This window comes from Sinohyriopsis cumingii, chromosome 14 (assembly GCF_028554795.1).
Source record: "Sinohyriopsis cumingii isolate HCF-2022 chromosome 14, ASM2855479v2, whole genome shotgun sequence".
Taxonomy (NCBI): domain Eukaryota; kingdom Metazoa; phylum Mollusca; class Bivalvia; order Unionida; family Unionidae; genus Sinohyriopsis; species Sinohyriopsis cumingii.
The window spans coordinates 35,262,717-35,334,805 of NC_142974.1; the positions used below are offsets into that span (position 1 = coordinate 35,262,717).

General features: G+C 41.6%; 1 protein-coding gene and 1 long non-coding RNA gene across 2 annotated transcripts; both read right to left on the bottom strand.

The window, feature by feature from the left end:
* Nucleotides 1–16,114: 16,114 nt before the first annotated feature.
* Nucleotides 16,115–51,082, bottom strand: LOC149783565 (uncharacterized). The gene is made up of 4 exons (XR_016414035.1): nt 50,945–51,082; nt 43,557–43,679; nt 20,987–21,118; nt 16,115–16,213 (listed from the first exon to the last, which is right to left on the bottom strand). It is a non-coding gene; the product is annotated as an uncharacterized LOC149783565 (long non-coding RNA).
* Nucleotides 51,083–52,679: 1,597 nt separating this feature from the next.
* LOC149783566 (uncharacterized) lies at nt 52,680–56,597 on the bottom strand. Its single transcript, XM_089933135.1, has 3 exons — nt 56,446–56,597; nt 53,318–53,440; nt 52,680–52,875 (listed from the first exon to the last, which is right to left on the bottom strand). The coding sequence occupies exons 1-3, from the start codon at nt 56,486–56,488 to the stop codon at nt 52,763–52,765; spliced, it is 279 nt and encodes a 92-aa protein (XP_089789261.1). The 5' UTR covers nt 56,489–56,597; the 3' UTR covers nt 52,680–52,762.
* Nucleotides 56,598–72,089: the final 15,492 nt, after the last annotated feature.

The window sequence follows — 72,089 nt, forward strand, 5'->3', positions numbered from 1 at the left end:
AGATCGTATACGAGTTTAACGGTTGCTTATTTCACGGATGTCCCGTCTGTTATCCTGACCGTGGCACTAAAAATCAGTTTTTGCAACGAACCATGGAAGACTTGTACCAGGACACTTGTCAGCGGCGCCTAAAGTTGGAACAGGAAGGATACCAAGTGGTGGAAATGTGGGAACACGAGTACGATCACCGTATGAAAACCGATCCCGAGTTTAAACGCCTCGTGGAAAGTTACCAGTTCATGGATCCGCTGAACCCGAGGGATAGTTTGTACGGAGGAAGGACCAATGCCACCTGTTTGCTGTACCAAGCCGACGAAGAGAAAGGAGAAGAAATCAAATACTTGGACGTGTGTTCGCTGTATCCCTACGTGTGCAAATATTGTCGCTTTCCTGTAGGGCACCCGCAATTGCTGACGGAACACATCGACCTGGTCAACATTCGACAATACGAAGGCTTGATCAAGTGCAAAGTTTTGCCTCCCACGAACCTATACCATCCCGTCTTACCTCACCATTGTCAAGGCAAACTGATGTTTCCCTTGTGCCGTACTTGTGCCGAAACGTGCAACCAAGACCAACCTTGCCATCACAGCCAGGAAGAACGTGCCTTGACGGGAACCTGGGTCAGCGTGGAATTGTTCAAAGCTCTGGACATGGGATACCAACTGTTAGAAGTGTACGAAATTTGTCACTTTCCCAAGACACAACAATACCACAAGGGTGACCCCACGCAGAAAGGCATTTTCGCAGACTACGTGGATGCCTTTTTGAAACTGAAGCAAGAAGCCAGCGGCTATCCTTCCTGGTGTCACACTCCCTAAGACCAAATACAATTCAAAGAGAAATACTACGAACAAGAAGGCATCACTTTAGACCACATCGAGAAAAACGAAGGCAGGCGATCGTTTGCCAAAGTGATGTTAAATTGCTTGTGGGGTAAAATGGCACAACGACCATGTTTACCCAAGACGGAATATTTGACAGAACCTTCCCGCTACTTCCAGATGATTCACGACAAAACCAAATACATGAAACACGTGGACGTCGTTCGAGAGAATTTAATCTTGGTCAATTACGAAGAAGATCTGGACTTTGTACAAGACGACCCTTTTGGAAATGTCATCATTGCGGCTTACGTGACAGCCCATGCTCGCTTAAAATTGTACGAAGCTTTAGAACTGTTAGGGGAACGCGTCCTGTACTGTGACACGGACAGTTGCATTTACATCCATCACCCGATTCAACATCACCCTAACATCGAAGGAGACCGTTTAGGAGCCTGGACAGACGAGCATCCCGACGACAAGATTTTAAGTTTCGTCAGTGGCGGTCCCAAAAATTACGGCTACGAATACCGGGACAAACAAGGAGAAGTGCACACGACGTGCAAAGTGAAAGGACTGACTCTGAATTATCGTACCAGTCGTGTGGTCAACTTTGGCGTATTGAAAGAAGCATTGCAGTCTGGAGAGGATGCAACCTTTAAAGTGACCACCTACCAGCCGAACAAGATTGTACGTTTACCCACTCACAACATCGTCAGTCGACCCTTGGAAAAAGTCTATCAAATCGTGTACCAGAAGCGAGTGCGACTTCCCAACCACTTTACTTTGCCGTACGGTCACGTCGGTATTGGTCTGTATATAAAAAAGGAACCCTAGGCAAGATCGATAGTTCATTGTGACTACCAAGACCGAGCGAACAAGATGAATACTTTGAAAGAGGCATCGTTCCAGTTTGGGGATTGTAAAAAAGTTGTATCTTCCTCTAGTGTGACTAATATTGGATGGATAAGACCCATGCATTGCGACGGAAAATGTCCGGAAGGAAACTGCGATTGTCCATGTGGTTACCATTGTAATTGCGTAACGGAGTTTGCAGACGAGTGCGATTGTGAGCCTTGCGATGGGACCGATGCTGTACGTTGTGACCTGAGCGATGCCGTAAAGCATCATGGGAACTTTAGTGCCCCTACCCCTATCATGGAAAGTGATGCTGTGCGTGTCAAACCTGTGGGATGCGAAAGCGATGCTGCTCGTCCTCTTGGACATTTTACTGGGTTTCGTTTTAAAGGGGAATGTTCACCTTTACGTCTACCCCCCTACGGATGTCATCCAGCCCTGAGCAAACTCCTACCCATGTCACTCAACCCTCATCGAAACGAACCTGTGAAAAACGAATATTCGTTTCCTGTGCGTTTGTCGGAATACTGCGACTTTGAAAATCGTCTTCAATCGTTCAAAGGAAAATGGCCAAAGTATCTGGCAGGACCGACCCCCGAAGAATTAGCCAGAGCCGGATTTTTCTACTTGGGCGAAGGAGATAAAGTCAAGTGCTTCAGTTGCGGTGTGTCACTTCACCACTGGGAACCGCAAGATTCGGCCTACGTAGAACATGCTCGATGGTCACCGAATTGTCATTACTTACCCTTAGTGGGACCGAGACATTGAAGTAACTTCTTACCATAATAATCTGTTCATGGATACTTTACAAGAGAACATTCGTGCCTTGCCTGTGGAATTGAGAGAACGCATTTACCGAGAACTGGTCAAAATACAAGTGAAACGTAAAGAACAATTGCATCCGTTACGTCACCGGTGTTTGAACCACTGGTACCTGAAGGCTATACAAGGACTGATTGAGTTGAAAGTGTTCCATTGGACAGACATTGATCAACGACCTCCTGGTTATAAAAAGGAATGGTTTGGTATTGACGATTCTATCTACTACATTGTAAACGTACTGCATCGAATTCCAGAGGAAGAGTTAACGAATTACCAACATCTTGAACACAATGTCAACTTAGTGAAAGAGGAAACTTCTGAACGAATTGTAATGTGTAGATTAGTGACTCAACGATTTAAATTCGACACTGGAGTGAAACCATGTTTGTGCAAAGAGTACATTTCTTGTGTCAGACCAAAGAGGATTTAGTATGACCTATTCATGGATACTTTGCTAGAGAACATTCGTGCTTTCCAACTGGAGAACGAAGATCACTGGCTAGAAAGTACGTGTATTCTTTTCGAAACAAAGAGACTATAAAAACAGGCTGCTATGCCACGACTTATGTCGTATGTAATCCAACAGATTCCGTGGAAGGAACTCAATGACCCTATTCAAACCGTGGATCATTACCATCGATTATTACAACAACTGTATCCATTCAGTTTGGGACGACAAGTGGTGTGTGTCTTAGTGACTTGTTTTCTGGGATTTCGTTTACCAGCCGATTCTTTGTGGACTCTTTACGATCAGTACTTACCACCTCAATGGCCTTAAATGGTCACGAAAAACTCCTTTTGCTCAAAGCCTTGCGATTTCATCTGGATACTTCTCGACCTCAACAGGAAAAAAAGATTCGTCAACTTTTAGCTACCCAAGACGTGTATGACGATGTGTGTGTAGCTTGTGACTTACATCCCCATTGGACAGATGTCCGTGCCTGGAAAGAATGGGGTTTTGAGGCTTGGACCCAAGAAGTGGCCCAGTATGCACGAGAGTTGTTCAAGGAAAAAAGTTACTTTTCAACCCGTGTTAGTGACGGTGCCAGAAGAACCCGTCACCCAGGACGGGACTGTCGTGGACAGACCTGAAAGACCCTTTCGGGAGGACACTTGTGTGACCTTACCCCCTACTACAGAACTGGTTAGAACATTACCCAAAACATGTTGTACAGACACTTGTGTTTATTCCACGTTCATCGTTATCATGTGCCTTTTATCCTTGTACTTAAGCCTTTGGCTTTTATGTATTTTTGTCTTTCGTATTCATGTTTGATAAAAAACATTCGATAAACGTGTTCTGAAAAAGTATATAAACTCTTGTCTTGTTTGTTTTCGTGTCACAAGTGACATTTCTGACACCATGGCTACCTCTACTGTCTCTGCTCCCTCTTCCTCTACTGTCAAAGTCATCGACGAACACTTAGATCGTGCCAGTTGGGAGGCTTTGTATCTTCGCCATCCCTTTAACATGCTCATTGCTGGACCTAGCGGTTCTGGCAAAACCGAATTCGTCAAACGTTTGATCGAACATAAACATCATTTGATCGATCGGCCCCCTCAACGGATCGTGTGGTGTTACAAAGAGTGGCAATCGGCGTACAGCCTCTTGCGAGAAAGTCAAGGCGATTCCATCGTGTTTGTGGAAGGCATTCCTAAAGAAGACGACGGCATCGTCTCTGACTCCCGTCAAACCCATTTGGTCATTTTCGATGACATGTTAGGAGAAGACGAAGAAGAAATTAAATTGTGGTTCACGCGTAAAGGGCATCACCGTAATGCCAGTGTCGTTTACATCACCCAAAATTTGTTCAACAAAGTAAAGCCCATCGCACCATCAGTCTCAATCCGCATTACGTGGTCTTGTTTAAAAGCCCTCGAGATAAATCGCAAGTGCAAGTCTTAGCCAAACAGTTAGGAACGCCTTGGCTGACTCAAACGCCACACGCCTATTTACACGTCGATTTGAAACCTACGACCCCCGAGGATTTGCGATTTCGTACCCACTTGTTTCACCACTGGTGCCAAGACGGAGGGCCTGTCCTGTACACGTCTCCGTCCTCGACTTCATTTCACTCCCCATAAAAAAAATCTATAAAAACCTCAGACTCTTTTTCGTCTGTCTCACTCACAGTGTAAACATGACGTCCCTTCAGTCGCATCTTCCCGTCAAATTGATTCGTGCCTTGTATGGCATCAGTCGAGAAAAAGATGCACAAACACGAGCTCGTGTCTTAGAAGCTAGTCTCAAAGAAGTCTTACGATGGTTCACGGTGACAGCACGTCAATTACTCCAAGGAATCATTCAGATTCCTCATCAAACCAAACGCTTTTTCGATCGAAACAAAGTCGCTTTGGTCCAACTGGCCGATCCCCGCATCGACACTCAAACCAAAAAACAAATCATTTTGAAACCTGGAGGGAGCGGTACTCTAGGAGGGGTCATCATACGCTCACTCTTAAGATGGGATCCTAATGCCCCCAAAGTTATTCCCAAGACAAAAGTCCAACGAAGCCCCAAGAAGAAAAAGAAAAAGACCAGGTCCCCAAGAAGAATAACTTCTCCAGTGGCAGGACCCTCCTCTGACCAGACACCACCCCGGAAAAAGAAAAGAAGCCCCCAGAAAAAGAAAAGTCCACAGAAAACTAGTCGCAAGAGAGGCACTTCGGCCAGGACGCAACCTTACACTCGCAAACCACGACCTGCCACAGCGGTGACTGCGTCTCCGGCAGCCTCACGTTTGTCCACTTCTCCGTTGATGTCACCAGGAACTGAAGAGTACTTGGAGACGTTGATCACACCAAGAACTTCTCCGTTGATGACCCCCAAAAGAACTTCCCCAGTGGCAGGACCTTCCAATTTAGCGGCAGTGGCTGCTGCTCACAAAGTACCTTCTCCCAAAATCAAAGTCCATGAAAGATCGGGCATGTTACAAAGTTTACTGGATTTGTCCAAGCAAGAACTGGCTCGATTTAGTCCGTTGCGTACCCCTGCACGACGTGTCATGCCTGTCCTCAAACTGATAAAACGTAAAGACAATCAGTGGCGACGCGTTCCAGTATAAAAAAGGCCTGTGACCGAGTAGGATATCAGTGTTTTTTCGGTGCTCCTAAAGACTCAAAGATGTCACCCTCCAGAAAACCCCAAGGAAAGAAAAGGAAAGGACTGCCACCACGTTTAGCCAAACATGGGGACCTGTTATCTGTCCTGTCCAAAGCTTCTCCACCCCTACGAAAAAAACTCATTCAAACGGCCTCCAAAGAGGTCATCGATACCGTGTGCGAATGTTGTTTGAACGTTTTGAAAGGCACGATCCCTTTGTCCAAACACCAGAAACAATGCTTAAGCAAACATCGTCACGTTCTTCGCCAAATGGTTCAAAAGAAAATTCCCATTCGTCAAAAAAAGAAGATGTTAGTGCAACGTGGAGGCATTTTACCTCTCTTGTTAGGCCCCATACTGAAAGGAGTCTTGGGAACCATGTTGGGGGGGGGGGCTAGTGGGAGCAAGATAAAAAGGCCTTCGGAAGTCCCAAGATCTCAGAATCGACCGCTGACAACCCCATGGAAGGACGAAAACTAGCTTTAGTGCCTTACAAACGATGGATGGAATACCATCGGTGGCAAGAACAACGCACCCCGCATTTACCTCCCAATCCCAATTTGAGCGAGATGTCCCAGTTACAACACGAATTGCAGTCCTTGATGGATCGCCAAGATTTGTCCGAAACAGAAAAATCGCAAAAGTACGGTCAACTCTTGCAACGACTGCAACTCTTTCACCAGAAAGCTTTAGACGAAACATCTCTACCCACTTTGAAAGATTTTAAGACCTTGATGAAAAGTCCAGCACCATCACCAGTACCAGTACCAGTACCACCAGTACCCGTGACCAAGACAGAAAAAGAAGAAGAGGAAGGGTTTCAAACTCCACCAGAAAAAGTACGCAAGTTAACAACACCACCTACCTCCAGAATTGGATGGATTAAAATGATGATGGCCACCCCTTCTTCCTCACAAGAGAAAAAGAAAGTGAAGACAGAAGTGAAGACAGAAGTGAAACAAGAACCGATATCCCCTGCTCAGACATCCTCCTCCTCCTCTTCGACACCTATTGCTGGCCGCACACGCAAAGCATTGCAATCCAAGAAAATGCCCCAAGAAAAAAAGAGTAGCCTCTTCCAAGAGTGGGTGCCTTATTAAGACACCAATCAACACAAAAAATGGAAAAAGTCTTAGCTAGCATTTACTACGATCCCTCCCATCCTGCAGGTTACGCAGGAGTTCAAAAATTGTATCGTGCTGCCAAAACGCGACTGAAAAGTCTCCGTTTACCTCAAGTGCAACGATGGTTACAAGAACAAGCTACCTACACTTTACACAAACCCATTCGACGCAAGTTTGCCAGAAGTCGCACCCGAGTGGAAGGCATCGATCATCAATGGCAAGCCGATTTAGCCGATGTCTCTCATTTGGCCAGCTACAATCGTGGCTACAAATATTTGTTTTGTGTCATCGACGTCTTTTCCAAATTTGCCTGGGTCGTGCCCTTGACTTCCAAATCGAGCAGCGAGTTAGTGCGAGCCCTGCAACGAGTGTTGAAACAAAGCGGTCGTCACCCTCTTCGATGGCAGACGGACAAAGGCACCGAATTTCTGAACCAAGCTTTCCAAAAAGAATTAAAGAAACGTGACATTCATTTTTTTACCACCGAGAATCCCGAAACCAAAGCCAGCATCGTGGAACGTTTTCAACGCACTTTGAAAGAACGCATGTGGAAATATTTTACGCATCACCACACTCTGAAGTACATCGACATCTTACCGCACCTGGTGCAAGCGTACAACCAATCTTACCATCGAAGCATCGGACGTGCTCCGCAAGACGTGACTCCCGACAACGAAGTGTTGGTGTTTGAGCGTCTGTTCGGTACGTCCCCGACGAGGGCTGTCCCCAAGAAAAGTGGAGAGTTGGCCGTAGGAGATTGGGTGCGCATTGGCAAAACCAAACGCACTTTCGACAAAGGTTACTTACCTAACTGGACGACCGAATTGTTTCGTGTCACTGGACGAGTGCATGGCCGTCATCCTGCCGTCTATAAATTGGAAGACATGAACGGAGAAGTACTCAAAGGAACGTTTTATTTGCCCGAGTTACAACGTGTCACCAAAAAAGAAGACGACGTGTACGACATCGAAAGCATTCTCGAACGCAGAACCCGTAAAGTGGGCAAACGACGTGTCAAAGAAGTCAAAGTACGTTGGAAAGGATATCCACCCAGTTTTGATTCTTGGATCGACGCTTCGCAAGTCATCGACTATAAAAAGAAGAAGTGACCATCATGCCCTTTCACACATCAGACGCAGCTACGTCGACCACTCCTTCTTCACCTAGTTCTTCTGTGCAAGATTTACAAAAACAGCCCTTGTGGGTGTGGTGTGGAGAACGTGTGCCTAAAACGCAAATCGTCTTTTTCTGCCAAATCTTCGTGGTGTATTGTGTCATCGGGGCAGCCATCGCCAATTTGAGTTTGCAACAAGAAGACAAACAATTGTGGACCATTTTATTGAGCAGTTGCATCGGTTACCTGCTTCCCAATCCCTCCCTGAAATTCTCCTCGAACGGGAACGTTGTGTCCAGTGTGAGTGCCAGTCACCACTCCAACAACATCAACCACAACCAGAACCTCATTTTGGGCGGAGACACGCCTCTGACATCCACTAACCCCTCGGACAGCCACAGAACTCTGGAATTATGAGTCACGAAAACCAATTTTACTTAACCTTACCCAGTGACAGTTCCATGGAGGTGTTTCCCAACAACACGTTGTGTTGTTACACGGCTAAATTACCTCAGGCCATCCCCTTAGATCACGAAGCCCATTGGGAAGTGGCTTTAGTAGAAATGATTCACCCGACCCAAGTCCTCAATGTCGTTGCCAATCAAAATAAATTTGAGGTGGAAGTTTATGACGAACAACTGCAAAAGTGGATGGATGACAATAGCAAATATAAGCATAAAAACCCTAACAAAGACAATCCAAAGTGGACCGACTATCAGTTGTTCATTCTCCCAGGCTATTATTTTAGTGGTCAACATTTGGTCAACACCATAGCCACCAAGTTTAATGGCGTGTTTGGGGAAGCTTTTAAGACTTTCAAGACCAAAGCTGTCACCATGGAATACCACAAAACAGCTCGTCGCTTCCTGATAAAATTTCCTGAGGGGGAAAAAATCATGGGTTTCTATTTTAATGATGAATTGTTTGAAATGTTGGGTGGTGACATAAAGATGAGGAAGAAAACAGAACAAACACTAGCCCAAAAAACCGTCATTTACAGCAACGAGTCTTTTGGCCAGTATTTTCGTACCCCGGTAGAACTGAACCAAGGACTGAATTTGATGTTTGTGTATTCCGATGTGGTGGAATACAACGTGGTGGGACACACCTCCGTGCCGTTACTGCGTGTCATTCCTTTCAAAGTGGATTCTGCCGCAAACGCTGACGAGGAAGGTGGAAACACTTACCACGTCCACCGCGAATTTGTCCATCCTCACTATTTGCCGGTCAGCAAGTCGTATTTGGACACGGTCAACATTACTATAAAAGGAGATCTGGGACAAAATATTCCATTCACCAAAGGAAAAGTCACGGTGAAACTCCATTTTCGAAAACGGTTCTCTCACGACTCGTAAGTAAGTCATGTATCCAGTGTACCGAGGGGTTGCACGACAGCGAGGACACGGTTTAGGAGATATGTTAAAATCGGCCTTTCGTTCGGTGGCTCCGGTGTTGAAACCGATGGTGACACGCGGATTGCACGCCTTGAAAGATGCGGCACTGACGCAAGGCAAAGAATTTCTCCAAAATGTCATCATCGACAAACAAAACCCTAAAGAAGCCTTCATGAGGGCTGGCAAAAATGTCTTGCTGCAAACGGGCAAAGACATTTTGGGCCGACGAGACACACCTATAAATGCCCTGCACGCTACCGAGTCTGGCATTCAGCAAGGACAAGGTAGAAAGAGACGACGAAGAAAACACCCTTTCACCAGACTTCAAGCTAGAAAGGCCAAGAAAAGAAGAACCGTTCGAGACTTAGACGTTTTTGATTATTGAGAAAGAGAAAAAATGATGCACCGAGAGTCTTGCGCTTGTTCCAAGACGGAACTGGATCTGTTTGCCATGCCCCCCACCATGATGACCATGCATGAATCCCAGTGGGTGGAATTTCATCCCGTCTCCTCTTTGACGGATTCCGCTCCCATCGAGTTTGAAATCAAAGGACAGCCCGAAGATTACATCGATCTGAATAGCAGTTACCTGTACTTGAAAGTCAAAGTAACCGAAGCGAACAACGATAACCTAGAAAATGCTGATGCAGTAGCTCCCGTCAACAATTTCATGCATTCCTTGTTTAGCGAAGTGGACTTGTACTTGAATAACAAACTGGTCAGCAGCAGCATGGATACTTACCCTTATCGAGCGTACCTGGAAAATCTCTTGACGTATGGAAAAAACGCCAAGGACAGTCATCTGGATGCTTGCGTGGTATGGAGACCTGACCCAGCGACTAAGTTCAACACTATTGTACTTGCTGCGGATGCTTCACATTCAAAGGGATTTGTAGAACGACGAGCGAAAATTGCTGGAAGTCGTAGTTTAGAACTGATGGATCGCTTGCATTTGGACATGTGGTTGCAAGAAAAGTATTTGCTGAACGGGGTGGATGTCCGCCTGAGACTGAATCGCAGTAGTGCTGCTTTCCATCTGATGGCTGCTGGTGATGCCAGTTACAAAACCATCATCCAAGAAGCCAGACTCTACGTGCGTCGTGTGGAAGTGTTACCTAAAGTAGGTAACGACATCAGTCAGACGTTGAGCAGAACAACCGCCAAGTATCCCATACGACGCGTGGAAGTGAAAACGTTCACCATTGCCTCTGGACTCCGATCCAAGATCGAAGATCATCTGTTCCAAGGACAGTTACCCAAACGTTTGATTGTTGGTATCGTCAAGAATTCAGCTTTCAATGGTGTCTATAACGAAAATCCTTTTGAGTTTCAACCTTACAAAGTGTCCAAGATCGAAGTCAGTCGCGACGGCAAGACCTTGTGTACCCGACCTTTCGAACCTGTCTTTAATACCGCCGATAGGACTAAGTCGAATTACTTGAGATCGTACTTGTCCCTGTACGAAGCCACCGGACAGTTAGGAACCAACACCAGTCACGGCATTACGTACGACGATTATGACGGAGGCTATGCTTTGTGGGCTTTCGATTTCACTCCTGACCAGGGCAGCGACGAGGGACATTTCCACCCTATAAAATCCGGCCAGATTCGTGTGGAACTTCAGTTTGCGACTGGTCTACCAGACACGGTGAACGTCATCCTGTATGCAGAATTCGATAATACCATAGAAATCAACAGTTTGAGAGAAGTCATTCTAGATTACTAGAAGCCATGGAAGACTGTTATCCCTCTTTACAAAGTGGAGAAACTTTGGACATGGAATGTGAGGAGACCGTGGAAGGAGAATCCCAAGACAAAGACGAAGAAGTTGTCATGATGAAGTCGAGATGGCCAGAACAAGAAGCCCATTTAGTCTCCTGTTTTGCCAAACACTTGGTCGACAAAATAACAGAATTGATCAAGAAAAATTGTTATGGATGTCAAAACGATCATCCCAGTCAAATTCAACACGATAAATGCCTAATGTTGAGTCAAGAAGAAAAATTGGACGAGTATCTGGACGAAGCTTGGAGTCTCATCTCGAACAAAGACGTGTTGCACCAGTGGTATAAAGACTTGCGTGAACATTCTTGTCCACCATTAACCACTCAAGAGATCCATCGTATCGAAGCTCTCCTGAATCAAAGTGAGGAAACAGAACGAATAACCGTTTATTCGTCAGACATTTTCAAGCAAAAAGTCAGGATAGAATTGACGACTTATTATTACCTGTGAAGAAGAAGAAAAAACACAAATCAATGGATACCTGGGAACTTTATTACCTTTTGAACCACAGTTCGTATACGGCTTCTTGGAATCCTGTCGTCTGTGCTAAAGATGAACTCCCTCATCGCAAACCTAAAGACCATCAAGCTTACGTGATCAACACGGACGACAGTCATCTCCCAGGAACCCACTGGGTAGCCGTCTACTTTCCTCAAGAAGGATGTGTGGAATATTTCGATTCGTACGGATTGCCCCCTTTGGAAGACGATATCATCGACTTTATGAGAAGAAATGCTCAAACCACCCGATTCAACAACGTGAAATTACAAGGCACAGATTCTTTGGTGTGTGGACAGTACTGTGTGTATTTTCTGCATCATCGCAGCCTAGGCTATTCCTTAGAACATTTAGTGACTCATTTCGATCCTCGTTCTTCTTCTAGAAACGATGTGAAAGTAGATCGATGGTTTTGTGACCATTATGCTTATCTTTTGTCTCAAGCTAGGAAACGTAGTGTCCATCATTGGCCTAATGATTTCCAACAGTGGAAATCACAATTTCATTCACAACGTTGTCAGCCCTGTTCAAGGTAGATTGTATATTGAGAAAAAATGTTTGTGATTTGAAGAAAATTGTTTGATGTTATAGTGTTGGATTATTGTTAAAAAATGTTAGAGTTGTTGTTTAGTGTTAAGTGATTTTTGAATAAAAAAAATGTTGTGTTTTGAAAAAATGCTTTTGTCTTTTGTTTAGCTATAAGAATGTTGGATTGATGCTCTTTGATTTCTTACTATCCCTCTCATGACACTCACTAAACGTTGCGGCTCGAAAACCGTGTGGGGATGTTTTCCTTCACGTCCGCGCTTTGACTTTAAGAACCGGGGTTGTTCCCAGTCTAACCATCCATTGTCGACTCATCCTCCTAAGAAGATGTGTTCCAAACTAGCTAAGCTCAACGAAGCCTACGTGAATTTGCATAGGGTCAGACACAGTCTGATACCGAAGCCAGAAGAAATAGAGAATGTGAGAATGTTAAAAATCACTGAAGACCTGATAGAAGAGCTCTTCAGAGAAGAAATGAACAGGGAAAAAGAAGAATGGACAGAGAAGTACAGACTTCAGAGACAGCAGCAACAGCAGCAACAACAGCAACAACCTGAAGCTGACAGAGGCTTTGTCGATTGCCGTATCGACACCAAAGAGTTCTTCTTCTCTTTCCGAAGAAGCAGACCTATCGCCAGAAAGTCAATCCTCAGAGGACATCGCATTCTTAGAAACTAAAAAAAGAATGCCATAGCAAAACAAAAAAACAGCCCTTTTCAGGGCTACCCAATACTCTAGAAAAGAAATAACGATCGATTTGCCAATGTGTGTAGGTAGAGTAGTGTGAAAATAAACACTAACTCTTTTTTAAAAAATTGTGAGGGTATGTGTTAGTGTGTTTGTGTTTGTAAGTGATAAAGCAGGTTGGTGTGGATAGTAGATTAAAATGATGTTTGTTTTTTTTTTTTGGCTGTTAGAGGTGTATATTTGGGGTTAGATTGGATTGCTTTGCGTATGTGGATAGTCTATTGAAGTGATTTATAACAATTTTACAATAGTGATGGGTAGCATAAAAAGTGAGTGAGTGTTTCTTTTAGGTCCGCGCGTTGCTGTTTTTTTGGGTCACGATCTAGGTAAGATCAATTTTATGTTATTAGGGGATGTTTTCCTTCACGTCCGCGCTTTCAGTATAAATTGAAACTCGTTCGGCAGTCCAGCTACCCTTGTTGATTGATCAACACCAAAAATGAACACGAGACTGGAGAAACTGTTGGAACTTCATGTGCATCTGGAATATGCCAGGCGCATATTAAATGAACTGGCCGCGGAAGCCATTGTCGAGGAGGGAAGGATAAGAGAGGAGGAAAGAAGAAACAAAGAAGAGGAGGAGAGAAGATATAAAGAAGAAGAGGAAAGAAGATACAAAGAGGAGGAGAGAAGATACAAAGAAGAGGAGGAGGAGGAAAAGGAGAGAAGAAAAAATTTCAGAATCCCAGAGAGCGAAAATTGGGATTCTGAAGCGACATATCCTGCCTCTGCTCTCTCCCCCCAAAAGGTAAAAAGTAACTGGGGGATAAGATGTGTATGTGGCGCCAGGCCTGGAAGGTGCCACCATTAACCAGGTGTCCATGAAGTTCCAAACAAAACAGCCCTTTTCAGAGCTACCCAATACTCTAGAAAAGAAATAACGATCGATTTGCCAATGTGTGTAGGTAGAGTAGTGTGAATATAAACACTAACTCTTTTTAAAAGATGTGAGGGTATGTGTTTGTGTGTTTGCGTGTTTGTAAGAGCTCAGGTATGTTTGTGTGAATAGTAGATTATGGGTTTCTTAGCGTATGTGGAGAGTATAGTTTGGGTTATATTATATGAAATGAAAAAGTAGGGGGATGTTTTCCATCACGTCCGCGCGTTGTTGGGTCATGATCTAGGTAAGATCCATTTTATGTTTTTAGGGGGATGTTTTCCTTCACGTACGCGCTTTAAGTATAAGAACCCACAGTATTCGTCGTTCAAACCATTCTTCATAGAAGATGGCTTCAAACCACCTGGATAAATTTCAATCATTGCAAGACGTCCTTGACAATTTGGGAATGATAGAACAAATGCTCGTACGACTAGTTGAAGATCACTATTCTTATAGTCCGCATAGAGTAAAAATGGAAATTAATAATTTAAGAAAAGCAAAGGATATGATAAGTGGTGTGATGAAGGAAATAAAGGAGGAGAAGGAGGATGAAGAGGAAAGGACAAGGATGAGAGCATGGAATGAAAAAATTGAAAAAGAAGAAGAAAATGAGAAGAGGAAGAAAGAAGAAGAGGAGGAAGAGGAGGAAGAGAAGAAAGAAGAGGAGGAGAAAAAAAAGAAGAAAAAGAGTGTAGGTGAGAAAATAAGAAGTTGGTGGAGGAAAAGAAGAAATTAGAAGCAGAAGAAGAAAACCCAAAGGCCCTTTTCAGGGCCAGCCATATTTCTCGAAAAGAGATAACCTTTGAATTGCCTACCCCTTTCTTATTTTTTTTATTTTTTTAAAAAAAAAATCCCATGTTCCATTTCCCTTGACGCTATACAGTCCCACCCTGTTTAAATTCCTTTGACGCTATACAGTCCCCTATTCCCATGTTCAAATCCCCTTGACGCTATATGTTCCCACGATTTTTCTCCATGTTAAATTTCCCTTGACGCTATATGTTCCCACGATTTTTCTCCATGTTAAATTTCCCTTGACGCTATATCTTCCCAAGGGTATTTTTAATGCTAAGTCCCATTGACGCTATAATATCCCCCTTCACTACTGATATATGGCAAGTGTTGATGATAACTAGTCCAATGATACTCTACATAGCATTCTACTGGAATAGAGTGTTGACTGATTGGCATAATTTAAGTTTTCTGTCTTGGATATATGGCAAGTGTTGATGATAACTAGTCCAATGATACTCTACATAGCATTCTTGTGGAATAGACTGATAAATGATCCACTCGGATTGGTAAGTGCATGAGTGCAATTGCGTTACAGTCTTTGATTCAAATGGGGCGTATTGATGATATTTAACAAAGTTTAAAGAACACAGGTCTGACACAACACATTTCTGGTTGTTACCAACATTGCAGTAACTCTTGTAAGAGTTTTGAGTTTTGTACTACTGATGTGTATTGTCTGTTGAGATCTCTACTCGCGTGCGTGCGTATATGTATCTCTCCTTCAAAATATTTGTTATGGTGTATTATCATATTTGTTGAGACCATACGTCGTTTTGTGAGTGAAATTGTTTTTGTTACATCTGTCTTTTATTATTTTATAACAACTCCACAAGGCAGTGCAGAAGCCAACAGGGGTTTAATCTCTTTTTTATAATTAGTTATTAGCACGTGGATACCATGCCTGAGACAACCGGACTATGACAAACAGGCTGAGACAACTAGACAGAGATAAGAACAGAAAGGTTATCCAATTCGATAATTTTGTCGCATGGGTAAGAAATTATAACGTCATTCACCTCTCCCGAAATATACTCATGTGCGTCAAGAAATTATGAATAAATTTTAAAAAAGAATAAAATGGTGTTACTTATTTGAATTCTTGTATTTTCTTCATATACAGATCTATGATATCTTTCAATGGACGATAATTAAGAGCATAAATTCAACATATTATTACTTATGTCTATATGATATCTAGGGTAGATTCGCTGTTTTTGCGTATCAGTCCCGTAAGCATGTATGCGAAATGCCAAAAACAACTGTTCCGCCAGTGACATCAGAGAAAACAATAACGTATTGATAAGTTTCTTGAAATGTTAGACCTAATCATACACTACGGACTTCTTGACTACGGACACCGTATGGACGAGAATGCATCAATTCGTCCCTCCGTCTGCCACACTTTCATACCAATCTGTCTCTCTCTCTCTCTCTCACACACACACACACACACACACACACACGAGCGCAAGCGAGCGCACACGCATACACATGTGGAAAGACAAGAAAAGTGGTGGCCGAAAGATTAGTGTGTCAGGTTGCAGGTCAGATTGCACCAGCAAAATATAACCTAATGAGTACTGATGTACCGTTAAACACAATTACTAGAGAACAACAGAACAAATATTGGCGAACCTTTTATTTATGTACCGCTAGTGAAAACTTCTACATTCAGAAAATATGAAGGTACGTTCACCTCGTCTTTCGATTTCTGTTCATGGGTCTGAAATTAAATAATTTGTTTTTATAAGATTTTTCTCAGCAAAAGTATGACAGTATTATATGGATTAAATAGATCAGCAAAGTTGTAAGTTTATAGGGATTACCGTCCCCTGTAGTGTCAAGATAAAATCTGAACATTCAGAAACATTTTACATATCACCGCTATCCAGTGCAGGTTTACGATAACCGTCCATGAGCACATTTGTAAATTCGAACACTAGGATATAATGGCATAAATAAATAAATTAAAAAGATAAATAAATAAATATTAAAAACATTCCAATAAGGAAATATACATTTTGCATAGAAGTTGCCAGCACACAAAAGAAACAAAGTTAGCCGAAACATTCCCAGAGCTGTATTCATTCAAACCAGTATCAAAACCATACTAAGTTATATTGGAAGTTGTTCTAGATGCAGTAAATATAAACGTTTAGGTGCGTATGTACTACAACATAAGGAACAGGCAATCAATATAAGAAAGCGAAAACCAAAACTCTTAGCCTTGGATGTTAATGCATGGTAGCAATTCAACTGTTAGTAAGTACGCGAATGTATGGAAACAATTCAACTGTTAGCAAGTACGTTAATACATGGCAACAATTCAACTGTTAGTAAGTACGCGAATGCATGGTAACAATTCAACTGTTAGTAAGTACGCGAATGCATGGTAACAATTTAACTGTTAGTAAATAACTTAATACATGGTAACAATTCAACTGTTAGTAAGTACGTTAATATATTGTAACAATTCAGCTGTTAGTAAGTACGTTAATGCATGGTAACAATTCAGCTGTTAGTAAGTACGTTAATGCATGGTAACAATTCAACTGTTAGTAAGTACGTTAATGCATGGTAACAATTTAACTGTTAAAAAGTACGTTCGATAGTTCAGGAAATAAGACAATGGTTCTTTCTTCAGATCGATAAGCGTGTTTCGAATCTTGGTTCCTGATAAATATTTTTCCAAAATAAACTGAGAACAATTTCAGTATCAAAAGTCTAACAAGCAACATAAATATATAAATTTGTGATTGGAAAAGTTATGCTGGAGTTTAAAGCGACAATACCGCCGTTACGTAAAAAGGTCGTATATACCTAATCATCTAAATATTACATAATCTTGAAAGATACTGTTCATAAATATCGTTGGGTGCAATTAAAACTAGATAATATCGACGTTTTATCACATTATTAGATATGCACTTTCTCCCTCGAGCTGAGAAAACCGGTGATTTTTCACATGCGTACGATATAATCCAATGTCGATCGGCGACATCCGTGTGTCGACTGATTTCACTCGAAAGCATGAAAACAAAACTTTTTGACGTCACCGTTTTATGATATTTTGCTTTTGTTATGATGCAGTTCTCGGCCTAGTATTTATTACGATTTTTTCTTTCTTTCTTTCAATGCATAAATTTAGTACATTTTTTTAAGAAGTCCGTATCTTATGCCTACCAAATAATAACGAAATCCTTAACAGCTGGGTTTGCATTCAGTAGAAGTTTGCCCATCGAAGCATTCCAGCCCGCCAGATGATCACCAATATTCACCGAGTCTTAATTTTATATGATACACGCATTTTCTTCTCAGATCACCTTTATAAAAGCGGGCCTTCCTCTCTTCATTCCCTCTTGAATCAAATTTGTATCAGATTAGTCACTAACAGAATTTGTCGAATGTATGACAATGCTACATTTGGAGCACTCCCGGAAAATAATGGAATTAAGAACAACTTCTGCGACAGAATTGAGAGGTGTCACCTCTTAATTCCTAACTGAACGTCGCTTAAACCTAATATCTTAATTATTTCAAAAACGGTTACTGTCAGATATTTTTTAAAGCATATCATTCCCTCCCTTCCAGACTTTAGTTGGATTGGACTAATGGTGAAATTTATGAAAAACGGCGGCATTGTGGCTTTAAAACAAGCCATAACAATAGACAAATAAGTGACACTGATTAATGTCACTAATTGACTTAACGAATGTATTTCAAATGTAACATAACCCATGCATTACGGGAACTATATTACAAGAAATCCAGTGTAACCAGCAGCGACAATAAATACAATATAGTCGTTTAAACAATAACACAAAATTTATTTTCTATCTAACAAACAAACGGTGTGACACAATGTGTAGGCAAATAGAAGGAGCACTACGTTTTATTCCCGAGCGAAATATGTGAAATATGGCCTCCGCCTAGGAATGGAAAAGACCGAAGTTACGATATAACTACCCCGAGGGGTTAAAGCCTTTGATGCTGATGTAACCCTTTTTTCCAAATCTATGAAAATAAATAAATTATATTCTCACAGACCTAAATCTATGAAAGTGAAATATTCTATGGTCAAATAAAAAATACAATGAAAAATTCTTTCGTGGATCAACATATTCGAAAAGCAAGTCAGACAAAAATCGTTAAGTGAGCAACATTATTATGTTTTTCAACAAGAAAAGAACGTACATGTGCGAATAATGTAAGCAGAGGCACAACATGAAAATTTAGAGAATCATTTTGGAGATTTTGCTGTTTATATATAAACTTATGAAACAGGGTCTTAAGAAGTAAAAATTGAAACGTAAGTGCATTTTGTTTCACCATAAAACAAGAGCAGTGAATATCCTGAACAGAGGTGAAATGTGTGATGACATTGAATGGTTGTTTGACATTGTACCGAAAAATCCTGGACAGGCAATACACGCAAATGTATTTTCTAAGTTTGAAAGGATTGTATATTAAACGTTACAAATGGATAGATATCAACAAGCTAGAAGTAGATCATTCAAAGATTTATTTCAACAGTTTAAGAAGAAACATGAGCGTTGAAACTTGACATAACAAATATACTTTATGAATTTTTAAACTGTGGAATCAAGATAGATCATGTATTAATTTCTATGCTGTGGAAACAATGCAGATTATTTATGAAGGTCTATGCTGTGAAGTCAAGTTCAAAAAGTAAAGAAAAAACATAGTCAATCAAAAAATATTTATCACATGTTCATGAACGAAAACCTAGGGTCGAAGTCAAAATGGCGCATATTAAATACGGACATAATTTTCAAACAATCGCTGACTTTAAATTATGTTTAAACACGTTTTATGTTCAAGAAACAGTGGTAGAGATGGGTAAATTAATGGCAATACACAACGTCCGATTTGTGCACTGCATAGAGCTTGCGCAGCATTACGATTATAACCAGGACAAAACAATAATTTTCGGGACAGATATAAAATAATGATATAGTCCTCAATTCAAGTTTGACCTATCCTTGATTTCCTGATTGCGTGACACATATCTTCAACCACCGTCCGCTGTAGTGTGCAAATGTTTTGACGTTAATGTTAGTTATCGTGATTATTGTGAGCCAATGCTTAAGCGATGATGGAAATTTAGGAGGTTTGCTACCTTATGCGTGCCCTGCTCACAGATGAAGGTCAAAATAGTTCCCGAGTCAGGATAAGGTCATGTGTGACATTGGATAAGGATTGTTCACACTGTCGTTACGCCTTGAAAATCTGTATCCATATTGATAAGAAATGTAAGAATCTCTGGTCGTAATACCAGACCAGCGGAGTGGTAATAATTCGGATTCGTGAAAAATTGGAGTATGTGAAAAAAATAATAAAAGGGTTCATTTGATTTCCAATCGCTATAATGCGGGTGATCTTAAAACCGTGGTGGTCGTGAGGAGGGGTTTTATACCCACTATTTTAATAGCAAACTGTGAAGTTTGTATTTATTTCCAGACATTTATAATCGCAAGAACTTAATAGTATAATTTCTCACCATCTGATATATTAAAGAAATCAGCAAGCGCCAAATATTTTTGTAAACCCTTGAACAATTTGCTTCTTTCCATTGCAATTTTTTGTCATTTATTACAATGCCATGACATTGCCTACAACGTATTCGCTTTATCGTTTTTCTCTTGTGCATTTCATTGATTAACTCTGACATTTTCGAGTGTAATTTCCTTTCTCCACATGTCCAGCACAGGTAAAAGTTTGCTAGTTCCTTTAAATTTGCCTGACGCAAGTGTTTATGCGCTATTTTTACCACGTTTCTAGTTCCTAGAAAACTGCTGTCTTTCGGGCACGAAAAGGCTTCATGTTCCTTAAATATAGTTATATTTATATTATGCAACCATCAATGATTATTGCGCAATAACAGTTTCTGCTGGCTCCCAAATATGTATGACGGTTGGTCGCATCATTTCCATTTAACGAATGGATACCTCTAAGCGTTTGTTATTGTGGTGTCAACAGTTGTATCAACTTTAGGTCATCGTGCTTGTCGTTTATCTCTCTTCAAGTCTCAGAGTTTGTAAATGAACGCATCACCAAATAATACTTGCCCGATTTTGTATATTGCCAACGTAAAATTAAGGAGATAGCCATTTTAGTAGATAGCACTTTGCAACAGTGATTTGCGTTTCGAAATTCTAAGAAATTCTGACTGATTCAACATTTGCTTCCTCATTTTTCGTTAGCTGTGCTAGGGCACCATCTGGAGTAGATATAGATTTTCTCAGTGTGTGCATGGATTAAGATCGTACTGCTTGAAATTTACAAGTGTGTTCTTAGTGCTCACGCACACCAACACTGGATGGTGGTGATTTAGAAAGAAAGATTCATAAAATTAAACATAGACTTGGAGAATAAAGTATATGATTTGAATATGAATGTTCTTTAAAATGATAGACAAAATGCAAAGAGAAAAAGCGTCACATACATAGTCCTTTACATGATCAACACATCATACCTGGCTAATTTCTCAGACAGGTGCACACATTCCTTGAGACACCGTTCACGTCCCGGACTAAACAGCGCCACTGCGATCTTGGGTCCTGGCACAAGTGGAGACCATCATTACAGTCCGCATCCGCAAGGCAACCTATATATATATATATATATATATATATATATATATATATATATATATATATATATATATATATATATATATATATATATATATATATAAGGAGAGAGAGAAAGAGAATGTTGGAAAATGGAGCGGAAGTACAAAATAAACTTTCATTCGTTTAGACCGAAATAATGTTCCTCAGCAAACGATGAGACACGTGCACAATGAAACTTTGAAACTTCAGACTCGTTAAACAAAACACGTTTATATCGTTGCACAGCATTACAATTTTGCAAATAACGAAAAGAGGAAGAAAATGTTTCAGGAGAATTACCTTATTTAAAAGTAGACCTTATTGTTACGCGCATTCTGTTTGATTCACCTGCTTATTAAAACAAGCAGGCTACATCTTTACAATCAATTAATCTGAAATTAATGGAAATGTTAGAGCCAGTAGGGTATGTTGATTAATCAAAGTTTGAACTTATAATTTAATTCCTTTTTCGTTATCATCACTTTTGCATGGATGTAACGCACCTGTTTGTCAATAGAACAGACGAATACACGGATATTTAATAATAATAATAATAATAATAATAATAATAATAATAATAATAATGTTAATATTAATAATAATGTTAATAATAATAATACTAATGTTAATAATACTAATATTAATAATAATTTTATGTAAAATATGCGTGAGATTCAGTTGCAGGAACGTTTGGTAGTCAGTCTATACAGCTCTGTCTACTACCAATTGTCAGACAAAAATTGCCCTGTTCTGGAAAGAAAAATGCTTGCGGGATCACCCCTGTATTCCCTATTCTAACTGATTGTTGCCGCGGAATTTCTAAAAGATGAAATGATCAAGAATTTACATTCTATTCAAAGGTTTGCCATTTCTTTATTAGGAATATCTTCAGTTCTCAGTTTCTCAATTATATACGTGGATAGGTATCGTAACAAATTAAAAGCTTTAGGTAAAGTAGTCTGTGCATTGTTATTTCAGTATTACAAGTAGTAAATAGGGCCACCTTAGGGACAATGGTAATTAGCATTACAGACCCCCCTGGGCCACTATAGGGACAATGGAAATTTAACATGGAGAAAAACGCTGGGCCACTCTAGGGACAATGGGAATTTAACATGGGGAATAGAGTTTGGGCTTGTCTAGGGACAAGGGAAATTAACATGGGGAATAGAGTTTGGGCTTGTTTAGGGACAAGGGGAATTGAATATGGGATTATTTTTTTTTTTTAAATTTAAAAAAAAAGGGGTAGGCAATTGAAAAGTCATTCTCTTTTCGAGAAATATGGCTGGCCCTGAAAAGGGCCTTTGGCTTTCTTCTATTTCCTCCATTTACTCATCCAGCCCCTAATCTTTCCCCAAATTCCTTTTTTCTTCTTCTTTTCATTGTCCGGTATCCAGTCCGGGTGACCCATGGCTCGGAACTTCTGTTGGATTTTTATCCAGTTATTGTTCAGTCTCTCATATTCTTCTTTTTTCTTTCTATTCTCTTGTTCTTTTCTATCTTTTGCCCACCTGTCCTTAATTTTCTGCACTTCTTCCTCTATTATCTTTTTCATCTTTTCTTCCTCTTTCTTTAGTTGTTCAATGCCCCTTTTCACGAACTTCCACTCTGACCATTTCTCTAGCTCTTCTAAATAGCATCTCACTGCTTTTACCTTGTCCATAGACTCTTTTATAGTCCCCACTCTTACATACTCTGGTTGAATCAATCCTCTCAATCTCTTAACTTCTTCCTCTATCATCTCCTCTATCATCTTCCTCGCTAATTGTAGTTCATTGACATAGTCAAGACTTTTTCTCAACCTCCATTCTCTTTCTATCCTTTCAATAGTATACTCTCCATCCATCATCCAAAAGTAAACATTTCTTAAGTCATTAAACAACGCCGACACTTCCATCTTGTATCTGTTATTCCGTAGAATGGTTTGAACGACGGATACTGTGGGTTCTTATACGAAAAGCGCGGACGTGAAGGAAAACATCCCCCTAAAAACATAAAATTGATCTTAGCTAGATCATGACCAAACAACGTGCGGACGTGAAGGAAAACATCCCCCACTTTTCTCATTTTATATAATATAACCCAAACTATACTCTCCACATACGCCAAGAAACAATAAAGAAACCCATAATCTACTATTCACACCAACGTACGTGAACAGCTACTAACACAAACACATACACTCGCACTATGAATAAAGAGTTAGTGTTTATATTCACACTACTCTACCTACACACATTGGCAAATAGATGGTTATTTCTTTTCTTGAGTATTGGGTAGCCCTGAAAAGGGCTGTTTTTTTTTTTGAACTTCATGGACACCTGGTTAATGGTGGCACCTTCCAGGCCTGGCGCAACATACACATCTTGTCCCCCAGTTACTTTTTACCTTTTGGGGGGAGAGAGCAGAGGCAGGATATGTGGCTTCAGAATCCCAATTTTCGCTCTCTGGGATTCTGAAATTTCTTCTTCTTCTTCTCTCCTTTTCCTCCTCCTCTTCTTTGTTTCTTCTCTCCTCCTCTTCTTTGTATTTTCACTCCTCCTCTTCTTTGTTTCTTCTTTCCTCCTCCTCTCTCATCCTTCCGTCTTCCACAATGGCTTCCGCGGCCAGTTCATTCAACAGGCGCCTGGCATATTCCAGATGCACATGAAGTTCCAACAGTTTCGCCAGTCTCGTGTTCATTTTTTGGTGTTGATCAATCAACAAGGGTAGTTAGACTGCCGAACGAGTTTCAATTTATAGTGAAAGCGCGGACGTGAAGGAAAACATCCCATTAAAAACATAAAATTGATCTTACCTAGATCATGACCAAAAAAAAAACAATGCGCGGACCTAAAAGAAACACTCACTCACTTTTTAATGCTACCCATCACTATTTTAAAATTTTTTATAAATCACTTCAATAGACTATTTACATACGCAAAACAATCCAATCTAACCCCAAATATACACCTCAAACACCAAAAAAGACATCATTTTAATCTACTATCCATACCAACGTACTTGAGCACGGGAGTCACATACTGCTTGGTTTGACACCTGGGGCATTTCAATCCAACTAAGAAACACGAGTGTGTGGTGTGACTATTCCCACTCATGTCTATTAGCCTTTCAGTCAGGTTGTTAAGGACTAGTTAGTCCTACACCTGAGTGGCTAAATTAAAAAGTACTCTTTGAGTACATAAAAGCCTGGGGGATGAGGCTCCTTTTCCTTCCCCCAGGAGTAATTAAAAATCACGCAGTGCGTGAATAAAAAAGTGGTACATGTTCAAAAGAACGAAAACCACTATAATCCAACTAACTAACTAACTTACAAACACACAATCTTATACACAAACACATACCCTCACATTTTTTTAAAAAACAGTTAGTGTTTATATTCGCACTACTCTACCTACACACATTGGCAAATAGATGGTTATTTCTTTTCTAGAGTATTGGGTAGCCCTGAAAAGGGCTGTTTTTTTTTGTTTTTGTTTGTTTGTTATGGCAATCTTTTTTAGTTTCTAAGAATGCGATGTCCTCTGAGGATAGACTTTCTGGCGATAGGTCTGCTTCTTCGGAAAGAGAAGAAGAACTCTTTGGTGTCGATACGACAATCGACAAAGCCTCTGTCAGGTTGAGGTTGCTGTTGCTGTTGTTTTTGCTGCTGCTGTTGCTGCTGTCTCTGAAGTCTGTACTTCTCTGTCCATTCTTCTTTCTCCCTGTTCACTTCTTCTCTGAAGAGTTCTTCTATCAGGTCTTCAGTGATTTTTAACATTCTCACATTCTCTATTTCTTCTGGCTTCGGTATCAGACTGTGTCTGACCCTATGCAAATTCACGTAGGCTTCGTTGAGCTTAGCTAGTTTGGAGCACATCTTCGTAGGAGGATGAGTCGACAATGGATGGTTAGACTGGAAACTGCCCCGGTTCTTAGAGTCAAAGCGCGGACGTGAAGGAAAACATCCCCCACGGTTTTGGAGTCGCAACGTTCAATGAGTGTCATGAGAGGGATAGTAAGAAATTAAAGAGCATCAATCCACCATTCTTATAGCTAAACAAAAGACAAAGGCATTTTTTTTCAAAACAAAATATTTTTTATTCAAAAATCACTTAACACTAAACAACAACTTTAACATTTTTAACAATAATTCAACAATATAACATCAATTTTTTCAAATCGCAAACATTTTTTTCTCAATTGACAGTCTACTTTAAACAGGGCTGACAACGTTGTGAATGAAATTGTGATTTCCACTGTTGGAAATCATTAGGCCATTGATGGACACTACGTTTCCTAGCTTGAGACAAAAGATAAGCATAATGGTCACAAAACCATCTATCTACTTTCACATCGTTTCTAGAAGAAGAACGAGGATCAAAATGAGTCACTAAATGTTCTAAGGAATAGCCCAGGCTGCGATGATGCAGAAAATACACGCAATATTGTCCACACACCAAGGAATCTGTGCCTTGTAATTTCACATTATTGAATCGGGTGGTTTGAGCATTTCTTCTCATAAAGTCGATGATATCGTCTTCCAAAGGGGGCAATCCGTATGAATCGAAATATTCCACACATCCTTCTTGAGGAAAGTAGACGGCTACCCAGTGAGTTCCTGGGAGATGACTGTCGTCCGTGTTGATCACGTAAGCTAGATGGTCTTGAGGTTTGCGATGAGGGAGTTCATCTTTAGCACAGACGACAGGATTCCAAGAAGCCGTATACGAACTGTGGTTCAAAAGGTAATAAAGTTCCCAGGTATCCATTGATTTGTGTGTTTTTTTTTTCTTCTTCACAGGTAATAATACGTCATCAATTCGATCCTGACTTTTTGCTTGAAAATGTCTGACAAATAGCCGTTTCTTCGTTTCGTCTCCTCACTTTGATTCAGGAGAGCTTCGATACGATGGATCTCTTGAGTGGTTAATGGTGGACAAGAATGTTCACGCAAGTCTTTATACCACTGATGCAACACGTCTTTGTCCAAGATGAGACTCCAAGCTTCGTCCAGATACTCGTCCAATTTTTCTTCTTGACTCAATATTAGGCATTTATCGTGTTGAATTTGACTGGGATGATCGTTTTGACATCCATAGCAATTTTTCTTGATCAGTTCCGTCATTTTTTCGACCAAGTGTTTGACAAAACAGCAGACTAAATGGGCTTCTTGTTCTGGCCATCTCGACTTCATTATGATCACTTCTTCTTCCACAGTCTCTTCACATTTCATGTCCAAAGTTTCTCCACTAGGTAAAGAGGGATAACAGTCTTCCATGGTTTCTAGTAATCTAGAATAACTTCTCTCAAACTATTGATTTCTATGGTATTGTCGAATTCTGCATACAGGAGGACGTTCAACGTTGGATTAACAGGGTCTCGGATTGCAAACTGAATTTCCACACGAATCTGTCCAGATTTTATAGGGTGGAAATGTCTCTCGTCGCTGCCTTGGTCTGGAGTGAAATCAAAACCCCACAAAGCATAGCCTCCTGCATAATCCTCGTACGTAATGCCGTGACTGGTGTTGCTTCCTAACTGTCCCGTGGCTTCGTACAGGGACAAGTACGACCTCAAGTAATTGTTCTGGGTAAAGTTAGGCTCAAAGGGTCGGGTACACAAGACCTTGCCGTCGCGACTGACTTCGATCTTGGACACGCCAAAGTGTTGAAACTCAAAAGGATTTTCGTTGTGGACTCCATTGAAAGATGAATTCCTGACGATACCAACGACCAAACGTTTGGGTAACTGTCCTTGGAACAGATGATCTTCGATCATGGATCGCTGTCCAGTTGGAATGGTGAAGGTTTTCACTTCCACTCTTCGTATCGGATACTTGGTGGTGGTTCTGCTCAACGTCTGACTGACGTCGTTTCCCACTTTAGGTAATACTTCCACACGACGCACGTAGAGTCTGGCTTCTTGAATGATAGTTTTGTATTCATTGGTATTGGCCATCAAATGGAAAGCGGCACTGCTACGATTCAGTCTCAGACGGATATCCACCCCGTTCAGCAAATACTTTTCTTGTAACCACATGTCCAAATGCAAACGATCCATCAGTTCTAAACTTCGCCCTTGCAGAATTTTAGTTCTACGTGTGTTAAACCCCACATTGTGATCATTGTTATCTTCTGGCAGGGCTGTGTCGTTAAACGTGTTTGCACCGGCCGTGTCAGGTTTCCATACTACGCAAGCATCCAGATGAGTATTCTTGGCTTCTTTTCCGTACGTCAAGAGATTTTCCAGCTAGGCACGATATGGGTAAGTATCCATGCTGCTGCTGACCAGTTTGTTATTCAAGTACAAGTCCACTTCACTGAACAAGGAATGCATGAAATTGTTAACAGGAGCTACCCTATCATTGGCTCCAGGATTGCTGTTGTCCGCCGCTTTGACCACTTTCACTTTCAAATACAGGTAACTGCTATTTAGATCGATGTAATCTTCGGGCTGTCCTTTGATTTCAAACTCGATGGGAGCGGAATCCGTCAAAGAGGAGACGGGATGAAATTCCACCCATTGGGATTCTTGCATCGTCATCATGGTGGGGGGCATGGCAAACAGGTCCAGTTCCGTCTTGGAACAAGCGCAAGACTCTCGGTGCATCATTTTTTTTCTGTGTTTCAATAATCGAAAACGTCTGTCTCGAACGGTTCTTCTTTTCTTGGCCTTTCTAGCTTGAAGTCTGGTGAAAGGGTGTTTTCTTCGTCGTCTCTTTCTGCCTTGTCCTTGCTGAATGCCTGACTCGGTAGCGTGCAGGGCATTTATAGGTGTGTCTCGTCGGCCTAAAATGTCTTTGCCCGTTTGCAGCAAGACATTTTTGCCAGCCCTCATGAAGGCTTCTTTAGGGTTTTGTTTGTCGATGATGACATTTTGGAGAAATTCTTTGCCTTGCGTCAGTGCCGCATCTTTCAAGGCGTGCAATCCGCGTGTCACCATCGGTTTCAACACCGGGGCCACCGAACGAAAGGCCGATTTTAACATATCTCCTAAACCGTGTCCTCGCTGTCGAGCAACCCCTCGGTACACTGGATACATGACTTACGAGTCGTGAGAGAACCGTTTTCGAAAATGGAGTTTCACCGTGACTTTTCCTTTGGTGAATGGAATATTTTGTCCCAAATCTCCTTTTATAGTAATGTTGACCGTGTTCAAATACGACTTGCTGACCGGCAAATAGTGAGGATGGACAAATTCGCGGTGGACGTGGTAAGTGTTTCCACCTTCCTCGTCCGCGTTCGCGGCAGAATCCACTTTGAAATAATGACACGCAGTAACGGTACGGAGGTGTGTCCCACCACGTTGTATTCCACCACATCGGAATACACGAACATCAAATTCAGTCCTTGGTTCATTTAAACTGGGGTACGAAATAACTTGCTAAAAGACTCGTTGTCGTAAACGACTGGTAATTCTTTGTTATTGAGTATGGTCGTTCTCATGTTCATGTCTCCGCCCAACATGTCAAACAATTCAGGACAAAATATAAAATGGACATGATTTTACTCCGCTCAAATTTCATCGAGAAGCGACGAGCTACTTTGTGGTACTCCATGGTGACACTTTTGTTGATGACATTCTCCAAAGCTTTCCCAAACACGCCATTAACCCTGGCAGCTATGGTGTTGACCAAATGTTGACCACTAAAATAATAGCCTGGGGTAATGGACAAGTGGTAGGCCCACTTTTGAGTTTTCTCATTATAGGTTTTATTGTCATATATGGCTTTCTTATTCAACTCCTGTTGCAATTGCTCGTCATGAACTTCCACATGAAAAAAATTTTGATTGGGAAGGACATTGAGGACTTGGGTCGGGTGAATCATTTCTACTAAAGCCACTTCCCAATGGGCTTCGTGATCTAAGGGGATGGCTTGAGTTAATTTGGCCGTGTAACAGCACAACGTGTTGTGGAGAAACACCTCCATGGAACTGTCACTGGGTAAGGTTAAGTAAAATTGGTTTTGGTGACTCATAATTCCAGAGTTCTGTGGCTGTCCGAGGGGTTACTGGAAGTCAGAGGAGTGTCTCCGCCCAAACTGGGGTTCTGATTGTGGTTGTTGTTGGAGTGGTGACTGGCACTGGCACTGGACACAAGGTTCCCGTTCGAGGAGAATTTCAGGGAGGGATTGGGAAGCAGGTAACCGATGCAACTACTCAATAAAATGGTCCACAATTGTTTGTCTCCTTGTTGCAAACTCAAATTGGCAATGGCTGCCCCGATGACACAATACACCACGAAGATTTGGCAGAAAAAGACGATTTGCGTTTTAGGCACACGTTCTCCGCACCACACCCACAAGGGTTGTTTTTGTAAATCTTGCACAGAATAACTGGGTGAAGGAGGAGTGGTCAACGTAGCTGCGTCTGTGTGAAAGGGCATGATGGTCACTTCTTTTTATAGTCGATGACTTGCGAAGCGTCGATCCAAGAATCAAAACTGGGTGGATATCCTTTCCAACGTACTTTGACTTCTTTGACACGTCGTTTGCCCACTTTACGGGTTCTGCGTTCGAGAATGCTTTCGATGTCGTACACGTCGTCTTCTTTTTTGGTGACACGTTGTAACTCGGGTAAATAAAACGTTCCTTTGAGCACTTCTCCGTTCATGTCTTCCAATTTATAGACGGCAGGATGACGGCCATGCACTCGTCCAGTGACGCGAAACAATTCGGTCGTCCAGTTAGGTAAGTAACCTTTGTCGAAAGTGCGTTTGGTTTTACCAATGCGCACCCAATCTCCTACGGCCAACATTCCACTTTTCTTGGGGACAGCCCTCGTCGGGGACGTACCAAACAGACGCTCAAACACCAGCACTTCGTTGTCGGGAGTCACGTCTTGCGGGGCAAGTCCGATGCTTCGATGGTAAGATTGGTTGTACGCTTGCACCAGGTGCGGTAAGATGTCGATGTACTTCAGAGTGTGGTGATGCGTAAAATATTTCCACATGCGTTCTTTCAATGTGCGTTGAAAACGTTCCACGATGCTGGCTTTGGTTTCGGGATTCTCGGTGGTAAAAAAATGAATGTCACGTTTCTTTAATTCTTTTTGGAAAGCTTGGTTCAGAAATTCGGTACCTTTGTCCGTTTGCCATCGAAGAGGGTGACGACCGCTTTGTTTCAACACCCGTTGCAGGGCTCGCACTAACTCGCTGCTCGATTTGGAAGTCAAGGGTACGATCCAGGCAAATTTGGAAAAGACGTCGATGACACAAAACAAATATTTGTAGCCACGACTGTAGCTGGCCAAATGAGAGACATCGGCTAAATCGGCTTGCCATTGATGATCGATGCCTTCCACTCGGGTGCGACTTCTGGCAAACTTGCGTCGAATGGGTTTGTGTAAAGTGTAGGGAGCTTGTTCTTGTAACCATCGTTGCACTTGAGGTAAACGGAGACTTTTCAGACGACTTTTGGCAGCACGATACAATTTTTGAACTCCTGCGTAACCTGCAGGATGGGAGGGATCGTAGTAAATGCTGGCTAAGACTTTTTCCATTTTTTTTTGGCGTGTTAATATGTCACCCACTCTTCGGTGATGCTACTTTGGGTGGGTCGAAAGGGTGGTTTAGAAACGGATTTACGTGTCCGATGGGCTACGGAAGTAGAAGTCGAAGGTAGTGGTGGAGGTGGAGGTGGCAATGGAATGGCTTTGGTCTTCTTTTATTTTTTCACTTCTGGTTTCCCTTCTTCCTTTTTCACTTCTGTCGAAGGAGGAGTGGACATCATCTTTTTAACCCAAGCTTTCATTTCTTCTCGTTGGGGTGTGGGGGACGGGGTCAACAAGGATGCTGCAATCTTACTCGAAATGGGAGCTGCTGACGGTGTTTGAAACACTTCTCGCATCTCTTCTTCCTGAGGTCTTCGTGGGGTAGCATCTCTGGTGACCCCTGGGGATGGTAGTAGTGGTGGTGGTAGTGATGATGGAGCTGGACTTTTCATTAAGGTCTTAAAATCTTTCAGAGTGGGTAGAGATGTTTCGTCTAAAGCTTTCTGGTGAAAGAGTTGCAGTCGTTGCAAGAGTTGACCGTACTTTTGAGATTTTTCTCTTTCGGACAAATCTTGGCGATCCATCAAGGACTGCAATTCGTGTTGTAACTGGGACATCTCACTCAAATTGGGATTGGGAGGTACATGCGGGGTGCGTTGTTCTTGCCACCGATGGTATTCCATCCATCGTTTGTAAGTTACTAAAGCTAGTTTTCGTCCTTCCATGGGGTTGTCAGGGGTCGATTCTGAGATCTTGGGACTTCCGAGGGCCTTTTTATCTTGCTCCCACCAGTCCTCCCAACATGGTTCCCAAGACTCCTTTCAGTATGGGGCCTAACAAGAGAGGCAAAATGCCTCCACGTTGGACCAACATCTTCTTCTTTTGACGAATGGGAATTTTCTTTTGAACCATCTGGCGAAGAACGTGACGATGTTTGCTTAAGCATTGTTTCTGGTGTTTGGACAAAGGGATCGTGCCTTTCAAGACGTTCAAACAACATTCGCACACGGTATTGATGACCTCTTTGGATGCCGATTGAATGAGTTTTTTTCGTAGAGGTGGAGAAGCTTTGGACAGGATAGATAACATGTCCCCATGTTTGACTAAACGTGGTGGTAGTCCTTTCCTTTTCTTTCCTTGGGGTTTTCTGGAGGGTGACATCTTTGAGTCTTCAGGAGTACCAAAGAAACACTGATACCCCCGACTTGGCCACAGGCCTTTTTTATACTGGAACGCGTCGCCACTGATTGTCTTTACGTCGTATCAGTTTGAGGACAGGCATGACACGTCGTGCAGGGGTACGCAACGGACTAAATCGAGCCAGTTCTTGCTTGGACAAATCCAGTAAACTTTGTAACATGCTCGATCTTTCTTGGACTTTGATTTTGGGAGAAGGTACTTTGTAAGCAGCAGCCACTGCCACTAAATTGGAGGGTCCTGCCACTGGGGAAGTTCTTTTTGGGGTCATCACCGGAGAAGTTCTTGGTGTAATCAACGTCTCCAAGTACTCTTCAGTTCTTGGTGTCATCAACGGAGAAGTGGATGAACGTGAGGATGCCAGAGACGCAGTCACTGCCGTGGCAGATCGTGGTTTGCGAGTGTAAGGTTGCGTCCTGGCCGAAGTGCCTCTCTTGCGACTAGTTTTCTTCTGTGGGCTTTTCTTTTTCTGGGGACTTTTTCTCTGTTTCTTTTTCTGGGGGCTTCTTTTCTTTTTCCGGGATGGTGGTGTCTGGTCAAAGGAGGGTCCTGCCACTGGAGAAGTTCTCTTTGGGGACCTGGTCTTTTTCTTTTTCTTGGAGCTTCGTTGGACTTTTTTCTTGGGGATAACTTTGGGGGCATTAGGATCCCATCTTAAGAGTGAGCGAATGATGACCCCTCCTAGAGTACCGCTCCCTCCAGGTTTCAAAATGATTTGTTTTTTGGTTTGAGTGTCGATGCGGGGATCGGCCAGTTGGACCAAAGCGACTTTGTTTCGATCGAAAAAGCGTTTGGTTTGATGAGGAATCTGAATGATTCCTTGGAGTATTTGACGTGCCGTCACCGTGAACCATCGTAAGACTTCTTTGAGACTAGCTTCTAAGACACGAGCTCGTGTTTGTGGATTTTTTTCTCGACTGATGCCATACAAGGCACGAATCAATTTGACGGGAAGATGCGACTGAAGGGACGTCATGTTGACGTTGTGTGAGAGAGACGAAAAAATGTCTGAGGTTTTTATAGATTTTTTTTATGGGGAGTGAAATGAAGTCGAGGACGGAGACGTGTACAGGACAGGCCCTCCGTCTTGGCACCAGTGGTGAAACAAGTGGGTACGAAATCGCAAATCCTCGGGGGTCGTCGGTTTCATATCGACGAGTAAATAGGCGTGTGGCGTTTGAGTGGCATCGTCGTACGCCTGAGTCAGCCAAGGCGTTCCTAACTGTTTGGCTAAGACTTGCACTTGCGATTTATCTCGAGGGCTTTTAAACAAGACCACGTAATGCGCATTGATACTGATGGTGCGATGGGCTTTACTTTGTTGAAACAAATTTTGGGTGATGTAAACGACACTGGCATTACGGTGATGCCCTTTGCGCGTAAACCACAGTTTAATTTCTTCTTCGTCTTCTCCTAACATGTCGTCTAAAATGACCAAATGGGTTTGACGGGAGTCAGAGACGATGCCGTCGTCTTCTTTAGGAATGCCTTCCACAAACACGATGGAATCGTCTTGACTTTCTCGCAAGAGGTTGTAGGCCGATTGCCACTCTTTGTAACACCACACGATCCGTTGAGGTGGTCGATCGATCAAATGATGTTTATGTTCGATCAAACGTTTGACGAATTCGGTTTTGCCTGAACCGCTAGGTCCAGCAATGAGCATGTTAAAGGGATGGCGAAGATACAAAGCCTCCCAACTGGCACGATCTAAGTGTTCGTCGATGACTTTGACAGTAGAGGAAGAGGGAGCAGAGACAGCAGAGGTAGCCATAGTGTGAGAAATGTCACTTGTGACACGAAAACAAACAAGACAAGAGTTTATATACTTTTTTCAGAACACGTTTATTGAATGTTTTTTTTCAAACATGAATACGAAAGACAAAAATATATAAAAGCCAAAAGCTTAAGTACAAGGATAAAAGGCACATGATAACCATTAACGTGGAATAAAAACAAGTGTCTGTACAACAACATGTTTTGGGTAATGTTCTAACCAGCTCTATAGTAGGGGGTAAGGTCACACAAGTGTCCTCCCGAAAGGGTCTTTCAGGCCTGTCCACGACAGTCCCGTCCTGGGTGACGGGTTCTTCTGGCACCGTCACTAACACGGGTTGAAAAGTAACTTTTTTCCTTGAACAACTCTCGTGCATACTGGGACACTTCTTGGGTCCAAGCCTCAAAACCCCATTCTTTCCAGGCACGGACATCTGTCCAATGGGGATGTAAGTCACAAGCTACACACACATCGTCATACACGTCTTGGGTAGCTAAAAGTTGACGAATCTTTTTTTCCTGTTGAGGTCGAGAAGTATCCAGATAAAAACGCAAGGCTTTGAGCAAAAGGAGTTTTTCGTGACCATTTAAGGCCATTGAGGTGGTAAGTACTGATCGTAAAGAGTCCACAAAGAATCGGCTGGTAAACGAAATCCCAGAAAACAAGTCACTAAGACACACACCACTTGTCGTCCCAAATTGAATGGATACAGTTCTTGTAATAATCGATGGTAATGATCCACGGTTTGAATATGGTCATTGAGTTCCTTCCACGGAATCTGTTCAATGACATGTGACATAAGCCGTGGCATGGCAGCCTGATTTTATAGTCTCTTTGTTTCGGAAGCAATACAGCTCTCGGTAAATCCTTTCTCTCAACTCCTCAGGCAAGCCCAAAATGTTCTCTTGTAAAGTATCCATAAGTATATACACTGTTTTTGGAATCCTTGGGTGGTGGCCAATAGCCTCGCTTAACTTTGTGCCTAATGTAATATCCACTCATAATCAGTCTTCTTGTACTTTGGAACAGAGCATAATTTAAAAACGGTTGAATAATTTTGCGTTTGCGTTTCACTTGTATTTTGATCAGTTCTCGGTAAATGCGTTCTCTCAACTCCACAGGCAAAGCACGAATGTTCTCTAGCAAAGTATCCATGAATAGGTCATACTAAATCCTCTCTGGTCTGACACAAGAAATGTACTCTTTGCACAAACATGGTTTTACTTCAGTGTCGAATTTAAATCGTTTAGTCACTAATCTACACATTACAATTCGTTCAGAAGTTTCCTATTTCACTAAGTTGACATTGTGTTCAAGATGTTGGTAATTCGTTAACTCTTCCTCTGGAATTCGATGCAGTAAGTTTACAATGATGTAGTAGATAGAATCGTCCATAACAAACCAATCCTTTTTAAAACCAGGGGATCGTTGATCAATGTCTGTCCAATGGAACACTTTCAATTGAATCAGTCCTTGTATAGCCTTCAGGTACCAGTGGTTCAAACACCGGTGACGTAACGGATGCAATTGTTCTTTACGTTTCACTTGTATTTTCACCAGCTCTCGGTAAATGCGTTCTCTCAACTCCACAGGCAAAGCACGAATGTTCTCGTGTAAAGTATCCATGAACAGATTATGGTAAGTTACTTCAATGTCTCGGTCCCACTAAGGGTAAGTAATGACAATTCGGTGACCATCGAGCATGTTCTACGTAGGCCGAATCTTGCGGTTCCAAGTGGTGAAGTGACACACCGCAACTGAAGCACTTGACTTTATCTCCTTCGCCCAAGTAGAAAAATCCGGCTCTGGCTAATTCTTCGGGGGTCGGTCCTCCCAGATACTTAGGCCATTTTCCTTTGAACGATTGAAGACGATTTTCAAAGTCGCAGTATTCCGACAAACGCACAGGAAACGAATATTCGTCTTTCACAGGTTCGTTTCGATGAGGGTTGAGTGACATGGGCAGGGGTTTGCTCAGGGCTGGATGACATCCGTAGGGGGGTAGACGTGAAGGTGAACATTCCCCTTTAAAACGAAACCCAGTAAAATGTCCAAGAGGACGAGCGGCATCACTTTCGCATCCCTCAGGTTTGACACGCACAGCATCACTTTCCATGATAGGGGTAGTGAGAACAAAGTTCCCATGATGCTTTACGGCATCGCTAAGGTCACAACGTACAGCATCGTACCCATCGCAAGGCTCACAATCGCATTCCACTTCCGAAGCCTCACACTTGAATTGTGCCTTTCTAAACAACTTGTTCTGTGTTTCTCTGAAAGTATTCATCTTGTTCGCTCGGTCTTGGTAGTCACAATGAACTATCGATCTTGACCATAGCCCCCTTTTTATACTAGTCGCAATGCAGTCTCCAGCTTGTACATCTTTCCTTTTTTATGTTTTTTATGTCTTGTTCTGGAAGGTACCGTCTCTAAGGTACCGTCAACATTGTACCGTAGTGTGATGGGCGGAAAGGCCATAGAAAGGTAAGGGCAGTGCGGAGACCATCGAGTATGTTCCAGAATAGCTGAATCTTTATAGATACATAGATCCATTCGTAACGTCAGTCCGCAAGCGAAACACTGTACCTCGTATCCCAATCCTGACTCAGGTCCCAAGTAGACAAATCCTGTTCTAGCTAAAACATGCGAAGAAGGTAATCCTTCCCTATCCGTAGGCCATTTCTGAAACGTGTCCAATCGACGGGCACAATCAAAATAGTCAGGTAAGAAGACTGGAAAATGGTAGGGTTTGAAATTGGAGTTCTCATCGGGTTTCTCACTTGATTCTTGCTGTGGCGAAGTCATCCTTCTAGCGTGTGACTATCCTCTTACAACCAATGTTTTATACCAACGTGTCCATACGGTAAGGTGAAATGATTGGGAAGTCGCACTCGCTTCTGGTACACGATTTGATAGACTTTTTCCAAGGGCCGACTGACGATGTGGTGAGTGGGTAAACGTACAATCTTGTTCGGTTGATAGGTGGTCACTTTAAAGTTTCCATCCTCTCTCGATTGCAAGGCTTCTTTCAATACCCCAAAGTTGACCACACGACTGGTACGATGATTCAGAGTCAGTCCTTTCACTTTGCACGTCGTGTGCACTTCTCCTTGTTTGTCCCGGTATTCGTAGCCGTAATTTTTGGGACCGCCACTGACGAAACTTAGAATCTTGTCGTCGGGATGCTCGTCTGTCCAGGCTCCTAAACGGTCTCCTTCGATGTCAGGGTGCTGTTGACTCGGGTGATGGATGTAAATGCAACTGTCCGTGTCAAAGTACAGGACACGTTCTCCTAACAGTTCTAAAGCTTCGTACAATTTTAAGCGAGCATGAGCTGTCACGTCAGCCGCAATGATAACATTTCCAAAAGGGTCGTCTTGCACAACGTCCAGATCTTCTTCGTAATTGACCAAGATCAAATCCTCGCGAACGACGTCCACGTGTTTCATGTATTTGGTTTTGTCGTGAATCATCTGGAAGTAGCGGGAAGGTTCTGTCAAATATTCCGTCTTGGGTAAACACGGTCGTTGTGCCATTTTACCCCACAAGCAATTTAACATCACTTTGGCAAACGATCGCCTGTCTTCGTTTTTCTCAATGTGGTCTAAAGTGATGCCTTCTTGTTCCCGGTATTTCTCTTTGAATTTTATTTGGTCTTCGGGAGTGTGACACCAGGAAGGATAGCCGCTGGCTTCTTGTTTCAGTTTCAAAAAGGCATCCACGTAGTCAGCGAAAATGCCTTTCCGACTGGGATCACCCTTGTGGTATTGTTGTGTCATAGGAAAGTGGCAAATTTCGTACACTTCTAACAGTTGGTATCCCATGTCCAGAGCTTTGAACAATTCTACGCTGACCCAGGTTCCCGTCAAGGCACGTTCTTCCTGGCTGTGATGGCAAGGCTGGTCTTGGTTGCACGTTTCGGCACAAGTACGGCACAAGGGAAACATCAGTTTGCCTTGACAATGGTGAGGTAAGACGGGATGGTACAAGTCCGTGGGAGGCAAAACTTTACACTTGATCAAACCTTCGTATTGTCGAATGTTGACCAGGTCGATGTGTTCCGTCAGCAATTGCGGGTGCCCTACAGGAAAGCGACAATATTTGCACACGTAGGGATACAGCGAACACACGTCCAAGTATTTGATTTCTTCTCCTTTCTCTTCGTCGGCTTGGTACAGCAAACAGGTGGCATTGGCCCTTCCTCCGTACAAACTATCCCTCGGGTTCAACGGGTCCATGAACTGGTAACTTTCCACGAGGCGTTTAAACTCGGGATCGGTTTTCATACGGTGATCGTACTCGTGTTCCCACATTTCCACCACTTGGTATCCTTCCAGTTCTAACTTTAGGCGCCGCTGACAAGTGTCCTGGTACAAGTCTTCCATGGTTCGTTGCAAAAACTGATTTTTAGTGCTACGATCAGGGTAACAGACGGGACATCCGTGAAATAAGCAACCGTTAAACTCGTACACGATCTTTGGGTTTTCTATGTCCCAGCCATCGACCGAATACGTTCCGATGGTCTTTTCACCCCCTACGTTGCGGGCATGCTGAATCCACTTGTCTTCCTTGTCGCACAAGTAATGTAACCAACGTAGGGCTTTGACCGAGTATTGACGTTTGACAAAGTTGGTCGTTTGAGGGCTGATGACAGCTACGGTGTTTTCAGACATGAATCGTTGTCGGTACACTAAGGAACACGCTTTGGCAATGGTGCAAGCTTCTTTCAAAGGATCGACCCCTCCGTGTTCCATGAACAGTTCTCGAAATTTTCCACAGCAACGCCGTAAAATGTCCACGTCGGAACGACAATACTTTAGCATTTCTTCCTGAAAGTCGAAAGGGTCCGAGGCGTGAGCCTGGTACCAAGCGTAGAAAGCTTCTCGTTGTTCGGTACGCATGTTGTCGGGGTCGTAATAGTGAGCCTCGGGCAAATGGGGTAGAACGGCGTGTTGATTGGCTTCCGTATTGAAAAAGTGTGGAAAGTGCCCTTTAGCCATTTCTGTCATTCCAAACGTTTTAGGCATTCGACTCAAAGGCATGGCCAAGTAACTCATCGAATCTTTAAACTGCACTTGTCCCACTTGCATGAAAATGATTTTGGCTCCGTTCAAAGTCACTTTAGGACGCTCGGTGCCTTGTTCCGTATAGTATCTGAGAAGAAACTGTCCATCGTATCCGGAAAAATTGTGAGCCATCACCGTGACATGACGATGACAATCTCCGTAACGTTCGATGTCCTCTTGGCTCCACGTCTTGTCGATGGGGTCTAAAACCCATTGGGCAAAATCGGCTAACGTGTTCGTTCCCCGAAAGATTTTTTCACGTCCTCCAGGAATCTTGCTGCAGTGAGGGCAATGACTGAAGATAGGTTCTTGAATGCACTTCTCGCACGCTCGATGAGCCACGCAGAAATTAGGAATGTGAATGCCGGTCTCTTGCATGCATTCGAAATCGAAAAAGATGAAATTGCCTTTCTTCTTGTGACCGTCCTCTTTCTCTGGTGGGGGTTGGTATTTTTGCACGTAGCATTGGTGTTCCAAGTCCACGATGTGGTGACAAATGTGACATTTTTTCTTTCCTCGACATACGTGTGCCTTGGCAGTATTGGTACATATGCCTTGTCCACAGGTAGGGCACAATTTCAGGAGTTGACAAGCACATTTCTTCTGTGAACCTTGTGTTTTCAAATGTTGTTGGTAACAGGTAGGGCTGACAAACGTGCGCAGACAAGTTGAACAAGGCACTGGTTCTTCGCTCAGGCAGGGTGGAGAGGCCAAACATCCTGGGCATTTCATTCCACAATGCTTGTGTTGCTCTCGATTATTATAACCACGGTCACATTTCTCACAGTAATATCTGTATCCCAGGAATCCGGTGATACTGGTAATGGTATCGAAATGGTCATCGTGATAATAAACATGAATGTATTTTCCGTCCTTAAAATCTTGGCCTCGAAACAACAGAGGCCCACGCACTTCTTGAGGGTGAACTTTCAAGGTGTAGCGTGGAGCTAGGGCATCTTGCAATTTTTGCATCTCAGGAATGCCACAGGGTGTGTCTTTGGACAGGCCAGCTTGTTGCAACAGGAGTTCTGCTTCGTTTCGTTGTTTGGTTCGGTTCGATTTTCGAATGTTCTCCCAGGTTCTTTTCCATTCTACCGTGTCGTTCTTGTTGGCATAGGTTCGTCCCACCACGATGGCACGGGCTAAACACATCTGGTCTTGAGGGTTGTTAATTTGGACGAGACTCTTTTTGGTGCTGCGAAGATCGTCCACCAATAACATCTTTTTGCGTCCTGTCCCTTGAGGAGGAGAGACGTGGGCCATTTTCAGTGTGGCTTTACCATCGGTGATGTCAAACTGGTCATTAGATTGTTATACGTGTTGAATCTTGTCCATGACTTTGGAAGGGGTTAGTTCTGCGGGTCTGCTAAACTCGATCCAAACAGGGGATTTCAAGCTGTCGTGATCTATGGATAGTGTCAAGCGATCGTCTTCTTTGGGTTGACATTGTCGCTTGAGTGCGGTGAGCAAAGAATCCCACATCTCGGTGATAAACCCTTCTGCTTTCTTCAATGGTACGTCAGTCTTGAAATCTTTAAAATTCACTGTGTAGGTGTAAGCCGTGGTTCTAAATTTTCTAGAGGAGCGCTTTTCCGTCTCTCGAATGGAATAGTATTTTTCAGGGTTGACTAAGGGTGACGAACTTGGTTTAGAGGGTTCGGATTCTGGTTCACTCATGTCCTCTTCAAAATCACTGGCATGAATTTGTGCCAAGATTTCAGCTCTGGTACGAGGCGATAGATCACGTTTCTGCCTCTTACTTTCTTCTTCTTTCTTCTCGAATGAATAGGATCGTTTCATCTTGAGTGAAAAACGTCAAATGACTCAAGTGTAAACACCATAGACTAATTTATAGTCATGGCAGACCAGCGTATATAAAAGGGTGTGTGTCTTGTCCTTTCACTATTCATTTCACTCTCAAGCTGAGCACAACGATGGAAGAGACTAACCAAATCGAACGTCTCATCAGAGCTTTGTGAGGGGTCATTAGAAAATTCTCTTCAGACCAGCCGACGGACTACTCTCCTTCCTTTCGAGATAAAAGTCAAGATACTTGCTATATCTGTCAGAAGAAAGGGCATTGGTCTTCAGAGTGTCCAGACCGTCAAAAAAGAAAAAAGACGGGGACTAAAAAAGACAAAAGTCAAGATACCTGTTATTATTGTAAAGAAAAAGGACAATGGTCTCCAGATTGCCCAAAAAAGAAACAAGAGGAGTCAGAAGAAAAGAAGGATTCTTCAGAAGAAGAGAGGGATTCTTCGGAAGAAGAGAGGGATTCTTCAGAGGAAGAAGAGGAAGAAAGAAGACAATTATATTTACAAGAGGCAAAGAAACAGGAGAAGAAAAGAAGAAGGGAAGAAAATGAGGAAAAGACGGTGAAGAAATTTAAAAAACAGAGAGACTAAAGAAGAAGGAAGAAGAAGTCAATGAACTTTTTATTATAGTTATGTGTTGTGAATTGTGAATTGGGTTGTAACAATGGATAAAAGAATAAATTAATGATATAAGGTAAGTGTCTTTGAGTTTTCATTTTAAAATAAGAACGTACACTCACGCACTCATACAAAGACACGTACTATAAGGGTAAAATGGGCTGTTTACTATTTTTTTTGGAGTTATTGGCAAATTGAAATTGTATTTCTTTTCGAGAAATGTGGCTGGCCCTGAAAAGGGCCTTTTTTTCTTTATGGTGTAGGGGTGAGTTTAAGCAATCAACTTTAACTGCCTTAAGCCTTTGCCACGGCCAAGGCCTACTTCTGGACTGCGTAATGTTAATGATGATTGGGTTGAAATCACTAAGGGTGGTACGGTAGGCTTAGTCACAGGGTTGGAGTGTTTAGCTCGGGAAGGTCGTATTCTCTTCGGTCGTAATAAAGAAGTCTGATACATTTGTTTCAGACTTCTTAACTCCGCTAAAATGTCCAACAGTACCGTGACCGTTTGATTTTCACCCTCTTGTTTCTTTGCTGCTACTTCTTAATGCTGTTGTTGCTGTTATTTGTCGTTGTATAAATTTCTCCAATTCTTCTTTCTGTTTCTGTCTAAAATTCTCCACTTGCGGTATGAAGAAGGTAACGAAGGTTCCGTAACAAATTCTTGCGAGGAGAGAAAATCCACAAAATCCCAATTCACCTCTTCTGAAAGTAAGTCCGGGTTCCCTTGGGCAGTCTCCCCTGTTGGTGCACCCCAATGGATCGTTTTCTGAATTTCCGTCATGTTGAATCACTGTCGCATAAATTGACTGCACACAAGCGCTAGCGAATCTATATAGACTACATGACGTCACAGACTGCTCTCTTCGGATTGGATGCGGGCTGACTGAATTTTGTAACGCGTGTTCGGATTGGTGAATGAACTCAATCCGTTTCAATCCTTCCTCTACCTATAAATAAGCTCAGTTCACTGCATTGATTCACCTGTTCTCGTCGCTTCAAGATGTGGACCGATGTGCAATCTTCTACGCTTGTGTCTTCCATGATGTTCCGGACGGACATACCCATGTATGTCCGATCCAAGTGGACCGTTGTCCACAGGACAGACACCAGTCTGTGGATACGTAGGATCTACGTAGAAAGACAAGGATGCCTCAAAAGAGTCCTGATTTACGGGCCAACAGTGAGACGCAGCCTAAGGACAAGAAGAAGACCAATGCGGTGCCCTTTATGTTAATGGATACATTAACATAAACCCAAAGGCCCTTTTTAGGGCCACGCATATTTCTCGAAAAGAGAACGACTTTTCAATTGCCTACCCCTTTTTTTAAATTTTTTTTTTAAAAAAAAATCTCATATTCAATTCCCCTTGTCCCTAAACAAGCCCAAACTCTATTCCTCATGTTAATTTCCCTTGTCCCTAGACAAGCCTAAACTCTATTCCCCATGTTAAATTCCCATTGTCCCTAGAGTGGCCCAGCGTTTTTCTCCATGTTAAATTTCCATTGTCCCTATAGTGGCCCAGGGGGGGTCTGTAATGCTAATTCCCATTGTCCCTAAGGTGGCCCTATTTACTACTATTACAGCCATGCGTCTAGCTGAGGATTCAATTCCGCTTGCCAAGACGGCCAGCTCACGTGTACGTTCAGATCCTTTCATCTGACGTTGTCGGTCCTTTCTATTTTTATGGGGTAGGGGATATTTGTACGACCGTCTGGGGTAGGGCCCTAAATATGACGTTTAATGGTATGCGTATCATCAGTATTAGCAAGGAGATCCCAATGCTTGAAGGGGCCCCGAGTTGCCGAGTGGTCTAAAGCGCTCTCTGTTACGGATCACTGCCATCTCACCTCTGTCTGCGTGGGTTCGAGTCTAGGATTCGACCAATGTGGGTATGTGAGAAAGATTGCCAGTAGCTTCTCGGGGGTCGGTGGTTCTTCCCGGGGTTTTCCCGGGTTCTTCCTCCACCATTAATACTAGCCGCCATACATAGCCTATAGTGTGCTGAAAAATAGCGTTAAACCCCACAACAACAACAACCAATGCTTGAATAGGATAGCAAGGACAGAGACAGCAACATGCCATGTCAAGTATGCTTGTCTTAAAAATGTGCCATAATGCAAAGAATGCAGTATATGGGACACTGACTCTCTGTCCAAAATAAAAGGAGCAAAAAATATGGGATGGGATATACGTCATATTGGGAAGATTGATGCAGACTGTCAAGTAGTCCAATAATTGTAAACAACTGGTAGTCCAGTAATTATAGATCTGAATGTACACGTGAGCTGGCCCTCTTGGCAAGCGGAATTGAATCATCAGTTGGACATGTGGCTGTGGTACTGAAATAACAATACACAGCGTTCTTTACAAGAATAAAAATTGTGTAGCACGGGTCCAACGGGTGTCAGAAATCTATTTATCAAAGCAAATGTCTTTTGCAATTCAAGGGCTAATTATATTAAAAGACTATTCGTTATACAAACCAAGAATCTGTCCATCCAGGGCACAGGTACATATACTGTGATCACACTGCATGTGCCACCCAGTCCCACAAATGACCGAGCCACTATTACATTCTGCTACAGTGGTGCATGCGCGGCTGCATACTGCAAAGAAAGATTAAGAATGGAAGAAGTCAGAGAGGAAGAGTGTTTTATCAAATGACGCGTTGCTATAACACCAAGGCATAATCAAACGTGTAATGTACAGCCCCTCCTGGGAAATGGCCAAAAAGATATTCAAAGATAAGTAAGTCTGGACAGATTCATTTGAATATTTTTGGTACGGTATTTGAAGGATTAACAGGTCTTTAAAACAGGTAATTACGTGATACTTCTGGACTTTCATTGCGGTTTGAATCTATTTATCTAGGTATTAAGGACGGTGTCTCCAAAATCATATAAAACTAAAAAGATACATAAAATGGTGTATGGATATGCACCTGTAGAGTTATCACCCTTTAAGAAGAAAGCAATATAATCCCTGCATATACTTCAAGTTTATCATCATAGTTCTTTCCCGAGATGAATGCAACTGTCAGGGCAGTGTACTGGCAGAAGTGAATGGGGTCGATATACGAACAATGGGGCTTTTATGTTAAATCTGAGTGCTTGTACCCCCAGGGAATTCAACATGGGGGAAATTTAACATGGGTGGGACTATAGCTGGACAAGGGAAAGTCTAACATAGATTGGGACTGTATAACGGACATGGGGAATTGAAACATAGTGATGTATATGGGGTGGTTATTGTATGGGGACAAGAGGAATTGAACAAGAGTGACGTCACGCTACTGGACACTGGCAACAATGTTGCAAATGGCTGACCTCAATCAGGCGGAACAGTGTGGCAAGGGATGACCCGAAAACACGTTACTCTGGGGACAAATGGAGACATAGACGTAGAGACGTGGTTAGAGACAAGGTTATAGAAATAGAGATATAGACATATTACACAAACAGATTTATGAACATAAATCTATCACACACAAAAACCGAATAAAAAAATTTCAGGCAAGAGAGAATATATATCTTTTCGAGGCAATGCAGGGGCCCGGAAAAGGGTCGTTTAACGTTTTTAAATTTCTCTCATCCATTCTTCTTCTTCACCATCGTCTAGTCTTATCCATTACTTTTGTCTTCTTATTCTTATTCCCATTCACCTCCTCCTTCTCTTCCTTTTCCTTTCCTCATTCTCCTCTTCTTTTTCAAGTTTAGCATTGTAGGCTCTCATTCGCTCCTATTCCTCTTATCCTTCTTCTTAGCATTTCCTTCGTAGTCTTCAAAATTATGTATCTCCATCTTTAATCTGTGAGGGCTGTATACACTATACTCCACTCTAATCATTATCTCCACCACCATGGCCAGGTCAGCCACTACCACTTGCAATGTCATCATTTTGTCAATATAGTTGTGGTTTATTCAGTGTTGAAAAGTGCGATTTACGAACTCTACACTTTATGTACCTCAAACACGGACGTGAAGTAAATCATCCCCTCTCACTAACTACCCATATTACCAACCAAACATCATCATTGTGAAATGTGCTCACTTAAAATAAATATTTACAAGCCAACACACTAATGCAAACTTTTTTTGTGTTTTAGGACAAGTGTTTTTTGTTAAGGACAAAACAAACAGAAACACACAAACGTACGTGCTCACTCACACACACAACAACAAACAAACACAAACGTACACACGCACACATGTACATACACATACACACACACAAACGTGCGCGCGCACACAAACACATACACACAAACACACAAACGTACGCGCGTGCACATACACATACACACACGTACGCGCAGGCAGACAAACGAAAATACACACACACGTACGTGCAAGTACACAAACACAAACAAAAATACACACACACTTACAAGCAAGACCAAGAGATGTGTCCGAGAGGCTCCGAGCTTCAGTTGAACCGAGCAGGAGGAGCTCACATAGTTAATTATACGTAAGTTATTTTAAGATTTGTGTAGTCATCTGGGCTAGTCTGTGTGATCCGTTATGCTTTAGAATATTTGTGTATTTAGGGATATATGGTAAGGTACGCTATAGCTATGCGGATTAAAAATTTTGCATAGATTTACTGTCTCTACAATGCCCCTAAATGTGTCTACATAATGTCCCTTTTCTATGTCCCTATCTCTATGTCCCTAGTTTTGTATTTCATGGTCAATATTTACCAGAGACTAAGTGTCTGACCTGAATACGCGCTACTGTAGGTAATTAGGTAAAATTAATTTGATAGGGACAAAGGGAGTTTTATAGGTACAAACAAAGACCAATACACACGTATGCGCACGCACACAAACACAAACAAAAATACACACAAGCCAAAACGTACGCGCACACGAATACACACACAAACACTATATTTTGGTTTTAGGGATATTTTTCTGTTAAGGAAAAAACACATACACACGCAAACGTAGGCGATCACACATACACACACAAACACACATATACACACAAAAGTAGGCGCGCGCGAGCACACACACACACACACTCACATCATCAAAAGAGTGAGTGTTCATAGTCACACTACTCCACATTCACACAAACACAACCATTAAACTTTTTTGGCAGATGATCAGTCTCTCTTTTCTGGAGATCTGGTTAGCACTGAGAAGGGCTGCTTTGTTTGTGAACTTCACTTGCACCTGGTTAATCCCCGAGCCTCCCAGGCCGAGCACCTCACACACATCTACAAATCCAATCGTTCTCCCCCGAAATGGTAAAGGTGGGGAGTGATGAAGAGGGATGATTCGCTTCACTCTCTCAGTCTTCAGTCTCAGGGATTGTGAAGACTGCATCCCATTCACGTATGTTATGATACTGTTGATGTTGTGGTCGCTGGGGTTGTAGCTCCAGCTGCAAGTCCCAATCTTCGGTACGAGTCACCGGGAAGGCTTGCAGTGGCTTTTGTAATGGTACCTTCACCACAGGATTCACATGACAAATGGGTCTCATCAGAAGAATCATACCCTTTTATGTTTCCTTCTCCACCTCTATGTCAGATTCTTCTTCTTCAGCAATAGTTCTTCCAGGAGGCGACGATCATTTCCAGATGCATCTGGAATTCCATTATCTTCTGTGTTCTATTCAATGTTTGAATGTGTTGACAGGTCAACGAGGGTAGCCAGACTGACGAACGCTATGCTTTATATGCCTGAAACACGAACGTGAAGGAAAACACCCTTTAAACAAAAACTAACAAAACCCACACCATCATCAAAACATGGAACGCTTGGACCTAAAAGAAGCACGCATGTTCACCTTTTACCTACAAAAACAGTTTATTATCACTCATTCACAAAATAAACACACGGACTATATTACAAGCCAGGGAAACGAAGTGCTTATAGGTACACCTCTATTTTTTTCCTTCGGACAAACACACACACACACACTATTTTACAAAGTCTGAAAACGAAGTTTTTATAGACACATCTCTATCTTTTTACCTACAGACAAACGCAAATGCAGACAAATATTGTGGCACCCCTGTTCAATTCCTCTTGTTCCTATATATTCCCAATCCATTGGCTCTATACATACCTATGTTCGATTCCCCTTGTCTCTATAAAGTCTCAACATATGTTAAACTTTCCCTTGTCCCTCTATAGTCCCACCCATGTTAAATTTCCCCATGTTAAATTCCCATTGTCCCCAGTGTACAAGCACTTTGGCCTTCTGACTATAAATGAGCTGAGCAGAATATGTGCAGTGTAAATTATTCTAACTGATATAACAATGACAATGTCCAAGACGATTAGTATTCACTTTTGAATTAACCCCTTTAAACATGCATCTGTAAAGTTGAGCTTATTCATTCACAATGTCAGTGCGTACTATGGTTTGAATATATGAACATTGTAGTGGGCCGTCATATGTGAATGCAATTTCATGTGCATTTCATGGGGTTGTTTTTATTTACAGTTCAAATATTTTAGATTTTGTCATAATTTGGTGAAGTTTGAGAAGCGAAGAAAATAAACATCATTGCTTGTTCTGCTGGCAGTTGCTTAAATATTGTACCTAATTATGATCACAGTGATGCAGTGTATGTTCTACTATCAGTTTTAATTAATTAATTGCAATGTGTCGTTTTTGCTTTGCTCACCAAAAATCACCTGGACCAAAAAAATAGTGTAATGACGAAATACACAAATAGTGTAATGACCAAAAATACATTGCGTAATGACGAAATACGCGGTGTGCTGACTAAATACATGGTGTAATGACCAAATGCACGGTGTAACGACTAAATACATCATGTAATGACCAAATGCATGACGTAATGACCAAATACTTAGTGAAATGACTAAATGAATAGTGTAATGACTATATACCCAGCTGTCTGGTTTTTCTGCACATCTAAGGTTTTCGTCACCAATATTGGTGTAAAACGCATACCAAATTCAACCGATTGACGAAAACAAAATGCTGCAATGCTTACGATTTGAAAAGCGGCAGTTGTCGCCAAAACATTATGTTCAAAATAGTACTAATTTTGAACACACGAGATACAACCCCTGTGTTTTTATGACTCGCGTTATGTCGGCCTATTCTGGCTTTGACAATATGTAATATTTATGCATCGGGCTATGGAATGAAATGCATTACTTTGGACTCTTTGTGTCATAATTCAGACGAGGAACTAAGTCAGGTTTATAGCTTGTTGAAAAAGGAACAACAACTACAGAAAAACCTTTGATGGTTTGCTTTCACAGGCTGATTTTTGTTCGTATTAGACTTGGTAATATTTATTATTATCCGTCAAAATAAGACTGTATATTTTTCCTTATTAGCGGTATATATAAGACTATGTAAAATTTGTATTTAGCAGTCTATATAATACTGGGTAATATTTGCTAATACTGTAGTGCTCTTGACTGGACTGCGTAACATTTGTTATTAACCCTGCCTTATGTTTGGATTATGAGTTGTATATCTATATTTGTTCCCCACCCTTATTCACTAAGCAGTAAACCAGTCTTGACAAACCTAATTAACAATTATCGCATCAATTACATATTTGGTTCTTGTATTCCATGAGGATCATATAAGGTCAAGTTATCCAGCATTAGATAAACAAAATAGTCATTGGGAATAAGACTTTGAATAGCAAATCTGAGTAGCTGTAGGACTACGATTACTAAATAGCAAATCTTTAGCCCAGAATCAGGAAATCGTGCACTTTTAAGAACATTTACATTACGATGTAGTTGCAACATAATTTTAACAATGTAGCAAAAATATATTTCGTACTTTCTATTTTTCCACAAGACCATAGGGAAGAATCAGCAATATTTATGTTTTATAGGTGTTTCGCTACACTTTAATCTTAAAGTTGAATCTCAGTTTTGTTTATTTCTTTTCCCAACGTAGGAACATCTTCGCAAGCCAAGGTTTCTATATGTTTACTCTATCTACACCTTGGAATATCTAGCAGATACTTTAGTGTTTTGTCCTAGCGATATCTATTGGATTTCATGAGTTGCCTCCCTTAGTATGCAATGCCAACTAACCAATAGCGTTTAACAGCGGTGCATGCACATCGGCCGAAAATGGTGAATGCAATTGACTTCAGAAAAGATACTTTGTAAGTTTAAGATCGAAGGTATGACTTCGTACCAGAGAGAAGCCATTACATGTATATTTGAGTGAAAGGTATTTGTATAAACACGGACCGCCAGTGGAAAATTTCTTATTTATGGGTCCATTCAGGCTGTGTGCTTCCCTTGCCTCGACGATGTATGAACAGTGTTCAGAATTTAACAGATTAATGTTGATTGGATGCGGTAGCTTTCCGCCGCATACAATGAAATTCACAGACCCGAAGCACCAAAATATCTGTTCGATCTGCCAAGGTGTAGGTACGGTTAACATTTTTGACAAGCTTAATTGCCAATTCTCGCTGCATCTACGTTTTGTCTTCTTCTATTTTTGTGGCTCGTATAATGTAGTTATCCCGTATTACATCGTCATATTCGAGAGCACGGCGAATGAAAGAAAAGTGGAAAGGGTGCAATGCTGAGCTATTGAAAGAAAATTTTAATTTTCTCAGTATTTTCAGATGAGATGACGTGTTCAAAATTAAATTAGCAATGCGATTGTATCAAGTAACGTCTGGAGAGAATGTCAGACCTAGATGAGTACGATTAAATGCCAGTGATCATTTAGACGAAGACCAGGATAAATATTTTTTTCCGTTGTCGTTAAATCAGCATTTATTCACCTTTATTCAGAGGTCTGGATTTACGAAATTATTTATGTTTTGTAACGGCTACATAGCAGCAATTAATAGCATTTATACCAATATTAAAACCACAAATTGTACTCCAGAGTCAGCCGTTTGTATACATCTACTATGTTCAAGGATTTAATTCACTCTCAGAATGTATGTAGATGTTATAATGTTTGAAAGGCCATACATACTAATAACCTATTCTTGATTTTTGCACTTGTTAGATTTTAATTGAAAATGTCGCAAGATATTATTACAGATAGACAAATCTATAAAACAAAATAAGGACGTTATTTATGTCTGGAATTCCTACAAAACACAAAATTATATAGATTTGCCCCTCCAAATCCAAAATAAATAATAAAAAAAGGAAACAATGATCAGTCAAGCAACACGTTCTCATAATATAATGGTATTTAAAATCATCTAATTTTGGAGAAGTATCTATTCTTATTTTGCATAGCAAACTATGAAACGCATCTTACAAAATCTCGAACATACAATCATAGACTTAGAACCTGAAAAGGAAAGTTTAAGGAATAACATGTAATGACTGAGCGTGCGCTTTATGTAGAAGAGAAAAATTTAAGGACAATTCCACATTTATTTCAGTTTCAGTTTATATTATCTAAACATATTTTGAAACAAAGCAGTACTTGACCTAATACTTTTAAATTTCAACCAGTCATAAATTTGAAGTATGGTATAAAGTAGAAACAAATATGTAGATTTACTAATATTATACCAAATTCCTTCAAGTCCCGATAACTTTAATCTACATTACAGTTATTATATTTTATTATGTCCATGTATAATGACATATATGTGTTATATATATTGTGATGCCAACCTGTGGTTGCAAGTCGATCTGGGAGCATTAGATCGACATTTACTTTGTTAGTAAAATGGGTTTGTATAGACAGAAGTAAACTCGAAGGTCTCGCTTGCCTATTTTATAAGTTTCGTTATGAAGTCATTTCTGCAAAAGAACCTTACAGGGTCAGCTTATCCTCTGCCATTATAGAAGCCTGACACGCGCTACCGAAATTCAATGGATTTTATTTTTTCCACTAAAATGGACAAAAATTACGAAAATTGTACCTACCCACTAGGGAACACGCAAGGAGCAGCACAAACGTCCACATTGTTTCGGCGAGAGTGAATGATAAAATGAAATCCGACTGATGAAATCTTCAAGACATTACGTGACAGGGATAAAATTCAGATAATTTGATTCGTGTACGTTGTCACGACTTAGTCTTACAGACTTATCTTATCTTGTTTAGGATTGTTTGGCACATTATGTCTTGTGCATCTAATGTTGGGCTCTTATTTGTGCCAGTTCATTCATCATCAGCGTCATCGTCCTCGTCGATATAGTATCATCATCATACAGTTATAGCCATAATCGTCATCATCTTCTCTATTTTGTTTATTAGATAATTAGAGGGATTTTAAAACATTCCGTAAAATTAAGTCACTGTGATCATTTATAATCACTGATAATTCTCATTTAGTTTAGTTTATAAAGTGGTCTTGCCTGCAGGGTAGTATAATTTCCGTAAAATTAGGTCACTGTGATCATTTATAATCTGCAGGGTATTATAATTTATATTATGGATTCGTCTTTTAAATTGCTACATAATTCAGACAAATACATTTTACACTTCGGGCCTAGCTCAATGCTTCAGACACTATTGAAAGCATGTCATATAAGACAGGCTATGCATGTGTAAAGGTTAAGTACTGCACTATTTATAGAAAATTAGGTTCTGAGAAGAACTAAACCATTCAGTCAAAATTATGAATTGGCTTTCCTTCAAATGTGATATGCTTTGTCTTGCATGTAGCTCAGTTTTTAAATTATGCAGCCAATACAGTCATGAAAGCATTACGGTTACATACGTCACGAAACGTGTTTCACCATTCATAAAAATGTGTTATCATGGTCCATATTTGACAGCAGTGTTTTTCAGTTGATTCCATTATTCTAGACGCTACTGCTAGCAGTCATGTCACATAATGTGTGGTTGAACCATTAAAAACATTATTCTATTTCGAGAAAAACTGCATGCATACAACTATTGTGGTAGTGCTTTACGAACACTTAGCACAATAGTGGCTGAATGGTGTCAATATAGAGTGGACGTTCCAAAACATTCAAACAATAACTGCACAAACTACCCTAAGAAGATTATACTTATGTGTACAAAAATGCCATCCGAAACACCTTAATTTAACCAGCTGTTAAATGGTGTAACCTGGCAAGCAATTTGGTTTCGCATATTGCAATTACCGAAAAGTACACTCCATCATTGTAGTTGTAAATGAACCACAATCGTCAATACATTGACATTTATTAAAACTGGATTTCAGTTGAGATGCCTCCTTCAGCGACTAGTTCATCAAGGACTTCTGGTCCTTACTTTTAAAAACAAATTGTAGTAAATAGTGTGTGTGTGTGTGTTTGAGTTGGATTTTTAAAGTAGCTTTAACGGTTGTTCAGTCATATCGCTACTATGTTTGCAGTGTGGCAGTTTATAGAGTTCTATAATATTGGGGCACCATGCTGCAGACAAATATCATGATGTCCCACCCAGGCACGTCATCCTGACACCAGGCCGACCAGTCCTAACACTAACCTCTTAATGCTGAGCACCTAGCGAGGCAGCTAATAGTACCATTGTTATAAGTTTTTGGTATGACTCGACTTGGGTTCGAACCCGCGATCTCACGCATCCGAGGCGGACGTTCTAATCACTGGGCCACCGTAGTGGTTAAATCTGAGAATAAAATAGTGCAAACTTCCTGTATCAATGTAAGGAAAAATAAATCAATCAGATGTTTCATGCCGACTTTAATGATTCATCACACAAGTCAAAGCACACTGCTTTTGGAAACAAAAGTTGAATAGGGTCTCAAATTAGTTTCTGCGACAGTGACAGGTTCCGTCAGACTCACGGCAGTACCAACGTAAACCGTTCGGACAAGGACCAAGTAGCTGTGATTGTAGACATTCACTGTCGTGTGTACAAACTGAAATAATAATAATAATAATAATAACAACAACAATAATGAGAAGATGGTCTTTAGGCTTCAAAATACGCGTTTAATATATAACTAAAACGTTTCATCCTAATTTATTTTTATATAATTGTTAGTTAGTCACGTTTGTGCGTATGTTGTCGCTGATGTTTATTTCTTATTGTTTATGTTGTTTATGTGGAGGAAGTTTGGTCGCGATGGTACACAAAACAGCATTTGTAAACTTCTCAAGAGATATATAATTTCTGTCGTTCATACGTTACAATTCATACTCTAAATGAAATCATATGTTGTTTTTTGTGTGTGAACAATATACGGAAACAATGTTCAAGCGATAGTGAAAACACATGACCTGAACGTTGAAAGAGATATGCAGCATGCGCGCATAAGTGTGTGTGTGTGTGTGTGTGTGTGTGTGTGATTGACAACTTACTTAGACTGGCGTGCTGGGAACATGTACAGATCCTGTGAGAACAGGTGAGGAACCAGCCAGCCTCATGGCAGGTCTCGTATGTACAGTCGCTTACATCATTGCAAATCTCAGATTGAATACATGCTGAAATAATAATAATAATAATAACAATCATCATTATGAGAAGAAGAGAGAGAGAGAGACAGAGAAAATGTGATATCTTAGCTTCGAAAATCTTACTGTACTCATAATAACATTTCATAACAAACAATATTAAAATAATTCAAATTGGGTCGAAAAATGAAATTTTAGGGAACAAATATCACAAATAAAAGTCACAATTCTACGCAATAAATCTTGTAGCACCGCTGATGTCCTCTACCCTCCTTTCCATTTTAAGCAAAGAGGAGCGGTGGTGACAGTGAGTGAACTAATAGGACACTTGTACCTTTGGTGCAAACTTATACAGTTTAGTGTTAAGCTATAGAGATATTGCATATTGCATCTACATTTATGTTAAATGTTGAATGCCTACGTCAGAGCGATATGTACCTCTGTGTCTATTTTGTATGTATCAGGAAACAACATTTATAGCTAGAAGAATTGGTGGTCCTTTCTGAAAATGCATATTTATAGCTAAAAGGTGGGTGTGCCTTTCTACAAATGCATATTTATAACTAGAGGAATGAGTGGGCCTTTAAAAAATGCATATTTATAGCTAGCAGAGTGTGTGGTCTTTTCTAAGAATGAATATTTATTACTCGAAGAATGGGTGGTCCTTTCTAATAATGTATATTTATAGCTAGAAGAATGGGTGGTCCTTTCTAATAATGTATATTTATAGCTAGAAGAATGAGTGGGCCTTTCTAAAAATGTGTATTTGTAGATAGAAGAATGAGTGGTCCTTTCTAACAATGCATATTTATAGGTAGAAGAATGATTGGGCCTTTCTAAAAATGTGTATTTGTAGATAGAAGAATGAGTGGTCTTTTCTAACAATGTATATTTATAGCTAGAAGAATGATTGGGCCTTTCTAAAAATGTGTATTTGTAGATAGAAGAATGATTGGGCCTTTCTAAAAATGTGTATTTGTAGATAGAAGAATGAGTGGGCCTTTCTAAAAATGTGTATTTGTAGATAGAAGAATGAGTGGCCCCTTTTAGAAAGACAAATACTAGTCTTCTGAATTTTGACAAAGAAGCATGACTTTTTGAACATGTAGATGTGTCACACAGTTGATCAATGTGCAATAGTAAACCACAATATAGAGCAGATGTACATTGATTAGGAGGACTTTATACTCAACGGTAGTATAGTCAAAACGGAAATAGTACCAACAATCAATGCCCAGTCATACCATATGAGTGCACACATTCATTTATCATGCGTTCAGACTGTGGATAGTTATGATTTTGTTTTTTACATATTAAGATTTGTTCCGTTCTTTCCTCATCTTTTCTATTTAATTCTGTTCTCCTCTGTATAATTCAAACACTGTACCAGGCTATGTATATGCCATGAGAACACCGTTCGTCGCCTGCAGGTGCATTCGGATCATTTCATCTACTACTGCGACGCAAATAATTTGCCTCGGATGTACGTCGGCACAGTAATTTGCTGAAAAATCATACATGTTCTTGGCGAAAACGAAACAGTAATATTTTTTCGGAACACATCAACTATTGCTATGATTGGATTGACCATAGACTTGACTGAGAAATTCCGAATGAAACAATAGTTCGATGCATCAAAAACTTCTCGATCAACCATTGTTAGCCACGGTGGCCCGAATGGTAGGATTCACTTCCAGGTTGCAAGTGCTAGCAGTGTTGTGACATTGTGACTGCGTCAGGCACTGTTTGTTTCCTTAATCATCATGCATTGTATAAACATCCGAAGATTGTCCAGTTGATCGATATGAACTGTGTATATAAACTGATCCGGGCTACCGCATTGAATACAAAGCAACCGGGCCTAGTTGATAATCGTAGCAGTAATAAGGGGTAGTCATTAAAGTTAAAGGCGGCATGGCTATTGCCCCGAAATAACACAAAAAGTCTGATTGCACTTACACTGTATGGAAAATATTCAATATATCAATACCTGCTTATCACTCGGATAACAAGCGTTAATTTAAGGTTTGGTTTACAAAATACATTAATTTGTTTTTACATTCTTCACAGATTTGAAATAAATTCAAAGCATAACACAAAAAAGCTCGAAATCAATGGACTGTTGACGAGTAAATGTTTCTTTTATAATGGATGTGTCTCACTGTCTCACTATTTACCTTCTTGTAACATTCATACCATTTTAACTTTTTTTAATATTTTTAATATTTTTGTATAGGGGGACAAGCGTTGTTTTCAGAACATTAATCAAAGTAAAACATTGTGTTTCTCTGCATTTTACATAATCTGCTAGAAAGTTTATGGTATAGATTGATATTTGTGCAGTTGTGATGAGTAACTATTCCTCTTAAATGTCACTGATACCAATACAAATTGAATACTCCAAAACATACATACATACATACATACATAGGCCCACCCAGGACTGAGGGAAAGAAAAATTCAAAAGAAAAAGAGACGAAACAAATTTTAGGGCGCTGCGGTTGTTGATCCCTATAAATATTTCATATCGACTTAGTACGCGCCAACATCAACGATGACTCAGACTAATATCCATGTTACTTTGAGGCTTTCATGATTCACCCATATGGCGTCAAAGCTCAACCGTACTGAAGGGCAAAAGATCTAGAAACTTTGGAAGGCAGTGATGATTGAAGTTAATAAATAAAAACAAAATTATCAAGTTTTCATATGCTTCTTACCATGTTGTCAAATGAAACTATTTAATCATTATTTCAATATATTAGAAAATCAGAACGTTTCATTGGTTTCGATGAATTTAGCAAATAATAACACTTGTCCAGACCGAGCCCTTTTTAATCCGGCCACCAAGGATCCTATCCGAATTACGAGTCATGTGACCAAGTTTTTAGTTCGTACAATGGCCCATACCGCCTCTGGCCTATAGAAGATGACCATTCTGTAAATTACTTTAAATATTTAAGGAAGAGTTTGGCACGCGCCAGCATTAATGAGATGCTGTTCTAACTAACAATTTAAATGACATATGTACTTACCAATTACTAAGAATAAAATGGCTATTCCAGTTAATGTCCTCATTCTCACCTGTTCCGAAAGCAAATATCATGTGACTGAGGTCGATAGGTCGAGATAAATTGTCTCCGCCCAAATTTTGACGTTTGCTGGGATTGTTTAGGTGTCAGTTACGAAATTTAGGTCAGTGAATGCTTCATTTAAGATATTGCAAAGCGAGCCCATATTTTCGTATGGAACGTGAACAAAATGTGGCTATGACGTCACTTTACATCTGGGTATTCCCACGTGTACAGTTAGTTAAATAAACAATGTAGATGCAAGAGTGAAAGGTGTTGTTTCTATTGTTTTTAAATAATACTTAACTGAAAATTAGCTTTTAAAGCAAAAATAAACTAAGGTTAAAAGCAGAGAAGGTATAATACTATAATTAAGGTTAGTACCAGAAGAGAAACGAGTGCGGTTATATAACGGTATGCCTCTTTATCAGAACAGTTAGGGTAGATAAAAAGTAAAAAGAAAATGTCAACCAGAATTATAAACGCCTTCGATATCTTATAAAATACAATTAATATCTTTATATTGAATAAAGCATACATTATGCAAATAATGACACCTAACGCGTTTAACGACTGAGGTGTGTGATCACCTACTTTACGTGGAATTTTATGTATTTTCAAGATGCTGAATAAGGATATCTTGGTATTAACATTGCTAACTCATATGATAATGTTATTGTCCCCAACATTTTTTTATCACAATTCTAAACTTATCAACATTTGTTTTTATATCAGCAGCAGTATTTCACTTGGGCTCAACTAACTCTTCGCACAGTATCTGTCCTTTTTCGTCATTTATATTTAATAATTGACAAATGTTTTGCCAGACTTGCAACAGTTAACATTAAAGTGGCATTATTTTCCATAAGGTAGATTGTAACCGTGAGAAGTGCCTAAACGTGTCGCGTGATGTCGTGATATCTTTTCTGATAACGACCGTTTTCCCACCTATGTCCATGTTCCTTGAGTACATTACTTAATGAACGGTTGTCATACACTGTATACAATCACATGAATTTAACTATTTACATTATTCGTCAATAAATACGTGCGTTATACAAGAAAGACTCATTCTGTCAATCTGTCCAATCATACGACAGATGTATCAAGCTGTGTTTTATGTCCTTTAAGAATGTTTTTATTTTTTTAATGACACTTCATACTTGTACAGATAGTGATAATGATGTGCAGTAAAGGGTTTTAAATATGTGAGATGATGATATATCAATCACGTGACAACCGTTAAACAGACGTATAAACGAGGAACACACTTTCTTTCAATTTTCAGCTGGTGAATTGTTTACTTTTATCTCAGTGCGTTCAAACTCTATATTCAGTGGTATGATCTCTGATCGGCAGTCTGTTCTGTTCGTGTTAGTCTCTCTGCGCTCAAACGCAATTGGCTGGCATGGTCTCTTGCTCTTCAGTATAATAGATAATTGGACTTAGCATAGTTCTGTACATGTGCTATGCATGACTGATATGTGCGAATATCTAGCGTACGCCAGCACGTGAGATGCATACAAAGCAATGTCTTCGTTTGGAGTGGACTGGAGAGTATAAAAACGATTTTCTAACATTCAGCATTGGCAATGTTTTAATTTTTGTTGGCATTTGGGATTCAGTATATAAAACCTGTGCAACTATATTTTCATCTATATGAAAAAATTGCAAATCAGTAATCTGTGAAAGAACAAGTGAACTACAAACGCTGGCATTGATGGATTGCAGAGCTCTGAAAAGTCTAAATGGTACTTGATATCTGTTGGTGAGAACTGGTTGAGAAATCTTTCCCAGACTTACCAAGAGTAAATCACGTACGAATTTGATCCAACGGAAATAGTTTCACAACTAATGCCAAGTAGTATACTTGTACATAGAATAATATATAGGTTTTTATTTACTACTGTATGAAATCTTAAATATAAAGTATGCTGACCCAGAATCCATTTATAAATGGAATGTAGTCCATTCTAAATGCCAGGCTGTGCCGTGCAGTGCTAGACATGCGTTATCTATGAATAGTATATATGTGTGATCTGTCCATGTGTTTCGTAGATTAGCTAGGACAAAATCATGAAACAGTGTTTCCCAATTATTGACCCTTCAACTCGTCTTTTAATATGCCATTATTTCGTGGTCCGACTTCATCAGCATTTGCATAGCAAAGGCGTTACAATATATACATCTAGGTGTTCATTTCCAATCAGCCGAGTTCCCGGTGTCTGTCTAATACTTTGTCAAGAACTCTTGGCTCTAATGAACTAACTTTTCCATGTCTAGAAACACGGGCATAAATGGCGTTGTCTTCTCAAAATGATAGCTAGATCAAGGCTACGTGGATTGACCGAGTACCATACAACTATTATTTAACGGCGAGGTAAAACAAAGTCACGTGGATGTGTCCACATTCTGTATAATAGCAAATGTTGATTTTACTGGACTTTTGAACTATAATTGTCAAAAGATTTTTATACGGGTGGTTTTGTTTTTCGTTTGATTTTTGTGGAGGAAGTGGTGACATAAACAAGTTTACGTTTCAGGTCCGTTCTGTCAAAGAGGAAGGCGATGGCAATATCTTATGTAAATCAAATAAACAAAAATGTACATAAGGTCTCTTCACCACTATACAAAACAAATTGAGTATCAGAAATATTAATGGACACGGGACACTTGCCAAACAGGATTTAAGCACATACATTTTAAATCACCAGAAAGTTGTATATTTGTAATTGTTACAAGTGGAGCATTCCAATATGTTTGTCTATAGATATCATGCGAACAATTCAACGAGTATGAGGTTTTGATTATGACGTTGCAGGAGACGAATCCATTTTAGAATAGGGTAACTGGATTTTAATTTTGATAGTAAATGAATTGTACAAGACGTTATTTAATATCTAATTAAGTGAATTAAAATGTAAAATTAGCATGTTGTTTCTTTGAACACAGACTCTCTTTCGCGAGTGCGGGTAAACGCACAGAAAACGGGTAACATCTAAATATAGGTCAGATTTACCTACTTGTTTCAAATGGAATAGTAAATTTGCGACGTCATACTCAAAATATTTTACCCATTGTGTATAAAGTGATTGCTTGATAATCACATAAGTTCAGTGATTGCCTGTTTGTATGACACCAACATGAAAACGTTTTGGACTGACCCAAATGAACAGTTTTGTGTTTGATGATTTAAGTCAAAGAGATATATGCGCTACTGAACGATAACGATAAAATTGTTCCTTCTAACCTTTGACCTTCAGACCGGCAAAGTTTCTCCACTAGGTAAAGAGGGATAACACTCTTCCATGGCTTCTAATAATCTAGAATGACTTCTCTCAAACTGTTGATTTCTATCGTATTGTCGAATTCTGCATACAGGAGGACGTTCAACGTTGGATTAACAGGGTCTCGGATTGCAAACTGAAGTTCCACACGAATCTGTCCGGATTTTATAGGGTGGAAATGTCCCTCGTCGCTGCCGTGGTCTGGAGTGAAATGAAAACCCCACAAAGCATAGCCTCCTACACAATCCTCGTGCGTAATGCAATGACTGGTGTTGGTTCCTAACTGTCCCGTGGCTTCGTACAGGGACAAGTACGACCTCAAGTAATTGTTCTGGGTAAAGTTAGGCTCAAAGGGTTGGGTACACAAGGCCTTGCCATCGCGACTGACTTCAATCTTGGACACGCCAAAGTGTTGAAAATCAAAAGGATTTTCGTTGTGGACTCCATTGAAAGATGAATTCCTGACGATACCAACGATCAAACGTTTGGGTAACTGTCCTTGGAACAGATGATCTTCGATCATGGATCGCTGTCCAGTGGGAATCGTGAACGTTTTCACTTCCACGCGTCGGATAGGATACTTGGCGGTGGTTCTGCTCAACGTCTGACTGACGTCGTTTCCCACTTTGGGTAACACTTCCACAGGTCGTACGTAGAACCTGGCTTCTTGGATAACAGTTTTGTATTCGTTGTTATGGGCCATCAAATGGAAAGCAGCAGTGCTACGATTCAGTCTCAGGCGGATATCCACCCCGTTCAGCAAATACATTTTTGTAACCACATGTCCAAATGGAAACGATCCATCAGTTCTAAACGTCGCCCTTGCAGAATTTTATCTCTACGTGTGTTAAACCCCACATTGTGAAGATTTTCCTCTTCTGTCAGGGCTGTGTCGTTAAACGTGCCTGTCGTGTCAGGTTTCCATACCACGCAAGCATCCAGATGAGTATTCTTGGCTTCTTTTCCGTACGTCAAGAGATTTTCCAGGTAGGCACGATACGGGTAAGTATCCATGCTGCTGCTGACCAGTTTGTTATTCAAGTACAAGTCCACTTCGCTGAACAAGGAATGCATGAAATTGTTGACGGGCGCTACCCTATCATTGGCTCCAGGATTGGTGTTGTCCGTTTTGATCACTTTGACTTTCAAATACAGGTAACTGCTATTCAGATCGATGTAATCTTCGGGCTGACCTTTGATGTCAAACTCGATGGGAGCAGAATCTGTCAAAGAGGAGACCGGGTGAAATTCCACCCATTGGGATTCTTGCATGGTCATCATGGTGGGTGGCATGGCAAACAGATCCAGTTCCGACTTGGAACAAGCGCAAGACTCTCGGTGCATCATTTTTTTGTTCTTTCTCAATAATCGTAAACGTATAAGTCTCGAACGGTTCTTCTTTTCTTTGTCTTTCTAGCGTTAGACGTGTGAAGTCTGGTGAAAGGGTGTTTTCTTCGTCGTCTCTTTCTGCCTTGTCCTTGCTGAATGATTGACTCGGTAGCGTGCAGGGCATTTATAGGTGTTTCTCGTCGGCCCAAAAGGTCTTTATCCGTTTGCAGCAAGACATTTTTGCCTGCCCTCATGAAAGCTTCTTTGGGGTTTTGTTTGTCGATGATGACATTTTGGAGAAATTCTTTGCCTTGTGTCAGTTCCGCATCTTTCAAGGCGTGCAATCCGCGTGTCACCATCGGTTTCAACACCGGAGCCACCGAACGAAAAGCCGATTTTAACATATCTCCAAAACCGTGTCCTCGCTGTCGAGCAACCCCTCGGTACACTGGATACATGACTTACGAGTCGTGAGAGAACCGTTTTCGAAAATGGAGTTTCACCGTGACTTTTCCTTTGGTGAATGGAATATTTTGCCCCTAATCTCCTTGTATGGCAATGTTGACCGTGTCCAAATACGACTTACTGACAGGCAAATAGTGAGGATGTACAAATTCGCGGTGAACGTGGTAAGTGTTTCCACCTTCCTCGTCAGTGACCGTGGCAGAATCCACTTTGAAAGGAATGACACGCAGTAACGGCACGGAGGTGTGTCCCACCACGTTATACTCCAGCACATCGGAGTACATTAACATCAAATTCAGTCCTTGGTTCAGTTCTACCGGGGCACGAAATAACTTGGTAAAAGACTCGTTGTCATAAATGACTGGTAATTCGTTTTTCTTGAGCATGGTCATTCTTAGGTCCATGTCTCCGCCCAACATGTCAAATAATTCACGACAAAATAAAATGGACAAGATTTTACTCCCGTCAAATTTCATCAACAAGCGACGAGCTGCTTTGTGGTATTCCATGGTGACCCTTTTTTTGACACTTTCCAAAGCTTTCAGAAACACGAAATTCAACCTGGAGGCTATGGTGCTCACCAAATGTTGACCACTAAAATAATAGCCTGGGGGAACGAACAAGTGGTAGGTCCACTTTTGAGTTTTGTCACCATAGGTTTTGTGATCATATTTGACATGTGTATTCAAGTACTTTTGCATTGACTCGTCATGAACTTCCACATCAAATTTATTTTGATTGGGAAGGACATTGTGGACTTGGGACGGGTGAATGATTTCCACTAAAGCCACTTCCCAATGGGCTTCGTGATCTAATGGGATGGGCTGAGGTAATTTGGCCGTGTAACAGCACAACGTGTTGTTGGGAAACACCTCCATGGAACTGTCACTGGGTAAGGTTAAGTAAAATTGGTTTTGGTGACTCATAATTCCAGAGTTCTGTGGCTGTCCGAGGGGTTACTGGACGTCAGAGGCGTGTCTCGGCCCAAAATGGGGTTCTGGTTGTGGTTGTTATTGGAGTGGTGACTGGCACTGGCACTGGACACAAGGTTCCCGTGGTTCCCGTTCGAGGAGAATTTCAGGGAGGGATTGGGAAGCAAGTAACCGATGCAACTGCTCAATAAAATGGTCCACAATTGTTTGTCTCCTTGTTGCAAACTTAAGTTTGGCGATGTCTGCCCCGATGACACAATACACCACGAAGATTTGGCAGAAAAAGACGATTTGCGTTTTAGGCACACGTTCTCCACACCACACCCACAAGGGTTGTTTTTGTAAATCTTGCACAGAAGAACTGGGTGAAGGAGTGGTCGACGTAGCTGCGTCTGTGTGAAAGGGCATGATGGTCACTTCTTTTTATAGTCGATGACTTGCGAAGCGTCGATCCAAGAATCAAAACTGGGTGGATATCCTTTCCAACGTACTTTGACTTCTTTGACACGTCGTTTGCCCACTTTACGGGTTCTGCGTTCGAGAATGCTTTCGATGTCGTACACGTCGTCTTCTTTTTTGGTCACACGTTGTAACTCGGGCAAATAAAACGTTCCTTTGAGCACTTCTCCGTTCATGTCTTCCAATTTATAGACGGCAGAATGACGGCCATGCACTCGTCCAGTGACGCGAAACAATTCGGTCGTCCAGTTAGGTAAGTAACCTTTGTCGAAAGTGCGTTTGGTTTTGCCAATGCGCACCCAATCTCCTACGGTCAACTCTCCACTTTTCTTGAGGACAGCCCTCGTCGGGGGCGTACCAAACAGGCGCTCAAACACCAGCACTTCGTTGTCGGGAGTCACTTCTTGCGCGGCACGTCCGATGCTTCGATGGTAAGATTGGTTGTACGCTTGCACCAGGTGCGGTAAGATGTCGATGTACTTCAGAGTGCGGTGATGCGTAAAATATTTCCACATGCGTTCTTTCAAAGTGCGTTGAAAACGTTCCACGATGCTGGCTTTGGTTTCGGGATTCTCGGTGGTAAAAAAATGAATGTCACGTTTCTTTAATTCTTTTTGGAAAGTTTGGTTCAGAAATTCAGTGCCTTTGTCCGTTTGCCATCAAAGAGGGTGACGACCGCTTTGTTTCAACACCCGTTGCAGGGCTCGCACTAACTCGCTGCTCGATTTGGAAGTCAAGGGCACGACCCAGGCAAATTTGGAAAAGACGTCCATGACACAAAACAAATATTTGTAGCTACGATTGTAGCTGGCCAAATGAGAGACATCGGCTAAATCGGCTTGCCATTGATGATCGATGCCTTCCACTCGGGTGCGACCTCTGGCAAACTTGCGTCGAATGGGTTTGTGTAAAGTGTAGGTAGCTTGTTCTTGTAACCATCGTTGCACTTGAGGTAAACGGATACTTTTCAGTCGAGTTTTGGCAGCACGATACAATTTTTGAACTCCTGCGTAACCTGCAGGATGGGAGGGATCGTAGTAAATGCTGGCTAAGACTTTTTCCATTTTTGTGTGTTAATAAGTCACCCACTCTTCGGTGATGCTACTTTGGGTGGGACGAAAGGGTGGTTTAGAAACGGATTTACGTGTCCGATGCGCTACGGGATTAGAAGTCGAAGTGGTGGTGGAGGTATCAATGGAATGGCTTTGGTCTTCTTTTCTTTTTTCACTTCTGGTTTCCCTTCTTTCTTTTTCACTTCTGTCGAAGGAGGAGTGGACATCATCCTTTTAACCCAAGCTTTCATTTCTTCTCGTTGGAGTGTGGGGGACGGGGTCAACAAGGATGCTGCAATCTTACTCGAAATGGGAGCTGCTGACGGTGTTTGAAACACTTCTCGCATCTCTTCTTCCTGAGGTCTTCGTGGGGTAGCATCTCTGGTGACCCCTGGGGATGGTAGTAGTGGTGGTGGTGGTGGTGGTAGTGATGATGGTGCTGGACTTTTCATCAAGGTCTTAAAATCATTCAGAGTGGGTAGAGCTGTTTCGTCTAAAGCTTTCTGGTGAAAGAGTTGCAGTCGTTGCAAGAGTTGACCGTACTTTTGCGATTTTTCTGTTTCGGACAAATCTTGGCGATCCATCAAGGAATGCAGTTCGTGTTGTAACTGGGACATCTCGCTCAAATGGGGATTGGGAGGTAAATGCGGGGTGCGTTGTTCTTGCCAACGATGATATTCCATCCATCGTTTGTAAGGCACTAAAGCTAGTTTTCTTCCTTCCATGGGGTTGTCAGGGGTCGATTCTGAGATCTTGGGACTTCCGAGGGCCTTTTTATCTTGCTCCCACCAGTCCTTCCAACATGGTTCCCAAGACTCCTTTCAGTAAGGGGCCTAACAAGAGGGGTAAAATGCCTCCACGTTGGACCAACATCTTCTTCTTTTGACGAATGGGAATTTTCTTTTGAACCATTTGGCGAAGAACGTGACGATGTTTGCCTAAGCATTGTTTCTGGTGTTTGGACAAAGGATCGTGCCTTTCAAGACGTTCAAACAACATTCGCACATGGTATCGATGACCTCTTTGGAGGCTGATTGAATGAGTTTTTTTCGTAGAGGTGGAGAAGCTTTGGACAGGACAGATAACATGTCCCCATGTTTGACTAAACGAGGAGGCAGTCCTTTTCCTTTCTTTCCTTGTTGTTGTTTAGAAGAGGGATGTTTTCTGGAGGGTGACATCTTTGAGTCTTCAGCACCAAAAACACTGATACCCCGACTTGGTGACACACCTTTTTTATACTGGAACGCGTCGCCACTGATTGTCTTTACGTCGTATCAGTTTGAGGACAGGCATGACACGTCGTGCAGGGGTACGCAACGGACTAAATCGAGCCAGTTCTTGCTTGGACAAATCCAGTAAACTTTGTAACATGCCCGATCTTTCTTGGACTTTGATTTTGGGAGAAGGTACTTTGTGTGCAGCAGCCACTGCCACTAAATTGGATGGTCCTGCCACTGGGGAAGTTCTTCTTGGGGTCATCAACGGAGAAGTTCTTGGTGTGATCAACGTCTCCAAGTACTCTTCAGTTCTTGGTGTCATCAATGGAGTAGTGGGTGAACGTGGGTCTGCCGGAGACGCAGTCACCGTCGTGGCAGGTCGTGGTTTGCGAGTGTAAGGTTGCGTCCTGGCCGAAGAAGTGCATCTCTTGCGAATAGTTTTCTTCTGTGGATTTTTCTTTTTCTGGGGACTTTTTCTCTGTTTCTTTTTGTGGGGGCTTCTTTTCTTTTTCCGGGGTGATGTCTGGTAAGTGGAGGGTCCCGCCACTGGAGAAGTTCTCCTTGGGGACCTGGTCTTTTTCTTCTTCTTGGGGCTTCCTTTGACTTTTTTCTTGGGGAGAAGTTTGGGGGCATTAGGGTCCCATCTTAAGAGAGCGCGAATGATGACCTCTCCTAGAGTACCGCTCCCTACAGGTTTCAAAATGATTTGTTTTTTGGTTTGAGTGTCGATGCGGGGATCGGCCAGTTGGGTCAAAGCGACTTTGTTTCGATCAAAAAAGCGTTTGGTTTGATGAGGAATCTGAATGATCCCTTGGAGTAATTGACGTGCCGTCACCGTGAACCATCGCAAGACTTCTCTGAGACTAGCTTCTAAGACACGAGCTCGTATTTGTGGATTTTTTTCTCGACTGATGCCATACAAGGCACGAATCAATTTGACGGGAAGATGCGACTGAAGGGACGTCATGTTCAAAATGTGTGTGAGACAGACGAAAAGGGTCTGAGGATTTTATAGATTTTTTTTGTGGAGTGAAATTAAGTCGAAGACGGAGACGTGTACAGGACAGACCTTCCGTCTTGGCACCAGTGGTGAAACAAGTGGGTACGAAATCGCAAATCCTCGGGGGTCGTAGGTTTCAAATCGACGAGTAAATAGGCGTGTGGAGTTTGAGTGGCATCGTCGTACGCCCGAGTCAGCCAAGGAGTTCCTAACTGTTTGGTTAAGACTTGCACTTGCGATTTATCTCGAGGGCTTTTAAACAAGACCACGTAATGCGCATTGAGACTGATGGTGCGATGGGCTTTACTTTGTTGAAACAAATTTTGGGTGATGTAAACGACACTGGCATTACGGTGATGCCCTTTGCGCGTGAACCACAGTTTAATTTCTTCTTCGTCTTCTCCTAACATGTCGTCAAAAATGACCAAATGGGTTTGACGGGAGTCAGAGACGATGCCGTCGTCTTCTTTAGGAATGCCTTCCACAAACACGATGGAATCGCCTTGACTTTCTCGCAAGAGGCTGTACGCCGATTGCCACTCTTTGTAACACCACACGATCCGCTGAGGTGGTCGATCGATCAAATGATGTTTATGTTCGATCAAACGTTTGACAAATTCGGTTTTGCCTGAACAGCTAGGTCCAGCAATGAGCATGTTAAAGGGATGGCGAAGACACAAAGCCCCCAACTGGCACGATCTAAGTGTTTGTCGATGACTTTGACAGTGGAGGAAGCGGGAGCAGAGACAGCAGAGGTAGCCTTAGAGTCAGGAATGTCACTTGTGACACAAAAACAAACAAGACGAGAGTTTATATACTTTTTTCAGAACACGTTTATTGAATGTTTTAAACATGAATACGAAAGACAAAAATACATAAAAGCCAAAGGCTTAAGTACAAGGATAAAAGGCACATGATAACCATTAACGTGGAATAAAAACAAGTGTCTGTACAACATGTTTTGGGTAAAGTTCTGACCAGTTCTATAGGGGGTAAGGTCACACAAGTGTCCTCCCGAAAGTGTCTTTCAGGCCTGTCCACGACAGTCCTGTCCTGGGTGACGGGTTCTTCTGGCACCGTCACTAACACAGGTTGAAAAGTAACTTTTTTCTTTGCACGTTGAAAGGAAGGATCACAACTTTTGAGCATACTGGGCCACTTCTTGGGTCCAAGCCTCAAAATCCCATTTTTTCCAGGCACGGACATCTGTCCAATGGGGGTGTAAGTCACAAGCTACACACACATCGTCATACACGTCTTGGGTAGCTAAAAGTTGACGAATCTTTTTTTCCCGTAGAGGTCGAGAAGTATCCAGATGAAAACGTAAGGCTTTGAGCAAAAGGAGTCTCTCGTGAACATTTAAAGGCTTCACTTTCATGTTGAATGAGGTGGTAAGTACTGTTCGTAAAGAGACCTCAAGGAATCGGCTGGTAAACGAAATCCCAGAAAACAAGTCACTAAGACAAACAGCACTTGTCGACCCAAATTTAATGGATACAGTTCTTGTAAAACTTGATGGTAATGATCCACGGTTTGAATATGGTCATTGAGTTCCTTCCACGGAATCTGTTCAATAACATGTGACATAAGTCGTGTCATGGCAGCTCGATTTTATAGTCTCTTTGTTTCGGAAGCAATAAAGGTAATTTCTAACTAGACATCTTCGTTCTCCAGTAGGGAACCTTGACAATAGCCCCTTTTTATACTAGTCGCAATGCAGTCTCAAGCTTGTACATCGTTCCTTTTTTATGTTTTTTATGTCTTGTTTTGGAGGGTACCGTCTCTAAGGTACCGTCATCATTGTACCGTAATGTCATGGGTGGAAAGGCCATAGAAAGGTAAGGGCAGTGCGGAGACCATCGAGTATGTTCCAGAATAGCTGAATCTTTATAGATACATAGATCCATTCGTAACTTCAGAACACAAGCGAAACACTGTACTTCATATCCCAATCCTGACTCAGGTCACAAGTAGACAAATCCTGTTCTAGCTAAAATATGCGAAGAAGGTAATCCTTTCCTATTCGTAGGCCATGCTTGAAACGTGTCCAATCGACGGGCACAATCACAATAGTCAGGCAAGAAGACTGGAAAATGGTAGGGTTTGAACTTGGAGTTCTCATCGGGTTTCTCACTCGATTCTTGCTGTGGCGAAGTCATCCTTCTAGTGGGTGGCTATCCGGTTACAACCAAAGTTTTATACCAACATGTCCATACGGCAAAGTGAAATGATTGGGCAGTCGCACTCGCTTCTGGTACACGATTTGATAGACTTTTTCCAAGGGTCGACTGACGATGTGGTGAGTGGGTAAACGCACAATCTTGTTCGGTTGATAGGTGGTCACTTTAAAGTGTTCATCTTTTCCAGACTGCAAGGCTTCTTTCAATACCCTAAAGTTCACCACTCGACTGGTACGATAATTCAGAGTTAATCCTTTCACTTTGCACTGCGTGTGCACTTCTCCTTGTTTGTCCCGGCATTCGTAACCGTAATTTTTAGGACCACCACTCGCGGAACTTAGAATCTTGTCGTCAGGATGCTCGTTTGTCCAGGCTCCTAAACGGTCTCCTTCGATGTCAGGGTGCTGTTGACTCGGGTGATGGATGTAAATGCAACTGTCCGTGTCAAAGTACAGGACGCGTTCCCCTAACAGTTCTAAAGCTTCGTACAATTTTAAGCGAGCATGAGCTGTCACGTAAGCCGCAATGATGACATTTCCAAAAGGGTCGTCTTGTACAAAGTCCAGATCTTCTTCGTAATTGACCAAGATCAAATCCTCGCGAACGACGTCCACGTGTTTCATGTATTTGGTTTTGTCGTGAATCATCTGGAAGTAGCGGGAAGGTTCTGTCAAATATTCAGTCTTGGGTAAACACGGTCGTTGTGCCATTTTATCCCACAAGCAGTTTAACATCACTTTGGCAAACGATCGCCTGCCTTCGTTTTTCTCGATGTGGTCTAAAGGAATACCTTTTTGTTCATAGTATTTCTCTTTGAATGTCTTTTGGTCTTCGGTAGTGTGACACCAGGAAGGATAGCCGCTGCCTTCTTGCTTCAGTTTCAAAAAGGCATCCACGTAGTCGGCGAAAATGCGTTTCTGCATGGGGTCATCTTTGTGGTATTGTTGTGTCTTGGGAAAGTGACAAATTTCGTACACTTCTAACAGTTGGTATCCCATGTCCAAAGTTTTGAACAATTCTACGCTGACCCACGTCCCCGTCAAAGCCCGTTCTTCCTGGGTGTGCTGACAAGGCTGATCTTGGTTGCACGTTTCGGCACAAGTACGACACAAAGGAAACATCAGTTTGTCTTGGCAATGGTGAGGTAGCACGGGATGGTACAAGTCCGTGGAAGGCAAAACTTTGCACTTGATCAGACCTTCGTGTTTTCGAATGTTTTTCAGGTCGATGTGTTCCGGCAACAATTGCGGTTGCCCTACAGGAAAGTGACAATATTTGCACACGTAGGGATACAGCGAACACACGTCCAAGTATTTGATTTCTTCTCCTTTCTCTTCGTCGGCTTGGTACAGCAAACAGGTGGCATTGGTTCCAACTCCGTACAAACTATCCCTCGGGTTCAGCGGGTCCATGAACTGGTAACTTTCCAGGAGGCGTTTAAATTCGGGATCGATTTTCAAACGGTGATCGTACTCGTGTTCCCACATTTCCACCACTTGGTATCCTTGCTGTTCTAACTTTAGGCGTCGGTGACAAGTGGCCTGGTACAAGTCTTCCATGGTTCGTTGTAAAAACTGATTTTTAGTGCCACGGTCAGGGTAACAGACGGGACATCCGTGAAATAAGCAACCGTTAAACTCGTACACGATCTTGGGGTTTTCTAAGTCCCAGCCATCGACCGAATGAGTTCCGATGGTCTTTTCGCCTCCTCCGTTGCGGGCATGCTGAATCCATTTGTCTTCCTTGTCGCACAAGTAATGTAACCAACGTAGGGCTTTGACCGAGTATTGACGTTTGACATAGTTGGTCGTTTGAGGACTGATGACAGCCACGGTGTTGTCAGGCATGAATCGTTGCCGGTACACTAAGGAACACGCCTTGGCAATGGTGCAAGCTTCTTTCAAAGGATCGACCCCTCCGTGTTCCATGAACAGTTCTCGAAATTTTCCACAGCAACGCCGTAAATTGTCCACATCGGAACGACAATACCTTAACATTTCTTCCTGAAAGTCGAAAGGGTCTGAGGCGTGAGCCTGGTACCAAGCGTAGAAAGCTTCTCGTTGTTCGGTACCCATGTTGTCGGGGTCGTAATAGTGATCCTCAGGCAAATGGGGTAGAACGGCATGTTGATTGGCTTCCGTATTGAAAAAGTGAGGAAAATAACCTTTAGCCATTTCTGTCATTCCAAACGTTTTAGGCATTCGACTCAAAGGCATGGCCAAATAGCTCATCGAATCTTTAAACTGCACTTGTCCCACTTGCATGAAAATGATTTTGGCTCCTTTAAAAGTCACTTTAGGACGTTCTATGCCTTGTTCCGTATAATACCTCAAAAGAAACTGTCCATCTTATCCGGAGAAATTGTGAGCCATCACTGTGGCATGACGATGACAATCTCCGTAACGTTCGATGTCCTCTTGGCTCCACGTCTTGTCGATGGGGTCTAAGACCCATTTGGTAAAATCGGCTAACGTGTTCGGTCCTCGAAAGATTTTTTCACGCCCTCTGGGAATCTTGCTGCAGTGAGGGCAATGACTGAAAATAGGTTCTTGAATGCACTTCTCGCACGCTCGATGAGCCACGCAGAAATTAGGAATGTGAATGCCAGTCTCTTGCATGCATTCGAAATCGAAAAAGATGAAATTGCCTTTCTTCTTTTGACCGTCCTCTTTCTTTGGTGGGGGTTGGTATTTTTGCACGTAGCATTGGTGTTCCAAGTCCACGATGTGATGACAAATGTGACATTTTTTCTTTCCTGAACATACGTGTGCCTTGGCATTATTGGTACGTAGGCCTTGTCCACACGTAGGGCACAATTTCAGGAGTTGACAAGCACATTTCTGCTGTGAACCTTGCGTCTTGAGATGTTGTTGGTAACAGGCAGGGCTGACAAACGTACGCAGACAAGCAGGACAATGTACTCTTTCTTGTCCTTCGCTCAGACAGGGTGGAGAGGCCAAACATCCTGAGCATTTCAATCCGCAATGTTTGTGTTGCTCTCGATTGTTATAGCCACAGTCACATTTCTCACAGTAATAACTGTATCGCAGAAATGCAGTGATACTGGTAATGGTATCGAAATGGTCATCGTGATAATAGACATGAATGTATTTTCCGTCCTTAAAGTCTTTCCCTCGAAACAACAGAGGTCCGCGCACTTCTTGAGGGTGCACTTTCAAGGTGTAGCGTGGAGCTAGGGCATCTTGCAATTTTTGCATCTCAGGAATGCCACAGGGTGTGTCTTTGGGCAAGTCGGCTTGTTGTAAAAGGAGTTATGCTTCGTTTCGTTGTTTGACTCGGTCCGATTGTCGAATAGTTTTCCAGGCTCTTTTCCATTCTGTCGTGTCGTTCTTGTTGGCATAGGTTCGTCCCACCACGATGGCTCGGGCTAAACACATCTGGTCTTGAGAATTGTGAATTTGGACGAGACTCCTTTTGGTGCTACGAAGGTCGTTCACCAGTAACACCTTATTGCTTTGTCCGGTCCCTTGAGGAGGAGATACGTGGGTCATGTCCAGTGTGGCTTTTCCATCGGTGATGTACTCGGGGTTGGTATTATTCAAACTGGTCATTAGATTGTTGCACGTGTTGAATCTTGTCCATGACTTTGGAAGCAGTTAGTTCTGCGGGTCTGCTAAACTCGATCCAAACAGGGGATTTCAAACCGTCGTGTTGTATGGAAAGTCT

Excerpts from the sequence above, each read along its gene's own strand:
- LOC149783566 (XM_089933135.1), bottom strand. The coding sequence starts at position 56,488 with ATGAGGACATTAACTGGAATAGCCATTTTATTCTTAGTAATTG. Across the intron at positions 53,441-56,445 it reads CATTTTATTCTTAGTAATTG|CATGTATTCAATCTGAGATT; the intron begins GTAAGTACATAT and ends TTATTATTTCAG. Across the intron at positions 52,876-53,317 it reads TTCCCAGCACGCCAGTCTAA|TTTGTACACACGACAGTGAA; the intron begins GTAAGTTGTCAA and ends TTATTATTTCAG.